Source organism: Thamnophis elegans, chromosome 12, assembly GCF_009769535.1.
Source record: "Thamnophis elegans isolate rThaEle1 chromosome 12, rThaEle1.pri, whole genome shotgun sequence".
NCBI classification, from domain to species: domain Eukaryota; kingdom Metazoa; phylum Chordata; class Lepidosauria; order Squamata; family Colubridae; genus Thamnophis; species Thamnophis elegans.
The window spans coordinates 4,940,745-5,011,218 of record NC_045552.1 but is presented as its reverse complement, the minus strand read 5'-3'; the positions used below and the strand labels follow the sequence as shown (position 1 = coordinate 5,011,218).

The window sequence follows — 70,474 nt, the reverse complement described above, 5'->3', positions numbered from 1 at the left end:
AAGTACCCAGATCCACTACCATGGAGTGCTTTAAAGGTGGTCATCAGTACCCTGAAGCGCATATTGGAAGACTGTTATCATGTCACTCTGCTCCAGCCTGCCATCATGAAAATGTAAAAATGTAAAAGGAAAAAGGCAAGAGCTCTGAGGTCAGGCTGAGCTAGTTGCTGCCAGAGTCCCCATGGATGACTCTGCTTAACTGTTTAAAAAAGCCTCTAAAAAAACACCCTCTACAGGAGGAGGCAAGAGAACCACGTGCCTCATCTACATAAGGAATTTTTCGGGTTTTAACCCTTGCTTAACTTTGCTTGAGTGATCATAAAGTCAGACTAGATGAGGCATGGCAGGAGGCAGGAGACGTGGTTCTCCTGCCTCCTCCTGTAGAGGTCACTTGACAGAGCCGAGGTGGCACAGTGGTTAAATGCAGCACTGCAGGCTACTTCAGCTGACTGCAGTTCTGCAGTTCGGCTGTTCAAATCTCACCGGCTCAAGGTTGACTCAGCCTTCCATCCTTCCGAGGTGGGTAAAATGAGGACCCAGGATTGTTGTTGGGGGCGATATGCTGACTCTGTAAACCGCTTAGAGAGGGCTGAAAGCCCTATGAAGCGGTATATAAGTCTAACTGCTATTTTTAAGAGGCTTTTTTAAACAGTTAAGCACTAAGCAGAGTCATCCACTGTGACTCCGGCAGCAACTAGCTCAGCCTTTTTCCTTTTACATTTTTTTTTCTTTTCATGGTGACAGTGGTGGGGCTCTGCCTCCCCTGCCTCCCATGACTGCACGTCCCTGCTAGAATTGGGTAATAGACATACCCAGTTCCTGCAGCCGTCCTTCATAGGTTTTAGCCTCCAGTCCCATAATCATCCTTCTTGTTTTTCTCTGCACTCTTTCCAGAGTCTCAACATCTTTTTTTAAAACCACGGCGACCAAAACTGGATGCAAATATTCCAAGTTATGGTCTTACCAAGGCATGATAAAGTGATACTCAAACTTCAAGTAATCTTGATTCTCTTCATCCGTTGATGCAGCCTAGGACTGCGCTGGCTTTTTTCGCAGCTGAGAGCACAAGGCTGGCTCACATTCAAGCGATTGTCCACTACGATTCCAAATTCTGAGATGTTGCTTCAAGACGGTGGGCCCCTAAACTGTAGTTTGCGTAGTGGTTTATCCTTTATCCAGTTTGGCAACTGATAGATATTGCCAATGTCGCTCGTATTAATTTGGAACGGAGCCTTTGCCGAAGTAACAGCGCAATCCACACCCTGCTCAGTGCCATGACGTATGCAATAACAATAAAGCCCATACTATACTGTCGTGGCCCAGCAGGAGCTGTTGGAGCTGCCACCAGACTCTGACAGCGAGGGGCCCTATGAGTCGGCTCTGGAGGATGTGGAGGACCCTGGACAGGGTTCCGACTCCGAGAAGGGTGCCGAGAGGCTGGTTGGCCACCAGGAGGCGCCTGAGCCTTGGACTAGTGGGGAGGAGACCAGGGAGAGTGATCCGGACGCCAACAGTGAGTTGTTCCTGGATGCCCGGCACCGAAGAGCTAATAGGCGTCAGGAACAGTTGCGCAGTTACAGGAGGTAATTGCACTCAACTGGTGGTCATTAGGCTCCTCTCCAGACTATAAAAGGATGGCTTGTGCAGAAGTCAACGCATTAACTATTGTTTGATGAACATTTTTGTGAGCTTGGCAGGCTGGATTGCTGCCAGGGCTTAACTGTGCTTGATTGCTGCCCTGCTTTATCTGTGCCAATTTGCTGCCAAGGACCTGTCTGTCTGTGAATAAATTCCGTAAAGTATTTTTGGCTTGGAGTGTTTGGGTGTGGGACAAGGGGGTTCAGAACACTATACTATAATTGCAGCAGCTGTCGGGGAGTGAGTCAAGGAGAAAGGAAGAAAGCAGGAACATTCATCTCCCCCTCGTCCATCTCCCCCAACCGTCTAATCTTGAATTGAGACAGCGGGTTGTTGTGCAAGAAAGCAAGACAATTCCTGGGAAAGAGGGTGCAGATGTTTTGACTCCCTTCTGTTTTTCTCCTAGACCTATGAGCAACGCAAAGTGGTGGAATTCACCTGCCATACCGCCTTCTTCGTCAGCATCGTGGTGGTGCAATGGGCCGACTTGATTATTTGCAAAACCAGAAGGAATTCCGTCTTCCAGCAGGGCATGAGGTACGGCGGCTGCCAGGTTTCCCATTTGCCAAAGAAAGGGCATAAAAACTCCCACTTTGCAATCAAGAAGGGAAGTTGTCCCTCAAAATCCTCAGGGCAGTGGGGTCTAATCAGTGGAATCAAATGATTTTGATTCCCAGAAACTTTTTTTTAAAAAAAATTAAACTTATTTTAATTTTGGGTTAATTGTTCTGTCTAGTCCAGTGGATTTGTGCAAAATAAATAAAAGAGACAGGCTTAGAATGCTGAGCGAAGGAAGCCCCCAGTTTTTCCACTGACTTGGTTAAACGGGTGGGAACTGAGCTATTATGTCCGAGGGAAGTGGGATGCTCGGTGGGAAGAGTGGCCCATTCAGATACTTGGGTGATGATGATTGGGCAGCAATGCCAATTTTAATGTGATTCAGAGCCTGTATAAGTACTGGCGTTATTTTTTCCCTTTCACAACCTATCAATCCATCTCTCCATCCATCCATCCATCCATCCATCCATCCAATATCATCTATCTCCATCCATCCATCCAATATCATCCTATCTCCATCCATCCATCCATCTAATATCATCCTATCTCCATCCGTCCATCCATCCGTCCATATCTTCCTCTCCATCCATCTTTCCTTCCTTCCTTCCTTCCATCCCTCCCTCCCTCCCTCCCTCCCTCTCAATCTCTTCTCCCCACTTCTCAGAAACAAGATCCTCATTTTCGGCCTCTTTGAGGAGACGGCCTTAGCCGCCTTCTTATCTTACTGCCCCGGGATGGATGTGGCTCTCCGGATGCATCCTTTGAAGTAAGTACCCGCTTATTCTATTTTACTTTGGGGAGGGGCAGGCTTGTTGGGATCTAGAGGACCGGGGGGGGGGGGGGGCTCTCACCCTCTTGGGCTGAACGTCTGCCTTCTCTCCTCTCCCCAGGCCCAGCTGGTGGTTCTGCGCCTTCCCCTACAGTTTCCTCATCTTTGTCTATGATGAAATCCGTAAACTCATATTGCGCCGTAACCCAGGAGGTGAGAGGGGGCTGGGAGGGCTGGCTGGGGGCCTGAATGGGCTGCCAGGTTTACCGAAAGATCCCTGCCTACATAACAGAAGCTGTCAATCCTGGGGTTTTAAAATAAGGCTTCCTGGTTTTAGTTCAGGGTTTTTTTTGGCATTTATTGGTCATTTTGCAGACAGTGCTAAGCAAAGTATGTTTTTACTTTGAGGAATTCATGAACTAAATCTCTTTTATTGTCCTGCACTTGGAGCCCTTCCCTTCCCCTTCCCCCTTTTTCCTTCCTTCCTTCCTTCCTTCCTTCCTTCCTTCCTTCCTTGCTTACTTACTTACTTACTTACTTACTTCCTCTTTCTTTTTTTCTTTCCCTTCATTCCTCCCTCCCTTCCTCTCTCTCTGTTTTCTTTCTTTTTCTTTTTCCTTCCTTCCTTCCTCCCTTCTCTCTTTTTTCTTTATTTTCTTCTTCCCTCCCTCATTCCTTTCTTTCTTTTCCTTCCTTCATCTCTCTCCCTTTTTTCTCTTTTTCTTTTTCCTTCTTTTCCTTTGTCCTTCCCCTTCCCTTCCTCTAATTCCTCTCCATTCTCCTTCTCTCTTTCCTTTCTCCCTCCCTTCATTTCTCAACGCAAGGCTCTGTTTTGAGGGCAGATGTTGGGGGTCCTCTTATCCACCTTGCAGAAACGAGAGCAGTTTCTTCAGCTATTTTTTCCCACCGTTCTTCCTAACTGGCTATTTTTCCTTATTTTCATCACCTTCATCATTTTACCCAGGCTGGGTGGGGTGGTGCATAAATAAGGATCAGAGAAAACAGCCAGGAGGGCTCTGGATGCTATTTGGAAAGGGGTGGGGGGCTTGGAACAGCCATTCTGCAACGAATGCCTTACGGATATTCCTTTTTTCTTACAGGATGGGTGGAGAAAGAGACCTACTACTGAATCTCTCCCTGTGTCCACTGCTGGTTGCCTCCCCTGCTGGGGAGGCGGAATCTTGACCCTCCCAAATTAGCCCTCCCTCTTGCCCCCCTCCTCATGACTATGAGAGATTGCAACACCAAGATCATACGTTGGGACAGAGGAATAACCAACCTAACCTCCTTCAACCCCCCCCCAATTCCTTTTCCCCCAGCCCTCCCCCACCCAGATGGGACACATGACTCATCCTTTCCTGCATGCACGCCCCCCCCCTTCTGGACACAAGGGAGGGACGCATGCCCCCCCCCTTCCATCCCGCCTCTCACCCACTTCTGCTCTCTGCCAAATTCTGCTTCGGTTTCTAGAGGCAGGCTACGGGAAGAGAGCCCGTGTGTGTGTGTGTGTGAGAGAGAGAGAGGGGGGGGAGAAACATGCCATGGGAGGGTGGGGGGGGGTGTCCATCTTTCTTAGCCTCTGCAAAACGTCTAAACTCCCAACACTCAAAATTCCCTCCCGGAGCTGGGATTGAACGCAGGGACCAGCCACTTCGAAATAAACTTGCCTCGGAGATGACAACCAAACAGGGGAGGGGGGGGACAGCAGGAAGGATTATGACCCTGTTTCCGCTAGTAAGAGATTAGATTTGAAGAGGGGGGAGCTGAATTCCTGCTCTCCTCACTCACCCCCCCAACCCCAGCAGTGCCAATGTGTTTTCCCCCTTTCCTTTCCCCTTGTGTGCACATGGGGTGAGTGTGTACGGGTGATTGTGTGTGCCTGTGCTTGTGCAAACGAGAAAGGACAGAGGTTCGCCGTGATTCACTTCACGGCCCAGCAAAGCTTCCCGAACATCCTCGGAAACGCTTCATTTTTAGACGAAAAAGCAGCGGGAATTTTTCCCCCCCCTTTCCCTTAAAACCCAACATGGCGGCTCTAAGAACGTGTGGACTTCAACGCCCAGAATTCCCTCAGCCAGCCATAGCTGGGGACTATCAGTTCCCAGATTGGGAGACAGGGCAGCTGGGGAATTCTGGGAGTTGAAGTCCGCGAGTCTTAAAAATGGCCGATCTTGGAGACTTTCCCCCCTCCCTCCACCCTAACCCCTCGAGTCCGACTCTGTAGATGTGTAAATGAAAAACTTAAAACGGGGTGGCACCTCTTTCTTCTGCATGTAAATTTGCTCTGCTAGCATCTTTGGGGCAGCCGTTTAAGCCACCTTCCCTCCAGGGGGCAGCCCTGCGCCCATCGGAGAACAGACGGCCTTGTGGGGAGGGGGGAGGTTGCCCGCAACTGACCCAGGGGAGTGGGGTAACGTTTCAGGCTGTCTTCCCACCGGTGCTTAACGTGGCCCCTTCCCCTTGGTCAGACGCGCTCCTGTTTCTTGAGCCTGCAGCTTCAGCCCATAGCCCCTTCCCCCCGTAGAGCAGGGGGTCTCCAACCTGGGCAACTTTAAGACTTGTGGACTTCAACTCCCAGAATTCCTCTGGGCTGAGGAATTCTGGGAGTTGAAGTCCACAAGTCTTGAAGTTGCCCAGGTTGGAGACCCCTGCCATAGAGCCCGTCTTCTAAACAGAGTTGGTGGGAGGGAAGGCGTCTGCTCATTCCTGGCGGGTCGAAGGTGGCTTGATCGCTCTGGGGCTGCCCCATACATCACACCCAGCCCTTATGTTCTTTGTAAGGTGGGAGGCGAGGGGAGCGGGGACATAAATGTCAGGTCGTTGTTTTCTGTCCCATCTCCCCTTCCCCTTTCGGGATCGTGTCGTCGTGTGAAACCAATCAACAACAAACAACAAACAACAACAACAACCCAACCGATTTAACAAATAATTAAAGAAGTGGAATATTTAATATGAGATATGTGGCCGCCTCATTGTCTACGCCAAGTGGGGTGTGTGTGTGTGTGTCAGGTGCCTTGTGAAAGAAGAACTTCTGGTCCCAACCCCTTTTTATTAATTGACTGTGAATTCTGCTCGTTCACATCCAGCAAAGTCTTTCAAGGGAGGATTTACGGTCACAGACCTTATCTGGCTTGGAGAGCTGCCAGGCCGATATCTGCAGAACTTGGCAAGGAGTCTCGGAGAGTCACAAGCCAATGCAGTGAACTAATGGTCTCCTGCAAACTCCACTCCCCTTTCGCTCCTCTTTTATTTCCTCTGGGAGGGGCCATTCATCGTCCACCTGTGGCCTTACTCCCAAGTCGACCCCTGTTCTTTAGCTGTTCCCTTCGTTTAGAAACTCTGCACATGCGCACACTGGGAACAGGCTCCAGCTGTTCTTCTGCCTCACTGATGTCTGACTTTGAAGGCAGCTGATAACTGTCAGACGGCCCTGGCCCCCTCTCTGCCTCCGACATAGAGCCCTCATCCGAGCCTTCCCCAGACTCCAGGACTGGCCCATGTTCCTCCCCAACCTCCTCATTGTCCGACTCTGCTGTCAGCTCTGCTGGCCACTGGCGGACCACACAGGGACACTCCCCTCTACCTGTAATGCAGAAAGATGGGATGTACACAATAAAATTATGGGTTGTGCTGGATCAAAGCAAATCTCTGGAAGAAAAACAAAATAGGTGTTCCATTTGAAGACAACCGTGGGCATAGGATTTGAACACGGCTCTCCCAAGACTTTCCATGCAATGAAAAACAGGATGCAAATACTATGGTTACAATGAAGCCCTCCAGAGACACTGAAAGTGACTGGGTGGCCATATAAATTCCCTAAATTAAAAAAAAAATTGACACAATAAATAAAACCTAGAGCCAGCCACTCCTTAAATGGTGATTCTGCAGAATGTGAAGCCGGGATTGAAAATGGTGTTCGTTCAAGAACCCTGCGTGGCTCTGAATGTTAGCCAATGTGGGTGAAATGGCCTCGGGATTACGTTTTGATCAGAATAGAGCCAGAAGGGGCCTTGGAGGTCTTCTAGTCCGACCCCCTGTTTAATTAGGAGACCCTGGACCATTTCAAGCAGGTGGCTGTCCAATCTCTTCTTAAAAACCTCCAGTGATCAATGTCTACGGAGGTTCTCAGCCATCAATGCCATGTTTGTCCCAAAGGTTTTTTTTTCAACTGGACTTTGTATTGTATTGTATTTGTATTTTATTATTTGTATGCCGCCCTTCTCCGGGAGGACTCAGGGCAGCGAACAATTCAAGGGGGAAAAAAAGGGGGGAACATAAAAGACAAAATACAAATAATAAAAGTAGACAACAGTCGCACAGCCATACATGTCGAGAGGGGAGGGAACTCATCACCCCCAGGCATGCCGGCAAAGCCAGGTTTTGACGGCTTTTCAGAAGGCCTGGAGAGAGGTGAGGGTCCGAATCCCTGCGGGGAGTTCATTCCAGAGGGCCGGAGCTGCCACAGAGAAGGCCGTCCCCCAGGTAATAGCCAGCTGGCATTGGCTGGTAGATGGCACCCAGAGGAGTGCCATCTTTCCTTTGAAGATGTTCTGCTTCTCATCCCAACAAGCTTCTTCAGCTCCGGCTGGATGAGAAGCGAAACATCTTCAAAGAAAAACCAGAAAGTCCACTTGCCTCTTGGAAAAAAGCATCTTTGGGACTCTGGTGTTGAAGCACCCACAATTTCTGTTCCACGGGTTAATTGTCCTCCCTGTTAGGAAGCATCTCCTCCATTCCAGATTGCTTCTCTCCTTGATGAGTTTCCATCCATCGTTATTGTTGTTGTTGTTTTTTGTCCTGGCCTGCTGGTGCTTGGGGAAAATGAGAGGACCCCCAAAGTTGATTTTCCACCCATTGCTTCTTGTTCTGCCCTCAGGTGCCTTGGAGAATAGTTTGACTCCCTCTTCTTTGTGGCAACCCCATAGATATTGGAAGACTGCTATCATGTCTCCCCTAGTCCTTCTTTTAATTAAACTAGACATTCCCAGTTCCTGCAACCGTTCTTCATATGTTTTAGCCTCCAGTCCCCTAATCCTCTTTGTTGCTCTTCTCTACACTCTTTCTAGAGTCTCTATCAAGGGCAGTGGTGCAATTTAATTTTTTTTTTACTATCAGTTCTGTGGGCGTGGCTTGGTGGGCGTGGCAGGGGAAGGATGCTGTAAACTCTCCATTCCCAGCCCACTCTGGGGCCAGCCAGAAGGTGGCATTTGCCGGTTCTCCGAACTACTCAAAATTTCCGCTACTGGTTCTCCGGAACCTGTCAAAACCTGCTGGATTCCACCCCCCTGATCAAGAAAGGGTCTTCAAACTTGGCAAGTTTAAGACTTGTGGACTTATTTATTTATTTATTTGCATCAAGTATGAATTAGATAACCGATATAAGTACAGACATGATGATGAATACATGAAAGGAATACGGATACAAGGGAATATTAGGACAGGGACAGTAGCAGGGGTGGGTTTCAACCGGTTCGCGGCGGTCCCTGCGAACCGGTTGGTCGGCGAACCCGGAAGTAAGTAACTTCCGGGAACGGCGAAGGGACCACCCGCCCGCCCGCGCTCCTTACCCGGTTTTGACGAGTTCTGTGCTTCCACGCATGCGCAGGACGCATACAGCGCCTGCGCGATCCTCCAGGAGCAGCTGGAGCATCGCACAGATGCTACTACGCATGCGCGCACCGCGCGTGTGCACAAGGACGCCGCCGGCCCCGTTCCAACCAAACCGGTTGGAATGGGGCGAGAAACCCACCCCTGGACAGTAGGCACACTGGTGCGCTTATGCACGCCCCTTAAAGACCTCTTAAGAATGGGGTGAGTTCGACAGTAGACAGCCTAAGGCTAAAAGTTTTGGGGGGTTGGGAAAGAAACCCACATTCTCAGGTAGTGCCTTCCAGGTTTTTGACCACTCTATTACTGAAGTGAGTCGCATTTTCTCCTTCAACTCCCAGAATTCCTAAACTCCCATGACTGGAGAAGGAGTTCTGGGAGTTAGAAGTCCACAAGTCTTAAAGCTGTTTGAAGGCCCCTGGACTAGATGACCTAAAGGTCCCTTCCAATTCTGTTCATCTGTCTCTAAGGAGGAAAAACACTTAGAGGGAATTAATGCTTTGTCAGGCTTCTAACATTTCGACTCTGGGATCTTTTTTCAAGATTCTACCTTAGTTTCCCTTGAAGGCTATTTATTCCATCACCCCTCTTGGCTTAGCAGTCTGCTGCATTAAGATACTGCTTAATGCGGTTCCTGTAATTGAATTAGGATGGGGAGGGGTTTTTTTCCCCCCCATCAGGGGGGGAGGGAGGAGGAGAAGGTCACAAGGGAGCGGAAGGATGGAAAATAAGAAACACAGGGCTACCATGGTGATGATGATGATGATGATGTCCTCCTGCCTGGATTAACGGAGAGGCCTTGCAAATCCTACCCTTCCTGGGGAGGGGGGGGAGGGGTTGAAGAGCTGCTCATATGAACCCCACCAACTCTCGTTCCTCTGAGTCACGGGTCGGGGATGAAGCAGCTCTATAAATGGAAATGGTGTGACATGGAAAGAGTGAAGAAGCACAGGGGGGAATTGCAGAGCGAAGGACGGAGGAAAGAGGTGGGGAGGGGAAAGGAAAATGACTTTTAAGTGCCATCCTTTTATTAAATAATTCTTTTTTATTTTTGTTACATAGACAACACATACCCACAACAATAAAAAAATGACAAAGAACAAAAGAAAACAGGAAAAAAAAACACACCAAAAAAACAACAAAAACCCATCATCGCATACAGCATGTCGTTTGGTTACAAGTGTTTTGACATTTATCATTCTTATACATTTATTATTTCATTTAATAGGCTATAATATACAGTTTGGGTTGCTTTGTTTACCATCCCTTCCTCCTGTTGTAACACCACCTTATTTTCCCTTTCTTTTCTCCCTTCCTCCCTTCTCTACTTTCTTCCTTCCTCCTCTCTTTTCCCTTCCTTCTTCCTGTACCTTTCTCCTACTCCTGCTCTTCCTCATCCCCTTCCTACCTTCTCTCCTCCTCTTTCTCTCCTTTCCATCCTCCTCTCCTTACCTCTTTCTTTTCACCCTCTCTCCCTTCTCTACTTTCTTCCTTCCTCCTCTCCTTCCCCTTCCTTCTTCCTGTACCTTTCTCCTATTCCTGCTCTTCCTCTTTCCCTTTCTACCCTCTATCCTCCTTCTTTCCATCCTCCTCTCCTTACCTTTCTTTTCACCCTCTCTCCCTTCTCTACTTTCTTCCTTCCTCCTCTCCTCCCCCTTCCTTCTTCCCTTACCTCTCCTTTGCTCCTGCTCTTCCTCTTTCCCTTCCTACCCTTTCTCCTTCCTTTTCTCTCCCTTCCATCCTCCTTTTCTTTCCCTTTCCCTTTCTCCCTCCCTCCCTTCTCTACTTTCCTCCTTCCTCCTCTCTTTCCCCTTCCTTCTTCCTGTACCTTTCTCCTACTCCTGCTCTTCCTCATCCCCTTCCTACCCTCTCTCCTCCTCTTTCTCTCCTTTCCATCCTCCTCTCCTTACCTCTTTCTTTTCACCCTCTCTCCCTTCTCTACTTTCTTCCTTCCTCCTCTCCTTCCCCTTCCTTCTTCCCTTACCTCTCCTTTGCTCCTACTCTTCCTCTTTCCCTTCCTACCCTCTCTCCTTCCTTAAGCGCCATCCTTTTGGAATGCAAGAATGGTGAGCACTGAAAAGAGAAGAGCAGGAATGGGTGTTTTTTTTTTAAAAAAAGCAGGCCACCATTTCATCTGATCTCCTGTGGCTGAACAGGAGAATAATGTGGTGGGGGGGAAGGAGGGGAGGAGGGATGCTATCTGCAGATTTTCCTCGGCTGCATTACGTGCTAAAAATAAGCCAATTACCACCCTTGTTTTGGAAAGAGTTCTGATTAAAAACGCCGCGTTTTGAATGGACTTGGCTCAGCGGTGAAGACGCTGAGCTCGTCGAGCAGAAAGTCCCGCAGTTCGGCGGTTCGAATCCCGAGCGCCGTGTAAACGGAGTGAGCTCTTGTTACTTGTCCCAGCTTCTGCCAAACTAGCAGTTCAAAAGCACGTAAAAAATGCAAGTAGAAAAAAATTTGGTGGGACGGTAACAGTGCTCCGAGCACCTTCGGCGTTGAGTCATGCCGGCCACATAACCATGGAGATGCCTTCGAACAGCGCTGGCTCTTCGGCTTTGAAATGGAGATAAGCACCGCCCCCTAGAGTTGGGAACAACTAGCACTTATGTGCCAGGGGAACCTTTACCTTAATCCCACTTGATTCAAAAATAGGCACACACACAACCTTAAGATGCTGGCTTTCCCAATATGTTGCCATCTAGGAAGGAGGAATAAGAACTCCATAATTGCAACCCTAGTGTGTTAACAACTGGAGTGGGGTGCTTGTGTAGCTCATCACAATTGGTGGACATCTGATTGGGAAGTCAGTAGTGATTGGAACGGAATTCTTGAACCTTGGTTGTTGAAGATGGGTGGACTTCAACTCCCAGAATTCCCCAGCCAGCTGGCTGGGGAATTCTGGGAGTTGAAGCCCACCCATCTTCAAATGACCAGGATTGAAAAACAGGGCACTGGTTGCAAGGAAAAAAAAACACAATGTCCATTGCAAAAAGGAAGAAAGGGAATTATATTTTCATATTATTTGGAAATTGTTAATGCAATGGGGAGGAAGGCCCGTAAATATGTCCACCATCGCCCATTTTTTGAATATGTTGAATATGAATATGTTGGGCCACCCACACCTGAGCTGTCAACATTTAAATAACCACGGTACAATGAGTCCTTTGCCATCTGGTGGTCATTCCAGATATTGCACCCTATTTCTGGCAGCCCCAAGAAAAACCATTAATTGCACACTCCACTTACACCCGGATGGGGTGTAAAAATGTTGTGTTCCTACGTGAGTGCTCTTGAAAGAAAATCACCTCTCATTGTAAATAATTAAGGCATGTTTCTTGTGCCTCTCCTGAAATACTCCCTATTTATTTATTTATATCCCACCTTTATTGTGTGTGTGTGTGTGTGTGTGTGTGTTGTATTTGAGCTGATAAATAAATAAAGGGAGATTAGTATAGATCTATTTCAAGCTATTTAGCTCTCATCAGCTAGCCATACCCTTACTGGGATTGATAGCCGATGAGAGCTAAATAGCTTGAAATAGATCTATACTAGTCTCCCTTTATTTATTTATTAGCTCAAATACAACACAAATGTAACAAAGGCAACAGTAAAAATATTAGCTTTCTGTCTGGATGGTCTCTTGTGATGAGCCGATAGACAGAGAAAGGAAGCAGTATGCCTCCTCCCATATTTGGGCATACCAGGGGTTGTGACACTAAATATGTGTGTGTGTGTGTGTGTGTGTGTGTGTGTGTTTCAAGCAAATGTGGTACACAGATGTCTTAACTCTCTGGGAAAAATACTGCGGGGGTATGATACTTCTAACACCCCTTGGGGAGGGGGTGTTCTGTTAAGATACAGCCTGTTGTGCCTTAAAATGGCTTCTGCTGTACTGCTGTAAAATGGCTCCTACTGCACAGTGTAGTAGAATTGCCACGGTAATGGCTTCACAGCAGGGGTGGGTTGCTGCCGGCATCACTGCCGGTTCGGTGTGCAAAAAATTACTGCCAGCGGCCGACAGGCCACAACAGGTCACTAAATGAAACTGTTGCAAGTCGAGAGCTACCCGTATGCTCCATCGAGGCAGTGATACTGCAGAGGAGACTTAACGGGAGCTTTAAAAAAAAATAAGAAGATCTCTTCTGTACATTTTGAAACTATTTCCATAAGAGAAGATGCCTCTTCGTTATGTCCCGTGTGAACCAGCCTTAACGATGCTTCGAATATCAAAACGCCCCCAAGCTATTAAAAACGAGCCGATGTCAGGCGCCTGGATTAATTTACTGAAGGGTCACAGTGAAGAGACCCAGCTTGATGGCTTTGCTCTTCCGATATCCCATCTCTGGCAGATCAACGCGGGCAGCCGTGGCACAACGCCTGCGAGATGTCATTTTGACGCAGCGGCGCTGAATAAGCTGCAGACCTTCGGAGTCTGGGAACTGAGCGGTGTCATCAGGTATATAAGGCTTGAGGTCATCCTGTGGGTCACTGCAACCTTGGGCGGTTACACGCGTTAAAACACTCACAAGGAGGCATGGATTAATGTCACCGTTTTCTTTAATGCAGCCGATCAGAGGCAGGAGGAGGGAGGAGGTTTTCTGCATGGGGGGGCTTCTAAGCTACGGGGAAAGCAAGGAGGAGATCTAAAAACTTACAGAGGGGAGAATCTCGCAGCGGCATTCTACTACATACGCAATGAAAAAATAAAAAAAAACCACGGCTACTGGGAATTAGACCTTCAGAGATGGAGAAATATCTAAAAAAAAAAAAATCAGAAACGGAAGGACATCCTCGATATAGGGGAGCCAGGGGGAGTTTTCAAGGTTCGGGAGGCATTGCAGTTTAAGTCGGCATCTCAACCTGGAATGAAATAGCAGCGATTGGGATACGCAGGCAATGTAACAGCCAATGAATGCGGGAGGGGAGAGGGGAGATGGGCTTGAGAGGAGGTTCTGCAGCTTTTTTACACCGGCTCCATCTGCAGCTCATCGGTCTCGGCGGATTCCAGTTCGTGGAAGGCGGCGTGGGAACCAATGACCACCAAGGTGGCGCCTGCAGAGAACGACAGGAGAAATCCGTGGGAAAGGAGGCCACGGGGCGATCTAGCTCGTCCCCGTCTCGGGTTCACAGCGATGGGACTTTTCGTCTTAAGAGCTCCTAAGGATCTCTTAGGGCAGGGCGGGGGGGGGGGGGGAGGAGGTCAAACTTGATTTCATTGAGGGTTGCATCAGGATTGTGTTTGACCTCGGGGGGGGGGGGGCAGGCATGGCTGGGATGGGCAGGGTCAGGGTAGGCGTGGCCAGCTGGATGTCACTCACGTCAGGGGCACCTGTGGTGTCCAAGTGCTAAGGCAGGACTTTCCTGAGTCCCTCCCTCTCTCTCAATATATTCTCCTTCCTTCTCTTCTTTTTCCTTCCTTCTTTTTCTTCCCTTTTCCTTCTCCTTTCTTCTTCCTTCCCCTCTTTCCTTATTTTTCCTTCCTTGCTCTCTTCCCGTCTTCCCTTCTTTTTCTTTCCTCTTTCCCTTTCCCCTTTCCTGTCCTTCCCTGCACGCTCATTCCCAGGGCGGCCCCGGGAGCCAGATCTAAGCATCCCAAGGGCCAGATCCGGCCCGTGGGCCTTGAGTTTGACACCCCTGCCTTAGGGTAAAAAAACTGGATGAACCCGAGTAGGAAAGGAAGGGAAGATTCAAACACACAGTGTGATAAAATAGAATCCCAGAAAGCAGGATTTAATGGGGCTGCAGTTCCAGAGATGGAGCTTTGTAAAGTTAAGTCCTTCACCCCTTTTTCACAGAGAAACCAGCATAGGTGCTCTTCTGCAAGGAAGAAGCAACAGGAGGAGAAAATTGGAACACTTAATTTTACAATTAGGCTTGCAATGGTTGCTGTGGCAACAATGAAAATACCCAAAGCCCTAATTACGGACCGTCAACGGTAATCAAAACTGGATTAAGGCCATCAAACACGCATGGTTCAAAATATGAGCAAAGACAGAGGAGTAATGATAATAGAGAATATTTGTAGCTCAAGAGTTGAACTGAGGAGACCTTGATGCTCTCTGAGCTTGGTGGTTTTCTGCTAGCACTGATGATGTTACCTAGTTTGGGAACGAAACGTCTGCAAGAAAACCACCAAGCTCAGAGAGCACCAGGGACCCCACTGATGTTCTCCTCCTCCTCCTCTTCCTCCTCACTTTCTCCTTCTCCTCCAACCTGCAAACCCCACTCCCTTCTAGCACTGATGATATTACCTAGTTTGGGAACGAAACGTCTGCAAGAAACCCTCCAAACTCAGAGAGCCCCCAAGGAGCCTGTAGCCAGAGGAGGGCAGTCCACCCGGAACGGCGTTTTCCTGTTTACTCACCCAGAACCCAAAAGACGGCTGAGCCAGCGCCCGCCAGCCAGAAGAAAGGAAAAGAGACAGCTCCGGCCAGACTGTATTGATGGGCTGTGCTGAGTTCTCGCCCTGGAGGGAAAGACAGTTCAAGTAGAAAGCAGGCTGGGCTTCAATTGTTAAAAAAAGAGAGGGAGGGGGGGAAGGAGAGGGAGAGGGAGAGAGAGGGGGGGGAGAGGGGGAGAAAGAGAGGAAGGGAGGGAGAGGGAGAGAGAGAGGGAGACGGAGAGGGGGAGAGAGAGAGAGAGAAGGGGGCAGCCTTGAATGCTTGACTGAAGAGATGCCAGCTTTTGAAGTCAAATCTTTGCTTTCTGTGGTTTAGAAATACATGAGAAGGCTGAAGCCTAGCAAAGTATGGAAATTTGTGCAAGATGGACACTGTTCTTGTTGGTACAGCACCATCTGCTGGTTATTCTTGGAACTCTTGGAGCTTTCGAAGACTTTTATTGTCAAGATGAGGTGGCAGGCTGAACCAAAGTAGTAGGCCTTAAGCCTGAACCAAACTAGGGTCTCATGATATTAAGCTTTAACTGTTCATATATAGAAATTGCAAAGGTTTGCTTTTAGGAAGTCTGCACATGAAATCTGCTGAAGCAAAGTCTCTATTTTAATGTATCTGCTGGCTTGACTGTAAATCTGTCTGGAAGACACATTTTAGTTCCTCAAAATGTATGCTATGTTTGACCGTTGGCTGACTATGTATTATAACTTCCTGTAGGCATAATATTGCTGTAACTCAAGGGCAAATCTTGAGGGGTGTATCCAAAACTAACAGATGGCTTTAGCTAAAAGCTAAAAACTATAAAAGGAATTTCCTGCTGTCATTCGGGGTTCAGGCCATTGCTTCTGAACTTGCGCAATAAACTTTTTCCTTCTCTGAAGAGCTGGCTTCTGTGTCCTGTCTTTTCCACAACAAAGAGAATGCTTTTTAAGTTTGCTAGCTAATGCAGGGGTCTCCAACCGTGGCAACTTGAAGCCTGGAGGACTTCAGCTCCCAGAATTCCCCATCCAGCAAAGCCCCGTGGGAGCAAAAGATTGCTACTTACCAAGAAGAACAAGCTGTGACTGTTGGGTCTTCAAGTACATGATGTAACAGGCCCCGAAGAACACCGCAAGCGCAATCAGAAGTAAAGGTGAGGTGATGCTGACAGGTGGGAAGGAAAGACCAGTGGGGTTAAATGCAAACAACATGGAGGAGCCCACTAATTTTCTTGCTAATTCCATGGAATTAAAATTGAATTAATAAAAAGCTGGCTAAACCCATTGCAACTAAGAATGGAAGACTTTTGTACATATACAAAAATAGAATAAAATAGAGTAGAATAGAACAGAATAACAGAATTGGAAGGGACCTTGGAGGTCTTCTAGTCCAACCCCCTGCTCAGGCAGGAAACCCTATACCACTTCAGACAAACGGATATCCAATCTCTTCTTAAAAACCTCCTGTGTTGGAGTACCCACAGCTTCTGGTGGCAAGTTGTTCCACTGATTGATTGTTCTCACTGTCAGGAAATTCCTCCTTAGTTCTAAGTTGCTTCTCCTCTTGATTAGTTTCCACCCATTACTTCTTGCTTTGCCCTCAGGTGCTTTGGAGAATAGCTTGACTCCCTCTTCTTTGGGGCAGCCCCTGAGATCTCGAAACACAGCTACCTTATCACCCCTGGTCGTTCTTTTCATCAAACTAGTCATACCCAGTTCCTGCAACCGTTCTTCCTATGTTTTAGCCTCCAGTCCCCTAATCACTACTTGTATATTTGGGTTAATTAATTAATCCCTTTACAGGTTTCCTTGGTGGCTATTTTCTACATTTTCTGCAAACTAAAATTGTATATGCCTGGGAACAAAAGGTGGATTATTTACTAGGCCCTGAATGCTCCCTAATGTGCCTGAGTACAGGCCACTCAGAATCCTTTTAGCAATAGCAGTTAGACTTATATACCGCTTCATAGGGCTTTCAGCCCTCTCTAAGCGGTTTACAGAGTCAGCATATTGCCCCCAACAACAATCCGGGTCCTCATTTTACCCACCTCGGAAGGATGGAAGGCTGAGTCAACCCTGAGCCGGTGAGATTTGAACAGCCGAACTGCAGAACTGCAGTCAGCTGAAGTAGCCTGCAGTGCTGCATTTAACCACTGCACCACCTTGGCTCTTCATGACAAAGGTTTGACCCTTCCTCATCCCCTTAGGCACAGACGCCCGTGAGCATAGAATGGGACTCTTCTGCTGATCTCTTTGGGTCTTTCACATACAGCTGACAGCACACAGGCGCAAACTACGGGAGGGAACATAGGGGAACACATTTCCCATTTGTTCTCCCCCACAATTGGGGGCTGGAAGCGTCTTCTTGAAATGCATGTGTCGAAGGAGCAGAGTTTTGAGTGCACGGTCGGGACTGCCAAAGGTGGTTCAAGGGATTGCCCCGGGCTTCGGGGACTTTCACTGCACAAATGAAGGTCTGTGAGCTGTGGTGGTGCAGTGGCTAGAGTGCAGTACTGCAGGCTACTTCTGCCGACTGCCATCTGCCTGCAATTTAGCAGTTCGAATCTCACCAGGCTCAAGGTTGACTCAGCCTTCCATCTTTCCGAGGTGGGTAAAATGAGGACCCAGATTGTTGGGGGCAAGAGGCTGACTCTGAAAACTGCTTAGAGAGGGTTGTAAAACACTGTAAAGCTGTCAGGGTAATGATGATTTAATAGCTGACCGGCTGCTCTAAGGCTGTAAACCAGGATGATGAAATGGGAATGAGTCAGCAGGGTTACTGCCACTTTAAGAAGCTGTATATATAAGAGAGGCCATGTGAGGGCATCTCTTTCTCTCTCTCCTCGTTTACTTCTCTCCATTGTAGTTCTCCATGTAGAATTGAAGATTGATTGCTTGCCTAGTATTTTCCTGACACGTGTATATATGTATATATAAGTCCTGTATTTAAACCACAGTTTGAAAGACAAAACCTCTGTGTACTGTATTTTGCTGCTGGGTTGTCTCAAAACAGTAGTCACGCTGTGCACACTCTGACAAAAGTGGTATATAATAGCAATAGCAATAGCAGTTAGACTTATATACCGCTTCATAGGACTTTTAGCCCTCTCTAAGCGGTTTACAGAGTCAGCATATCGCCCCCACAGTCTGGGTCCTCATTTCACGCACCTCGGAAGGATGGAAGGCTGGGTCAACCTTGAGCCGGTGAGATTTGAACCGCCGAACTGCAGATAACAGTCAGCTGAAGTGGCCTGCAGTACTGCACCCTAACCACTGCGCCACCTCGGCTCTAAGTAAGTGCTATTGCTATCCTCAGTGATATTTGCAGCACAGAATCAGGAGAATTCCTCATCCCCACAAGTAAACAAAGAAGCAGTGAACTCTACTTACAGGCAATAGACGATAAGTCCTAGGAAGACAAAGACGTAATTGCTCTGGAAATATTCCACGTTGCGGACAAGCCGTTTACACAGCACCCCAAAATTCTGAGGCTTCGCAAAACGCCTCTGGTCCACAAAGTTGGCCCAGGGGCGAATGGTAGCCCGACGCTGATCTAGCCATTCCTTGGCTGGGCCTTGGGGCAAGAGTGCTGGGATGTTGATCCTAGAAAGGACACAAAGTCAGAAGGGCACGAAAGAATTAGAAGAATGGTCTTCACATAAACATGGGGGGGAGAAGGGAGGGGGAATCCAGCTGCCTTTTGAAAAGCAACTTTGGGACCGCCATGACCTGGTGACTATGTCCATAGACGTGTCAGTTCCCCAGCTATTTTTAAAAAGCAGTGTTCCAACTCTGTTGTCCTCAAGAGTGTTAAATTACAATTCCTCTTAAGGAATTTCACTCAGACAAATTGGCCATCAACAGGCACATAGAGATAAACAACATTTATATACCATTCAAAAGAGACAATCCAATGCCAAAAAGGAAACAAAAAGACCCAAACATCTTCTCACCAGCAATCAACACCCAGTTGAACAGAAATTAACACCAACATTAACATTGGACCAACAGTCAAAAAAACACAATACCCCAATCAAGGAACTACCAACCCAGATAAACAGCAGTAAACAACAATCTAATCAAGGAACCATCAACTCCACTCCCACCAACAATGAAGGGCAAGCCATTAGTATATAAAATGAAAGCAAATCCTATTCCCTTCTAGCACTGATGATGCTACCTAGTTGGTAATGAAACGTCTGCAAGAAAACAACCAAGCTCAGACAGCATCAAGGACCCCACAATGCCTCTTAGCTGTGATGGCTGGGGAGGATAGGAGTTGTATTCAACACTTTAAGGGTATCCGGCTAGAAAAAGCAAAATGATCTTGTCATAACTTACTTGTTGCTCAACAACGCTCCAGTTGTCTCGACCTCAGTGGCTGCATTAAAGAGATGTTCTGATCCAGTTTTACCAGCCATGGTAAATTAAGACGGAGAAGCTGTATAGAAAGAGAGATAAGGGAGTCAGGCACAACGATGGTTGGTTGAGACTCAAAACTGACTCTCATGGTATTATCTAGAGATATCCAGAAGATCATGTCATAAATATATATTTGGATATAGAAGGAGAACTCTGCTCACTCAAAGTCATTCAACTGGCTTTTATATCTAAGGCAGGAGTAGAACTCACTGCCTCCGATGATTGGCCCAAAGTCCCCCAGCCGGCTTTCATACCTAAGGCAGGACTAGAACTCACAATCTCCTGGTGATTGGCGCAAAGTCCCCCAGCTGGCTTTCATGCCTAAGGCGGGACTAGAACTCACCATCTCCTGGTGATGGCCCAAAGTCCCCCAGTTGGCTTTCATGTGTAAGGTGGGACTAGAACTCACTATCTCCTGGTGATTGGCCCACAGTCACCCAGCCAGCTTTCATGCCTAAGGAAGGACTAGAACTCACAATCTCCTGGTGATTGGCCCAAAGTCCCCTGGCTGGCTTTCATGCCTAAGGAAGGACTAGAACTCACCATCTCCTGGTGATTGGCCCAAAGTCACCCAGCCAGCTTTCATGCCTAAGGCAGGACTAGAACTCACCACCTCCTGGTGATTGGCCCAAAGTCCCCCGGGGTGGCTTTCATACCTAAGGCTGAACCAGAATTTACTGAACCCCCCCCCCCCCCCGTTTCTAGCCTGGTGCCTCCACCATTACACCATATCATTGCACTAAAATAAAACATAAAACACATCATTTTATAATGTCTTGTGTCTTTACTAAATATCCCTCATCTTCTTTCCTTGCCCTTCCTCTCTCTTTCAAGCACCCTCCCTTTTAGAAACAGCTAACACGGGCGTCTCTCGCAGCCTTTATCAGGCCAGCGCTGGAGACTGGATGCTGCCTCCCGCCCCATCCTGGCACAAATGGTGCCTTCGCCCCTCTCTCAGGATGATGAGCCCATATGGGGCGCCCCAACTAGACCGAGCTCCTAATTCGGCTGCCCCGTGAATCCAGCATCGGGTGTATCTCCCAGGTTTCCCGTCCGCAAAAGAACTTGGCCGCCGCGTAAAACCTTTTCTCCTCCCGGGCATCCGCGACCTGGGACAAAAAAAAGCGCCCCCTGCGATGCTGCGCGGTCCAGCTTCTCCTGCATCCGGGGTTGCCCCTGGCAACAGAACCTCGCTCACCTCCAACGGACCCCAATCCAGCTCCTAGGCGGAAGCGGCCGGTCTGCGTGGCAAGGATAGGGCGGGCAGGAGCGCGGATGTTTACATTCCTAGGCGCGGAGCCTACTGGGTAATAGAGTCTTTTGTGGCCGCCTACTGGCGAGCTCAGTCATTTGCATCCATAGCCGTGTTTTTTTGTTTTTGTTTTGTTCTAAATCTATACTTTTTTTGGCGGCGGGGGGGGCGGTATGTTTATTGGCTGTGTTTAATGCATAGTGGGGAAAATAACGGGATCACGCCTTTCCCCCCAGCCAGCTGCTCTTAGCTTGGAAGTTATACTGACTGGGGATGATGGATGGTGTAGTCTTCTGCACATCTGCAAATAATACTGGTCCAGATCTGGCATTGATTACAGCAACTGTTAGCAATGATATTTCAGTTCGCTGACTTTGGCAAACCACATATTTTGGTTCCCCGGGACTCCGCTTCCTATTCTGCATCCTGGTTAAATAGTTACTGACTTTCAATCTTAAAGCCAACACACCATGCATGCTAAAATGCTAAAAGATTGGCTCTAATGAGTTGTTAGTTATAAATCCTTATTTTTATAACGGCTAGATTACGCTTGACTAAGGAAGTGTCTCAGTTCTGCATTTTGTTGTACAAATTCAGACAGTTGCAATATGGTTAGGAAAATCTTGCCGTTATTTTTCCAGTCAGCAGATGAAATCTGTTTTGCTTTCTTGTCAAGAAAACCAGAACAAAAATTTGTTAGGCTTCCTGATTCACAAATGCAGCAGAGACATTGTACAGTGGTGTTTCTAAGTCCCCAGGTTTAATATGTACAGATGGAGCAACTCCCAGAATTTCCCAGTCAGCCATACTGGGGAATTTGGGGAATTGAAGTCCATACGTCTTAAAGTTGCTGAAATTGGGGGTGGGTGGGTGGGTAAAACATTAACGTATACTAAAGCATGCGGGATGTGATGGCTCAGTGGTTAAGACACTAAGTTTGTCAATCAGAAAGGTTGGTAGTTTGGCGGTTCGAATCCCTAGCTCTGCTTAAAGGAGTGAGCTCCCGTTACTTGTCCCAGCTTCTGCCAACCTAGCAATTCGAAAGCACTTAAAATGCAAGTAGAAAAATAAGGACCACCTTTGGTGGGAAGGCAACAGCGTCCCATGCGCCTTTGGCGTTTAGTCATGCCGGCCACATGTCCACGGAGACATCTTCGTACAGCACTGGCTCTTCAGCTTTGAAATGCAGATGAGTACTGCCCCCTAGAGTCGGGAACGACTGGCACATATATGCGAGGGGAACCTTTACCTTTATACGAAAGCAACAAAAAATTGGAAGACGTTTGATAGCTTTTTTTCTTGCAAATTGTATTAAAAGGCAGAGCTATATCCAGAACTTTTCATCGGCTGCCAAACAATGTAGACGGATGTAGGTTTTTAGGCTGGAGTGAGATTGTGCCCCAGGAGAAATTGATGACTGGCAAATCCTAGAAATGGAGGCAGTATGCATCAAGGGTGTCCAACCTTGGTGACTTTAAGACTTGTGGACTTCAATTCCCAGAATTCCCCAGCATATAGCTGGCTGGGGAATCCTGGGAGTTGAAGTCCGTAGGTCTTAAAGGTGCCAAGATTGGAAACTCCTGTACTACAGCATGGTTTTCTGCAAAATTCATGCCAATATATGTAGATCCAAGGATGGGTGGATAGCACTGTAACTACATTCTGGGAAAAAGCCAATAATCAAAGGAGCTGACACCCTGCTTAAAACCCCCAGTCTTAATATAGGAATACCCCAACAATCAATGCTCATAATGGAGTTTATGAGCCCTGACTGTAATACAATGCAGAGTTACTGTACTTAGCAAACTCCACTGAACTCAGCGATGTTTCCTCCTAATTGCATACTTTCCTGTTATAAAGGCTTTTCGGATTTTTCAGCCAGCAGAAATGCAGTTGCTACCTTTTCTTGATATGCAAAAGTATAGATATTTATATATCTATAAATGGAAGCAGTAAGCTTCCTCCCATATTTGGGTTTACCAGGGGTTGTGACTCTAATTACATACCTATTTCCCTGGCTCATCTGATAACAGGAGGAGAACCTTGTGGCTTAGTGGTTAACACATCTGCCTAATATGTAATACAGCCCAGGTTCGAATCCCAGTAAAGGTATGGCTAGCTGATGAGAGCTAAATAGCTTGAAATAGATCTATACTAGTCTCCCTTTATTTATTTATCAGCACAAATACAACACATTTATATATCTATTTATACAAATGTATAGCTATGCAAATACTATACAGTGACTCCTTGACTTAGGCCCATAATTGGGCCCAAAATTTCTATTGCATGGTGAGACAGGTGTTAAGTGAATTTTGTCCCGTTTTATGACCTTTCTTGCCAAGGTTGTTAAGTGAATCACTGCAGTTGTTAAGTGAATTTGGCTTCCCCATAAATGGTCGCCAAAGGTGATCACATGACTCCTGGACACTGCAACTGTCATCCGTACGAACCCGTTGCCAAGGGTCCGAATTTTGATCATGTGGCCTTGGGGATGTGCGAAAACAGTCATAACTCATTCAGTGCCATTGTAACTTGGAACGGTCACTAAATGAACTGTTGTAAGTCAAGGACTACCTGTGCTTGCAACTACAGTATCTGCCCCACCAGAGCGGATAGGTTAGGCCTCTTCCAGGCTCCTTCCCTGAATTTTTGCCATTTTGTGAGACATCTCCATGGAATACAATACAATACAATACAATACAATAGCAGAGTTGGAAGGGAGCTTGGAGGTCTTCTAGTCCAACCCCCTGCCTAGGCAGGAAACCTTATACCGTTCTAGACAAATGGCTATCCAGCATCTTCTTAAAGACTTCCAATGTTGGGGCATTCACAACTTCTGGAGGCAAGTTGTTCTACTGGTTAATTGTTCTAACTGTCAGGAAATTTCTCCTCAGTTCTAAGTTGCTTCTCTCCTTGATTAGTTTCCACCCATTGCTTCTTGTCCTGCCCTCAGGTGCTTTGGAGAATAGCTTGACTCCCTCTTTTTTGTGGCAACCCCTGAGATATTGGAAGACTGCTATCATGTCTCCCCTAGTCCTTCTTTCCATTAAACTAGAGACATGTTGGGCCATTCTGGAGGCAATTTCTGTTCCACTGATTAATTGTTCTGACTGTCAGGAAATTTCTCCTCAGTTCTAAGGTGCTTCTCTCCTTGATTAGTTTCCACCCATTGCTTCTTGTTCTACCCTCAGGTGCTTTGGAGAATAGTTTAACCCCCTCTTCTTTGTGGCAATCCCTGAGATATTGGAACACTGCTATCATGTCTCCCCTAGACCTTCTTTCTATTAAACTAGACATACCCAGTTCCTACAACCGTTCTTCATATGTTTTAGCCTCCAGTCCCCTCATCATCTTTGTTGCTCTTCTCTGCACTCTTTCTAGAGTCTCCACATCTTTTCTACATCGTGGCGACCAAAACTGGATGCAGTATTCCAAGTGTGGCCTTACCAAGGCATTATAAAGTGGTATTAACACTTCACGTGATCTTGATTCTATCCCTCTGTTGATGCAGACTAGAACTGTGTTGGCTTTTTTTTTAATGCTTTCCCCATTTGTAAACCCCACTTTATGGAACTCCCTTGCCTCTGACATCTGACATCCCCCCACCCCTTTTATCCTTCCCAAGACCACGCCACACCTGATCTTCTCCCAAGCTTTGAAATAAGCTGAGGTCAGAGTGGGATAAGAATGTGGTTGGGGCACAACGAAATACAATAATGAGACTTTACACCTAATTCTACATATCATGACAGCGGCTAGAATAGCATATGCTCAGAAATGGAAAAACAACACAACACCGAATGAGGATAAGATAATACGGAAGATCTTGGAATGCGCAGAGATGGATAAATTGACCAAGGAAATTCAAGGAAAGGAGGAAACAGAGTCCTATTTAATTTGGGAAAAATGGTATAAATGGTTAGATGATAGAAACAGGAAATAAGAATCTGGAAAATATAGTTTGCATTGTAGAAGAAGTAGGAATTAGTGATAAGAAGGTAGGTAAAGTAGGATTTACAGAAGTTGAAAAAGTTATATATTAGTAGAAGAGCAATAAAGACTGTCTGATACAAATAACCGTAGACTAATAAGCAAAGGAGTAAGATATAATAGGATTATAAGTGTAAAAATGTATAGAGATGGATTGAGAGGGGGAAAATGTTTGTAAAAAACTTACCGATGGATATTGTGTATGTTTTGTGTATGTAACTGTTGTGTATGTTTTTCTCAATGTGTATAAGTGTTTACAATAAACAATTTTTTAAAAAATAATGTGGTTGGGGAGTGTGGTTGTGGCACTGGTTTGCGTTTCAATTTTTATTACTGTTGGGGTTGGGTTTTTTTTTTTTAAACTGTGTTATATTGTTTGGCAACTTGAAAGCTGTCCAGAATTATTTTATGATCTTATGGCAACTACATAAATACTTTAAATAAAGAAGTAAACTCAATTGGGAGAGAATAATGTGCTAAAAAGCACAGAGCTACTGTGTTGAAATGTTCAATTATAGCTATAAAAATACCAACTGATTTCAGGACATTTAACGAAGGGAAAAGAACAATTGGTGTTTGTGTGTGTGTGTGTGTGTGTGTGTGTGTGTTTCAAACAAACACATTACCAAGCTGTCCGAAGAAACACAACACTTCACATTTCCAAAAGTAGCAGTTATTTTTTAAAAAACGAGTAGAGTCTTAGATCAGGATTTATTAGGGCATCGATTTCAAGGTGGAAATGACAGAGGGAATAAACATTAAAAAAAATCCCTGTTCATTGAATCTTCCTACAAGAGATTAACTCTTTTGTTAGCACCAACAGGCAGCTGCATTCAGAATCTAGTTCAATTCTAGGATCTCTCTCCAAACTTGGCTGTTTTAAGACTTGTGGACCTCAACTCCCAGAATTCACCCAGCCTGCCTGGAAGAATTCTGGGACTTGAAGTCTACGAGTCTTAAAAGTTTTCAAGTTTGGAAACCGCTGGTTTAGGACTATCAGATCTGGTCTGCAAGATTCTGGACAATCTCTAGATGACACCAAAGAGGGAAAGAAAACAACTTCTAGAAGAGTGATGGCGAACCTTTTGGACACCAAGTGCCCAAACTGTGCATGTGCATGCCCAAACTGAAAGATGCATACGCACGAATGCACGAATGCGCAGACATGCAGAGTAGAGACCCGAAGGCCAGCTTGCCGGCGGGAGGCGCAGCAACCCCACACCGGCAGCGTGGCAAGAGGTAAGATATTTTTCTTTCGTGAGCTTCTGTTTCCCTGCAGATGACGAAACGGAAGCTTCTGTTTCGTCATTTGCAGGGAAACAGAAGGTCACGAAAGAAAAGCCACGGAGATCTGAACTGAGGAGACATTGCACATGCCAGCAGTGAGGGCTCTTCATGCCACCTCTAGGTTCACCATCGCGGTTCTAGAAGATACATGTGACTTTACTCATAATTTTATATAATTCCTTATGGGATGCAATTCCCCCTCTCCTTTCTCCTATAATATGTGTGGTGTGTGGTGGTTGTGTGTTTTGGTGCATATTCTTTTTTGCAGGATTTTGTCTTGTGGAGTTTCAAACTCGAGTCAACAAAGAGGTAGGAAAATTAATCCCGTTGTAATCTTCTATCAGCGTTAGCTTTGTCTCATTTCTTCAACTCTTCCTTTGCTTCCTCCAGAGTGAAGTCTGTCCACCTCTTTCGGTCGTCTCAGTTCCTGTTCAGCTCTTTTGCCATCTGACAGAGGCCACACAGCGGGCAGCAAGACATGACCACCCAGTCTTCACAGATAGAGCCCTGAGTGGAAAACAAAGGCATGGGTTAAAAGAGAAGAGGTCAGTGATGAGGCTGGAGCAGTGGTGAAATCCTCTGAAGTCTGCTACTGGTTTGGTATATAGTGTGTGTTTTAGAGCCGAGGTGGCGCAGTGGTTAGGGTGCAGTACTGCAGGCCACTTCAGCTGACTGTTATCTGCAGTTCAGCGGTTCAAATCTCACCGGCTCAAGGTTGATTCAGCCTTCCATCCTTCCGAGGTGGGTAAAATGAGGACCCGGATTGTTGGGGGCGATATGCTGACTCTGTAAACCGCTTAGAGAGGGCTGAAAGCCCTATGAAGCGGTATATAAGTCTAGCTATTGCTATTCACGCATGCCTGCCTGAGGCATGCCCACGCAGCACTAAAAAATGGAACATTTTGAAGCCTTCCAAGCAGTGGTGAAATTCCAATTTTTTTATGACCACTTCTGTAGGCGTGGCTTGGTGGGTGTGGCACAATAGTGGGTTTCAAATAATTTAACAACCGGTTCTCTGCCCTAATGACCAGCTGGGTAGGCGGGGCTCGGTGGTCATGTGACTGGGTGGGCATGGCCAACTCAACATCACTCACGTCGATGGGCGCTTCGCCTTAGCTGTGACAATGTAATAAGGGTTAACCGGAGAGGCAGTTTCTGTAAGCAGGGCAATAAAGATTAGGCTAGAAACAACACCAGAATGTTTCCTTCCTGCCTTCCTTACAGAATTAGCCCTGAAAGTGGGGAAAAAACCAAAAGATTTCTTCCAACAACCGGTTATCCGAACTGCTTAGAAAGTTAACAACTGGCAGTGGTGGGATTCAAATAACTTAATAACCGGTACTCTGCCCTAATGATTTCTTCCAACGATCAGTTCACCAAGCTGCTCAGAAAGTTAACAACCAGTTCTCCCGAAGTGGTGCGAACTGGCTGTATCCCACCACTGGTGTGGCAGAGGAAGGATACTGTGAAATCCTCATTCCCTCCCCACTCTGGGGCCAGCCAGAGGTGGTATTTGCCAGTTCTCTGAACTACTAAAAATTTCCGCTACCGGTTCTCCAGAACTTGTCTGAAGCTGTTGGATTTTTCACCCCTGGTTCCCAGTCTGCAAAGGTAAGAACAGTGATGGTGGGGGTGGGGGAATCCGCTGTGTCACACAATTTAGTTTGGCTAGAAAGCAGGACCTCTGATGATTCTAGCTAATATAAATTGTGCGTCATAGCTGATTTGTCACCCGGCTGATTGTCGGAAATACCGGTTCACCCAAACTGGTAGCATTTCGCTGGACCTCATGATGAGAATCAAGGAAGGAGGGGAGGATGACTTCCAGAGGTGGTATTCTCCCAGTTTGGACCAGTTCGCCCGAACCGATAGCGGAAATCGCGGCTGACTCCTCCCGCCCACCCCAGCTCTACGGCATCCCATTTAGGCACTTTTTTTTTTTTTAGCCAAAAGCACATGTGCAGAAGGCTGAGCTCACATTTGTGAAATGGTAAGGAAGCAGTGGTGGGTTTCAAAAAAATTTCGAACCTACTCTGTGGGTGTGGCCTCCTCTGTGGGAGTGGCTTGCCAGCCATGTGTTTTCTTTCTTTCTTTCTTTCTTTCTTTCTTTCTTTCTTTCTTTCTTTCTTTCTTTCTTTCTCTCTCTCTCTCTCTCTCTCTTTCCTTCCTTTTGTCTCTCTGTCCCTTTTTCCTTTTTTTCTTTCATCTCTCACTTTTTCTTTCTTTTTTTCTTTTTTTCTTTATTTCTTTCTTCCTTTCTTTCTCTTTCTCTTTCTCTTTCTCTCTCTGTGTGTGTGTGTGTGTGTGTGTGTGTGTGAGTCAGTGGTGGGTTTCAAAAATTTTTGGAACCTCTTCTGTAGGTGTGGCCTGCTTTCCAAGTCCACTGGTGGAACCTCTTCTAACCGGTTCGGTAGATTTGACGAACCGGTTCTACCGAACTGGTGCAAACTGGCAGGAACCCACCTCTGTAAGGAAGGTAAGTCACCACCCCGGTGACTTCCTCTTTTGTCTCTTTAGGGAATAAGAGAAACACCGTCACATCTGGTCACAGCCATCTTCTTTCCCCAACACAATTGATGTTTTTTATTTTTGATGCTCCGCCTTTTTTTTACCTGAATACTGTATTTCCCACGCACTCCTGTACGGAGGGCGATCAGAGAGCCCGGCAAAAATGGGAGGCAGAAGAGTTCCCCGGCTTGTTCCGAGACCCGACAGGCAAGGACACAAGGTATAAAAGTGGCACAGAGACCTGGAGAAAAAGAAGGAAAAGGATGAGAGGTTCTTCCCTCCCAAATTTCCTTTTAGGAGTTCAGGGGTGTCCAAACTTGGCAATTTTAAGACTTGTGGAGTTCAGAAACCGCTTCTGGATTTTGTGATTGAGGTGGGGGGGGGGGAAAAGAAACTTTGATTTTGGGTTTTACGATGAATAGGTTTGTTGTTACAGAAATGGCTAGTTTAAACTATTTGTCAGCGTTCCAAGTATCACGTAGAATTAAATCAGAGTCCAAGGCAAAACGATCCTTAAAGTTCCAATTTAATAAAGCAGACATCTCAGCACATCTGCGTTAATCCCAATTCTGGAAATGACATCAGAATTCCACCCAGTTAAAAGTTCATGATCTTGTCCCCACACCCACAAATCCATCACATGGTCCAATCTTCTTCTTCCACGCTGGCATCCACAACCAGCTGCTTCCGGTCAGGTGTAAAAGTACGGAGACAAAAGATGACCTTGGCTTCTAGTAAAGAATGAAAACACTACATTCCACAATCCTACTCCTGTCTATTCCCCCCCCTCCATCAACTATATAATGAAACAGCATATTGAAATAAAAGAAAGTGTGGCAGGCCAAAATTCTAAAAGGAATATAATTGCACGCCTGACACTATTATGCAAAAGTAAAAAGCTGAGGCTTGATGTTATTTATTATCTCATTCTACTGCACCAAAGGGAGTTGGAACTCAATGCCTTTTCTTCCTTTTTTCCCCACATCTTTCCCTTCCCTTTTTCCTCCCTTATTTTCCTATTGTTATCTTTTGTATTTTTTTATTATATATTATAAACTAATAAACAAATCATCATCATCTCTTTTTTATGACCCCCATAATCCCTTGCAGGGTGGATTCTGGACAGTGGTGAAATTCAAAATTTTCCCCCCATCGGTTCTGTGGGCGTGGCTTGGTGGTGGAGGTGGTCCTGTGACTGAGTGGGTGTGGCCAACCTGACATCACTCACGCCCACGCAGTCACATGACGACCACCACCACCACCAAGCCATGCCCACAGAACCCAATAGGGAAAAAAATTGAATTAATACTATATTTTTCCTTAACATCACCCTTCCTCGAGGCCCCGGAGCTGCCACCCACTCTGCCTTAAGTGCTATGCGTTGCCTGGTTTCCCCTCCTTCAGAGGCCTCAGCCCTTAATCTCCCTGCCTGCTTCTTCCCCCACGACCGCTTCTTTCTTCGTCCCGTGGCCACGGCCTTACCTTCCTCCCGCAACTGGACTGGCTGCAGGGGTGAAATCCAGCATGTTCTGACAGGTTCTGGAGAACCGGTAGCGGAAATTTTGAGTAGTTCGGAGAACCGGCTAATACCACCTCTGGCTGGCCCCGCCCCCTTCTATTCTCTGCCTCCTGAGTCCCCCAGCTGATCGGGAGGGAATGGGGATTTTGCAGTATCCTTCCCCTGCCATGCCCACCAAGCCATACCACGCCCACCAAGCCACGCCCACAGAACTGGTAGTAAAAAAAATTGAATTTCATCACAGCTTGGCTGCTATGGAAGGCAAGCCAGGACTGAGCCGTTGCCAGTGGAGAGCTCAGCCCGCATCTCGCCCCCCCTCCCACTTGTCGCGAGATGCCCGCAGCAGCTGCCCCTTTTTTCCGGACTCCACCCGGCAAGGGATTATGGGGTCATTAAACGCTGATGATTTGCGGTGGGTTGAAAAAAAAGCCAAAATACAATTCGCAGAAAAGGATTGCGCATTTGTGGCTGCCGCCTTGACATGTTTGACCCCTTCGGGGATCCCCCTGGTCCTTGCCTTTGCCATGTAAAGCCAACCACAAGAGATCCGCCCTCCCCACCTTCGCTTCCCTAAATGCCTCCATTACTCACAAATGCCCATGTCAGAGAAGCAGTCACACAGGTCTGAATTCCAGCTTCCTTCACTAGTGAATGTGTAGTTGGTGCCTGTAGGTTGCGGCTGAGCGTCAATGATCACCTCCGATTGATAGGCCATGTTAAGCCTAGGAAGGAGGAGGAGGAGGAGGAGAAGGAGAAGGAGGAGGAGGAGGAGGAGAGGAATAGGAGAAGGAGAGGAGAAGGAGGCAAAGAGGAGGAGGAGGAGGAGGAAGAGGAGAGGAATAGGAGAAGGAGAGGAGAAGGAGGAGAAGAGGAGGAGGAGGAGGAGGAGGAAGAGGAGAGGAATAGGAGAAGGAGAGGAGGAGGAGGAGGAGGAGGAGGAGGAGGAGAGGAATAGGAGAAGGAGAGGAGAAGGAGGAGGAGGAGGAGGAGGAGGAGGAGAGGAATAGGAGAAGGAGAGGAGAAGGAGGAGGAGAAGATGAGGAGGAGGAAGAGAAGAGGAACAGGAGGAGGAGAAGGAGGAGGAGAAGAAGGAGGAGGAGAGGAGGAGAAGAGGAATAGGAGAAGGAGAGGAGAAGGAGGAGAAGAAGAGGAGGAGGAGGAGAAGAAGAAGAGGAGGAGGAGAGGAGGAGGAGAAGAGGAATAGGAGAAGGAGAGGAGAAGGAGGAGAAGAAGAGGAGGAGGAGGAGGAGAGGAGGAGGAGGACAGGAAAGGCAGGAAAGAAGAGGAGGACAGGAAGACCAATTATTTCGATTACCACATCAGCAGCTCCAAGAAGACTTTGGGTCTTGAGAGACTTGGCCACAAGTTTCCCAACTGGCAACCTTTCTCCCCATCCTTCATCATCCTCTTTTAATGACCCATAATCCCTTGTGGAGTCTGGGCAACTGAATGGAGCTAGAAGAGTGTTTACTGGCCGGATGCCTCAACTGTTGCCAGCACGGAGGTTCCCCCCCCCCCAGCAGATATATTCTCAGTGTGCCCAGAGAGAGAAATATCTGCCTCTATCTACGATGGAACTCACAGCCTCCTGATTGAGAGGCAAGAACTCCACCTATAGGCCACGACACCACATCGCAGGGATGGGAAACTTTCTTCCCATCCCTGGGGCATTAAAATGGCGTCCTGCCAGTTTGTCACACTTGGAAAAGCGGTCCAGACACACCCACCCACAAGTATTAGCTCCAATTTTAGAATATTTTTTGAGAGATTAGGATTACTGTCACTTCTATGCTCCTCTTTCTGAGCACCTTGGGACCGCTGATGGGAATGCTCAGCCTACACACCCTTTGTACGATACATAGATTAACACAGTTGGAAGGGACCTTGTAGGTCATCTAGTCCAACCCCCCACCCCCGCCCAAGTCTCTATACCATCCCCGACAAATGGCAGTCCAATCTCCCCTTGAAAGCCTCCAGGGATGAAGCACGGTGGGGAAGGCATGAGACTGGCTCGATCTACCATTGCTGGCCTCCAGCGGTCATCTGGATTTTGACAGATTACAGATTCACAGAGTTGGAAGGGGCCTTGTAAGTCATCTAGTCCACCCCCCCTGCCCAAGCAGGAGACCCTACACCATTTCTGACAGAGGGCAGTCCAGTCTCTTCTTGAAAGCCTCCAGGGATGGAGCGCCAGGGATGAAACTTCCGAAGGCAACTTCTGTTCCATGGGTTGATTGTTCTCACTGTCAGAAAGTTCCTCCTTTATTTCCAGGTTGAATCTCTCCATCCATTGTTCCTTGGCTGGCCTTCAGGTGCTTTGGAAAATAGCTTGACCCCCCTCTTCTCTGTGGCAGCCCCTCAAATATTGGAACACTGCAATCATGTCTCCCCTGGTTCTTCTCTTCAGTAGACTAGCCATGCCCAGTTCCTGCAACCATTCATCATGTTTTAGCCTCCAGTCCCCTAATCATCTTGGTTGCTTTTCTCTGCACTCTTTCTAGAGTCTCCACATGTTTTTTGTAGCGTGGGAGATGCATGTGCCAATCCAGAAGTGATTGGATCAGCCCTGGCGTTGCTCTTCAGGCCATGTGTCAGCTTCTGCTTTGCTGCTGCTTCAGCTGCCATGAAACGGGAAGGGGGGGGGCATGTATGTGGGAGGGTTTTTTAATTGATGTGCTGGAGGACTGCTGGAGGAATGTTCTAGGATGTACCAGTTGTTGGGATTGCGCATGCGTACGTGTTTCCCGCCTGCATCAACGGCCTTCACATTCCATCTTGGCCTGTCTTTTTGAAGTTATCTCACACCTGACATTTGAAGGACTTATGATTGGACTGGAGCTTTGATCCTAAGGGGGGGGAACGGGTTTTGCTATATATCAATTGCTTTCGCGCCATATTATTCAGATTTTGCTTCACTACTGCTCGCTTACCATTTATAATTAGTAAAAGTACATTGGATTTCCAACCCATGGAGTCTCTTGGTTTTCTTTCCTAATTATGGAGTGGAGTGGGGCGTGACAAGAAGCAAAATCTGCAAATATCCCTTTCCAGGAGATTTACGTCTACCGAGAAGGGAAATAATGTCTTCTCCGACCAGAGAGGGGGAAGGCGCCGTTGGAGGGACGGATTCCAGTGAACTGGGACCTCCCGACCTTTCTTTACACCAGCCCAGCCCGTCTGACCGGCCTTTGCACGAAGATTTATTTCAACTGCAAATTTCCAGTCAGCCTGAACCTTCCCCCCTACCCCGTTGGTCAACTTCAGTGGGGCAAAGAGAAATAGAGACAAGCTGGAATGCTGGACTCACCCAAAGACCACCTCAACAAACTTCGCTGGAGCCAGGGGCCGTGAGAAAACCTCAGGCGAGTGATTTCCCTGACTATTGGAGCCAAAGGTACTGTGGGGAAAGAAGAGGGGGCGATGAAGGAGAATGGAGAGGCTACCAGCGCCAGGGGCCCATGAGAAAACCCCAACGGAGTGAGTTACCTGATTATTGGGGTCAAACATTTTTGGAAGAGAGACGGGGGGAGGAGGAAAGAGACTGGAGAAATTGGCACCGTTACCCACGCCAGGATTCTCCCCCACCCCCCCCTCGGCCCGTCTCTCCCCCTGCGGCTAGAGGTTTTGCTGATCAAAGAGGACCTCCCCCCCAGCCTCCCCCCAGAAGACATCGGATGGCAAAAATCCCTCCCTTGCCTGTGCGTTTTAATGGGGCTTCTGCTAGCCTCCCCTCCTTTCTTATGCAGGTGTTTAACTACATGGAAATTTATGGCCGGGACTTTGAATCTGACACCTTAAGGGTCAGAATGGTTCTTTTGTCTTTGGCCCAAACATCTCAACAGGATCCATCCGGTGTTCCATATCAACCTCATCAAACCAGTTCGGGTGTCCGACCTACGGCCCACCGATGACCCTCCACCTGCTCCGTTGCTTGTTGATGGGGAACGTCATTTTGAAGTCCGAGACATTCTGGATTCCCGTCGGCACCGTAATCGCATCCAATACCTTGTGGCTTGGAAACATTTTCCCCCCTCCCACACGGAATGGGTTGATAAGTCCCACGTTCGTGCCCCCCGCTTACTGCAGAAATTTTATGCTTCTTATCCCGACAAGCCTTGACTTTTCTCCTTTCCCTCTCTTGTTTGTTTATTGTTTGTCTGTTTTGTTTGTTTGTTTTTTCTTCCAGGCCTGACAGCCTTTTTTCCGGGGGACGGCCGGATGTCAGCTTCTGCTTTGCTGCTGCTTCAGCTGCCATGAAACGGGAAGGGGGGGGGCGTGTATGTGGGAGGGTTTTTTAATTGATGTGCTGGAGGACTGCTGGAGGAATGTTCTAGGATGTACCAGTTGTTGGGATTGCGCATGCGTACGTGTTTCCCGCCTGCATCAACGGCCTTCACATTCCATCTTGGCCTGTCTTTTTGAAGTTATCTCACACCTGACATTTGAAGGACTTATGATTGGACTGGAGCTTTGATCCTAAGGGGGGGGAACGGGTTTTGCTATATATCAATTGCTTTCGCGCCATATTATTCAGATTTTGCTTCACTACTGCTCGCTTACCATTTATAATTAGTAAAAGTACATTGGATTTCCAACCCATGGAGTCTCTTGGTTTTCTTTCCTAATTATGGAGTGGAGTGGGGCGTGATGCTGTGGTCCATTCCCATGGGCTCTTCTTTTAAATTCTTCTCCTTGGGGGGGAATGTGAGAATTTTCTCAGAGAGCAATCAATCCCACTTGTGCCACTTGGTCCATCCCCATGAATATTTTGTGCAGGGCAAAGCACCCCTTTCTCTGAAGGATACAAGACCTCGACTGCAAAATCTCTGTTCGAGGAACAGCTTTGAGACACAAATATTCCCATCACACCAAAGGGAAGCCGATATTCACAGAGCAATGGTGGGATTCAATTATGATTTAACCACCAGTTCTCTGCCCTAATGACTAGCTGGGTAGGCGGGGCTTGGTGGTCATGTGACTGGGTGGGCGTGGCCAACACAACGTCACTCAGGTTGATGGGCGCTTCGGCTCAGCTGTGACAATGTAATGAGGGTTAACCAGGAAGGCAGTTTCTGTAAGAAGGGCTACTATAAAGATTAGGCTAGAAACAACACCAGAATGTTTCCTTCCTGCCTTCCTTACAGGATTAGCCCTGTAAAGTGGAAACAAAAGGAGATTTCTTCCAACAACCGGTTCTCCGAACTGCTTAGAAAGCCCTTCATGGTACTGGACCTGGGTACTTGAGAGACCGCCTGCTGCCAATTACCTCCACTAGACCGATTAGATCCCACAGACTAGGCCTCCTCCGAATTCCATCCGCTGGCCAGTGTCGACTGGCGACTACCCGGAGGAGAGCCTTCTCTGTGGCTGCTCCGACCCTCTGGAACGAGCTCCCCGTGGAGATTCGAACCCTCACCACCCTCCAGGCCTTCCGCAAAGCCCTTAAAACCTGGCTGTTCCGACAGGCCTGGGGCTAAAGAACCGTGCCCCTATCTTGAATGGTATGATTGTTGCGCTTTTAAATTATGCATTGTTTTGTGTTGTTGTCAAATTGTTTGTATCCCCCCTTCCCTTGTTTTGAGTTGTGAGCCGCCCTGAGTCCCCCTCGGGGAAAGGGCGGCATACAAATGAAATAAACATAAACATAAACAGTTAAGAACCGGTTCTCTAGGATAGGTGCGAACCGGCTGAATCCCACCACTGTCGCAGAGCAAAGGGACTTGAGTAGGAAAAATAAAATCTGCCTTCTCAGAGCTACGCCTGGGACAAGGAAGGGCCTCTTTGTTTTCGTTGTTTGTTTTGCGATAGCATCTTGGTCAAACTGGAGACGTTTGGACAGCACTCAATTCAGACTTCTTTGTAATAAAATCAAGCGGCACAGATGCCCTGGCATATTTATTTGCTGTCAGAAGTGGCTGAATACCACCTCTGAAATAAGTGCCCAATCTCAGCGGGCACTAAGGACATCTCAATATGTGGGATGTGAGCAAGGACTTCCCTCCACATCCCTGCCTAACATCTTTTTGCAAATCTAGTAGCCAGGTTTGTAGGGTCCCTCCTCCAATGAAACGCCGGACGCTTACGATGTGGGACCAAATCAGGTGTGCTGTGGTTATCTGAATCGAAAGGAATGGAGAGCAGGAGAAAATGGAAGGCTGGAGCTACACCCTGAAGGGAGGGAGACCATTCCTTTGTTATCAAGAGTTTTGGTCATGTGGTGCTGATAAGTTTGAGTTTCTGCAAATAACTTCTCCTTCCACTGTAAGGTAAAGGTAAAGGTTCCCCTCGCACATATGTGCCAGTCGTTCCCGACTCTAGGGGTCGGTGCTCATCTCCGTTTCAAAGCCGAAGTGCCAGCGCTGTCCGGAGACATCTCCGTGGTCATGTGGCCGGCATGACTCAACACCGAAGGGCCACGGAATGCTGTTCCCTTCCCACCAAAGGTGGTCCCTATTTTTTCTACTTGCATTTTTTACATGCTTTCGAACTGCTAAGTTGGCAGAAGCTGGGACAAGTAACAGGAGCTCCCTCAGTTACGCGGTTCTAGAGATTCGAACCGCCGACCTTTCTGATCGACAAGCTCAGCGTCTTAGCCACTGAGCCACCACGTCCCTTCCACTGACCTCTACCCAAAATAAGAGCCAGTGTGGTATAAGGAGACCCAGATTCTACTCCACCCACAATTCGTATGAATGAGCAATACAGGTAGTCCTCAACTTACAACAGTTCATTTAGTGACCAAAGTTACCCCGACACTGAAAAAAATGACGCATGGCCGTTTTTCACACTTATGACTGTTGGAGCATCCTTACAGTCACATGATCAAAATTCAGATGCTTGGCCACTGGTTTCTATTTACGACGGTCACGATGACCCGCCGTTTTACATGATCCCCTTTTGCGACCACCTGACAAGCCAAGTCAAGAGGGAAGCCAGATTCACTTAACAACCGTGTTACGAACTTATAACAAATTCAACGATTCGCTTAACCACGGTGGCCAGAAAAGTCGTAAAATGGGGGCAAATTCACTTAAAAATGTTTCACTTAGCAACATAAATTTGGGGGGGGGGGGCTCAATGGTAATCCTACCTTGAGGGCAATGGTGGGTTTCAATTTTTTTAAGAACCTCTTCTCTGGGTGTGGCTTGCTTTGTGGGAGTGGCTTGCTGGTCATGTGACCGGGTGGGAGTGGCTTGCCAGCCATGTGACTGGGTGGGCGTGGCCAACTTGTAAAATGTGGTGAAACTCACTTAACAACGCTCTTGCTTAGGAGCCAAAATGTTGGCTCAGAAATTCTGGCATTTCCAGCACGCAAGTCTTAAAGCTGTCAAGTTACAAGACCCTTGCACCTCTAACACTTTAGAAAAAAAAAACCCAGGGGTGTTCAAACTTGACAGCTTTAAGACTTGTGGACTTCAACTCCCAGAATTCCTCCTCCAGTCATGTTGGCTCAGGAACTCTGGCATTGAAGTGTGCAAGTCTTAAAGCTGTCAAGTTACAAGACCCTCGCACCCCTAACCCTTTAGAAAAAAAACCCAGGGGTGTTCAAACTTGACAGCTTTAAGACTTGTGGACTTCAACTCCCAGAATTCCTCCTCCAGGAACTCTGGCATTGAAGGGTGCAAGTCTTAAAGCTGTCAAGTTACAAGACCCTTGCACACCTAACCCTTTAGTAAAAAAAAACCCAGGGGTGTTCAAACTTGACAGCTTTAAGACTTGTGGACTTCAACTCCCAGAATTCCTCCTCCAGTCATGTTGGCTCAGGAACTCTGGCATTGAAGTGTGCAAGTCTTAAAGCTGTCAAGTTACAAGACCCTCGCACCCCTAACCCTTTAGAAAAAAAAACCCAGGGGTGTTCAAACTTGACAGCTTTAAGACTTGTGTCCTCCTCCAGGAACTCTGGCATTGAAGGGTGCAAGTCTTAAAGCTGTCAAGTTACAAGACCCTTGCACCCCTAACCCTTTAGGAAAAAAAAAACCCAGGGGTGTTCAAACTTGACAGCTTTAAGACTTGTGGACTTCAACTCCCAGAATTCCTCTTCCAGTCATGTTGGCTCAGGAACTCTGGCATTGAAGTGTGCAAGTCTTAAAGCTGTCAAGTTACAAGACCCTCGCACCCCTAACCCTTTAGAAAAAAAAACCAGGGGTGTTCAAACTTGACTTGTGGACTTCAACTCCCAGAATTCCTCCTCTCACTCTTCATCTTGATGATGTGCCGGGGGTGGGGGGGGGAGGGAGCTGCAACCGGTTCTAAACAGCCCTGTAGATTTGTGGAAGAGGTTAGAACTGGCAGGAACCCACCCCTGCTTGAGGGCTACTTATACTTAGCCTGCTGAAGAATTACATTTTGACCTCCCAGGTTTAAAAAAAAGAAGCAGATGCCAACGTTTGAATTAGGGCCCCACTGCTAAGTTTCAGGATTTCACAGAGAGTTGGTTCTCCATGATCACCCACTGATCTCTTCGGCATAGACCACCGAGAAAACAAAAACACTCGGATCGTTTTCTCTCTCTTTTTTGTCTTTTCGGTTTGCTTTTTAAATTGCTCCCTGGTAACCTTGTTTTAGCAGAAGTGAATTCATGAAGATATATCTGTTATAGTAAGAGGGAACCCCGGGCTACAATAACTTAGTTAGCCTCCCAGGCTCCACTAGACTTTCATGAAGAGAAAAAAGCCCCTATTGCAATCAATGGGAATTAAACATTTAACTGGGGTTTGGGTTGCCTGCAATCGATGAGCTTAACATCCAATCCTAAAAACATTCAGTTGAAAGAAAATCCCATTGATTTCAAGGCAGCTCGCTTCTAACTCGCGCCTCGCCCTTCAGCGCTGCCGAGTTGTGTAGATTTGGGTTGTGTTGGGTTTTTTTGCATTTGTAGTGCAGCTTCTTCGCCGCACGGGCTGACATGAAGGCAGACCCCTGAAGTTTGCCTTCAGCTCCCAGTTCCTTTTTTTGTTTTTAAGAAAACATGTTTTGCAGACTTCTAGGAAGGGTAACGGGGTATTTCCCTCCCCCCCCCCGCCCTCATTCTCGCTTGCTTGAGTTTCCTACAATCCTTATTTTCACAGATAAAACTTAGCCCAGCTGAATAACAAATCTGTACTACGTTCATCTTGGAATAGGATGGAATGGAATGGAATGGAACGGAACAGAATAGAATAAAGGAAGAAAAAGGAATGGAATGGAATGGAATAGAATATGGAATGAAGAAATAGAATAGAATAGAATATAGAATATGGAATATGGAATATGGAATATGGAATATGGAATATGGAATAAGGAATAGAATAGATTAGAATAGAATAGAATATGGAATGAAGAAATAGAATAGAATAGAATATGGAATATGGAATATGGAATATGGAATATGGAATATGGAATATGGAATATGGAATATGGAATATGGAATATGGAATAAGGAATAGAATAGAATAGAATAGAATATGGAATGAAGAATAGATTAGAATAGAATAGAATATGGAATGAAGAAATAGAATAGAATAGAATATGGAATATGGAATATGGAATATGGAATATGGAATATGGAATATGGAATATGGAATATGGAATAGAATAGATTAGAATAGAATAGAATAGAATATGGAATGAAGAATAGAATAGAATAGAATATGGAATGTGGAATGTGGAATATGGAATATGGAATATGGAATATGGAATATGGAATATGGAATGTGGAATGTGGAATGTGGAATGTGGTATAGAATAGAATAGAATAGAATAGAGGAAAAAAGGAATGGAATAGAATAGAATAGAATAAAGGAAAAAAGGAATGGAATGGAATAGGAATAGGAATAGGAGTAGAGTAGAGTAGAGTAGAATAGAATAGAATAGAATAGAATAGAATAGGAATGGAATAGAATAGGAATGGAATAGGAATAGTTGGAAGGAACCTTGGAGGTCTTCTAGTCCAACCACCTGCTTAGACAGGAAACCCTGCACCACTTTAGACAAATGGTTGTCTAATCTCTTCTTAAACACTTCCAGTGTTGGGACATTTACAATTTCTGGAGGCAATTTGTTCCACTGGTTAATTGTTCTCACTGTCAGGAAATTCCTCAGTTCAAACAAGCCTTAATTCTAGGTTGCTTCTCTCCTTGATTAGTTTCCACCCGTTGCTTCTTGTTCTGCCCTCAGGTGCTTTGGAGAATAGCTTGACCCCCTCTTCTTTGGGACAGCCCCTGAGATATCAGAACCCTTCTATCATGTCACTCCTGCTCCTTCTTTTCATCAAATTAGACATACCCCAGCAACGACTCCAAGGTGGGTAAAATGAGGACCCAGATTATTGGGGGCAAAAGCTGACTTATAAACCGCTTAGAGAGGGCTGTGAAACACTGTAAAGCAGTATAAAAGTCTTAAATGCTATTGCTCTTCTTTTTTTCCCTTCCTTCCTTCCTTCCTTCCTTCCTTCCTTTTTTCTTTCCTCCCTCCCTCTCTTCCATTGTGCATAGTGGTTAGAATGCAGCATTGCAGGCTAACTCTGCCCACTGCCAGCAGTTCAATCCCGACCAGATCGAGCTTGACTCAGCCTTCCACCCTTCCGAGGTGGGTAAAATGAGGGCCCAGATTGTTGGGGGCAATACACCGACTCTGTAAACCGCTGAAGAGAGGGCTGTAAAGCACCGTGAAGCGATATATTATAAGTCTATTGCTATTGCTATTAGATAAGACGTTCCAGATAAGCTCATTCCATTCTGTTCATTGTAGCAGGACGTCTCCATGGCTTCCCGGATAATTTTGCAATTGCTATTGCTAATTGTTCTGTTCCCATATTGTGAGCTCAAATCAATCATCCATGCTACGACTTAAGATAACTCTGCTGGAGTCCAACTGAACCCAGTTTTCTTCTAGAGAGAAGACCGAAGTGAAGATTTGATTAACACCATTTTAACACCAGACCAACCATCAAGTTAACAATACCCCAATCAAGGAATTGCCAGCAATAAACAGCCCAACCAAAGAACTTCTAAGACACAAACCCCACCAACACTGAGAGGGCAAGCTACTAGAATATAAACCGAGAGCAAACCCCACTCCTAGCACTGATGAGGTTCCCTAGTTGGGTAATGAAACATCTGCAAGAAAACAACCAAGCTCAGAGGGCACCCAGGCCTCAAGAATATTTAAGGCACTCAACCCTTTCTCTATCACCTATCCTATCATTCTTCCCAACACAATGGATCCACCCCTTCCTTATTCTTCTTTTTACTATAAACCAATGCAAAAAAAATCCTTACGGGTTGTTTCTAATTTCTTTTAATATAAAAGGCAAGGGTTTTTCCCCTTGCACATATGTGCTAGACGTTCCCAACTCTAGGGGATGGTGCTCATCTCCGTTTCAAAGCCGAAGAGCCAGCGCTGTCCGAAGATGTCTCCGTGGTCATGTGGCCAGCATAACTAAATGCCAAAGATGTTCCCTTCCCACCAAAGGTGGTCCCTATTTTCCTACTTGCATTTTTTACATGCTTTCGAACTGCTAGGTCGGCAGAAGCTGGGACAAGTAACGGGCGCTCCCTCGGTTATGCGACGTTAGGATTCGAACCGCTGAACTACCGACCTTTCTGATCTCAACAAGCTCTGCGTCTTAGCCACTGAGCCACCGCATCCCTTCTTTTAATATAATAACCTACAAATCACACAGCTCAATTTAACATAATCTATGACCAAACCGAACACACAATATTAGAAGGTAGCAATAGAGGGAAGCCTCAAAGTTTTTTCAATTCCTATTTATTCTTCTTCCTGCTCCAAAAAACTAACTTGGCATCGACAGAGGATTTGCAAACATTTCCACACGGGCTTACTTTCTCTTACCTGTATTTTGTTTTTAAGAATACCCCACCAAAACTTCAGATTTTTCTGTTGACCAGCTGTCTCTACTCAAGAAATTCTGTTCCGTCAATGACCATCTGTTATATAGACTTTGTGATCAGGGCGGAGAATGTGGCTGGGGCTGTGCTCAGAATGAGTTGATAGGGAAAGTGTGAGTAAATTAGGTGGGGCAACTAGGAGGTGGACGGAAGCCCCAGAATTTAACCTTGTTAAAGGGAGTTGAGGGATATGATTTACAAAGAAACCATGTGGATTTTTCAGAGAAGAACAGACACAGGTAGTCCTCGACATACAACAAGTTTCTTTAGTAATTGTTCAAAGTTACAATGACCCTGGGGCAGTGGTGGGTTTCAAAAAATTTTGGAACTTCTTCTGTAGGTGTGGCCTGCTTTCCGGGTCCACTGGTGGAACCTCTTCTAACCGGTTCGGTAGATTTGACGAACCGGTTCTACCGAATAGGTGCGAACTGGTAGGAACCCACCTCTGCCCTGCGGGGGTGGGGGAGCAACATATGACCATTTTTCACACTTACGACTTTTGCCGCCTCCCCTGTAAATCACGTGGTCAAAATTTGGACGCTTGGCAACTGGCTCATATTTATGACGGTTGCAGAATCCGAAGGTCATGGCTCTTTTGCAACCTTGGGGAAGCCGGATTCACTTAACAACTATGCCACTAATGTAACAGCCGAAGTGATTCACTTAACGACGGTGGCAAAGAAGGTCGTAAAATGGGGCAAGATTCACTTAATTCACAAGATTCAATTGTGGGTCGTACATGGAGGACTACCTGGACGTAGAATGAGTGAGTTGTTGAGATCCAAGGGGAAGAGAATATTATCTCCTATCCTCTGTGAGCTGCACTGGCTCCCTATTGGTCTCCGAACACGCTTCAAGGTGCTGGTCATCACCTTTAAAGCCCTACGTGGCCTAGGACCTGGATATCTCCGTGACCGCCTCCTGCCACATACCTCCCATCGCCCAATAAGATCTCACAAGGTGGGCCTTCTCCGGGTGCCGTCGACTACACAATGTCATCTAGCAGCTCCTCGGAGGAGAGCCTTCTCTGTAGCTGCCCCGGCCCTATGGAACGATCTACCCCCTGAGATCTGGACCCTCCCCACTCTCTTGGCCTTCCGAAAGTCTGTTAAGACCTGGCTGTTCCGGCAGGCCTGGGGCTGCTGATCTCTGATTGAGCTTCAGCCCCATTAAGATCAAGTGCGTGTTGTGTCTTTTTTAAATTTGCTTTATCTTGTATCTTAAATTCTTTTAATTTTTTTAAACTGTTTTTATGTAAGCCGCCGGGAGTCCTTCAGGATTGGGCGGCATACAAATCCATTAAAATTGAATTGAATTGAAAAATCTCTGAGGATTACAACTTTCCCCCCTTTTTAAAATAAAAAATGGCTTGCGCCTTCTCAGAGAGAAGAGCTGCCTGGTCTCCAAGTATTGTGGTTTCTTCTCGCCGTATGACGCAAAGATACCTCCAACACATTCTTATAATGGAAATATTAGTATTGCAGTTTAACGTATTTAGAGGTTTGAGAAAGTTGCCCTGAACTGCATATTCTGTAGAGGTAGGTAAATATTTGCCTAGGGCTAGGCCAAGTTTTTTTCCCCCCACTGCTAAACTTTCTGGACTTTGGACTGTCCACATGTGGTTGAGAGATCAGTGACAAATGGTGTTTGCTCAGGGATGTAGAGTTTAAAACATTAAAAAGTGAAGATATTGTGGATTGTCAACCTAATTTTCTAGAATTTGCCTAACGCAGAGAGCCATAAATGGCTCCAGGCTCAGCTCGCTCAGAAGCTGAAATACACCAAGTAAATGAGGTGAAGCTTGTGAAGTAGAGGAGAGAGGTAAGGGAAGAAGAGAGGGATAGGAGAGAGGGAAGGGAAGAGGAGGAGAGAAAGAAGGAGTGAAAAGGGGAGAAAGGAGAAGGAGAAGGAGAGAGGAAGGGGAAGTAGAGAAGAGATGGATGACAGAGGGAAGAAAGGAGGTAGGGAGGAGGAGAAGAGAGGGAGAAGAAAGTGATGGATGTGAAGTTTCCAAAAGATAACCTGATTAATTTACAAGCCTCGGGGCAAAGTTCAAAAGAAATCCATTCATTATTAGAATCAATATTTTGGCATGTTTTTCTGCGGAGCCGAAACTGACTTCCGCTTAATTGCATTTGAACTTTACCCCTGTATCCCCTCCCTTCTGTCTGTGTCATAAATCACATCCACCAACAAGGTGCTACGGCAGGCAGACTATGAATGTGAGCATTTCACATGCCAGCTGTAGGAATATGAGACCTGACTCTGGCCAATGGTATGCGTGGAGTTCCCCTCCCTTTTCCTATGTCAACGATAGTAGTCATGGAAACGCTTCACAAGTTGACAATGGATAGGTACAAATATGGTGTATGGAGAGCTGAAGAGCTGCTAGGGGGAATTTTTGGGAGTTGATGGTAAGACGAATTAATGTAAACATTTAATAATATAATACGATGTTGGCTATGTAATAGTATACATGTGGTTATAGGTTATGAAAATGAAAAAATAAAAAACTTTATATTAAGAAAAAATGGCTACAGACTCAGCTGACATAATGCCCCAAGCATCACCTAAACCAATTCTAAGTTAAGCTTTGAATCCATTTAGCCTGCAACTCTTATTGGTCCTTAGCCAAACTCCCTGCCAATGTTATTTATTTATTATTTAACAGAATGCAGGTAGTCCTTGACTTACAACCTTTCACTTAGTGACGACGTTACAACGGCACTGAAAAAAAGCGACTTCATGGCCGTTTTTCACATTTGTGACCAGGCAGTGTCCAGGGTCACCTGATCACCTTTTGCGCCCTTCCCACCAGCAAAGTCAACGGGGAAGCGAGACTCACTTAGCAACCGTTTGACGAATTTAACAACACAACAACAACACAATTTAACACTTCGTAAAGGCAGCAAGGAAAAAAAAAAGTCACTTAACAAATTTTCCTCACTCAGAAACATAAATTTTGGGCTCAATGGCGGTCGCACGTCGAGGACTACCTCTAACAGAATAACAAGAGTTGGAAGGGACCTTGGAGGTCTTCTAGTCCAACCCCCTGCTCAGGCAGGAGACCTTACACTATTTCAGACAAGCGGCTGTCCAGGCTGTTCTTGAAAACCTCCAGTGATGGAAATACCCACAACTTCTGGAGGGAAGCCATTTAATTGGTTAACCCAGGGTGGGAATTTTGGAGTGTTATTTTTGTAAATCACTGTATTGGAGTTTTATTTTTCTATTGGAGTTTATTCTTGTATGTCACTGTGAGTCAGATGGGTACCCTAACTATTTTCTGAATGAATGAATGAATGCACCAGAGTTGGTATTCAGCAGGTTCTGACCCATTCTGGAGAACCTGTAGAAGAAATTTTGAGTAGTTCAGAGAACCAGTAAATACCACCTCTGGCTGGCCACGCCCCCATCTATTCTCTGCTTCCCGAGTCTCAGCTGATCGGGAGGGAATGGGGATTTTGCAGTAACCTTCCCCTGCCACGCCCACCAAGCCACACGCACCAAGCCATGCCCACAGAACCAGTAGTTTAAAAAAATTGAATCCCACAACTTCTGGAGGCAAGCTGTTCAATTGGAGGGTGGGAGTTTTGGAGTATTATTTTTATAAATCACTGTATTGGAGTTTTATTTTTCTATTAGAATTTTGGTCCTGTATGTCAGTGTTTTTCAACCTTTTTTGTGCAAAGGCACACTTTTTTCATGAAAAAAATCACGAGGCACACCACCATTAGAAAATGTTAAAAAAAATTAACTCTGTGCCTATATTGACTATATATAAAGTGTTTTTCCCACGGCACACCTTACACTATGTCACGGCACACTAGTGTGCCGCGGCACAGTGGTTGAAAAACACTGCTGTATGTCACTGTGAGTCAGTTGGGTGGCCCTATCCATTTTCTAAATGAATGAATGAAGCAAACACACACACACACACCATACATACACACACACACAAAAGACATTCTTATAAAGTAGGAACATGCCAGCTAGACTATTTGTCTATTTTTGCAAAGACATCCGTTTCCCCCCCGCCCTACTTTTATTGCTGAACTGGTTTGCCTTCCAGAAGCCTTTTCAGAGGCTGTAAAACATTCAGCTTATATTTGTTCATTGGTTTGTTTGTAAAAGGTATTGGCCTCTCATCTTAGCACGGGGTAATTCTGGGCAGTTTACGATCTTATAAACAAACAAACAAAAGATAAAAAATGATGCAAAAACCTCAAAAGCATATAAAATAAAATGCGGTCATTATTATTATTGCTGTAATCATCAGAGTAAAAAAAAAAACAACACCCCAAAATAATTCCCAAGTGCCAATCCCAGAATTTTTTTTTTCCTTTTAACTGTGAAAAGAGAAGGCAGACGAGAAAAAAACGTAGAATGCACAGGCCCAGGGCCTCTGTGTGTGTGTGTGTGTGTTTTATGTGTGTGTGTGTTGTGTGGGTGCATGCACCCCCGTGTGATGGCATTGGTGAGAACCAGTGGAACGTCAAGCTGTCAAAGATACAGAAAAAAAGAGAGATAAATGAATTGCTGTGGCTCCGGCGCGAGTAAATGAACTCACTGCTTTTCTGGGCAAAAGGGTTATGTGAGGCAGACGGAAGGAACAGCGTTCCCTCCCCCGTGGGGACCCCCGAATGGGCTGGGGGGGGGAGGGAGGGGGTGCCCGCCAGCCCATCTGACAACGGAAGAAGAATGGCGGATGAAATGAGCACAGATAGGCCTGATTGGGAAGTGGGGGAGGACGGGGACGGGAAGGGACGCTTAAGCCTGACATGGACAGGGAAAGAGATGGTTTGTTGGTGTATTTGTCTTTTGGATGATTATTCTTTGTCAACAGCCCTCGCTTTCCCTTGCTTCTTGGGGCTGGGCATCCTGGGACTCTGCGATTTGCTTCCTAGGAAGGGGAAATGTCCATGGAATAATTTAAACCCAGGGCCTTAATTTTGGCTCCTTTTGTTGATTGCTGAGATGAGTTGCTGATTAGAATAGAATAAAACAATAGGATAGAATAGGATAGGACAAGAATAGAGTAGAGTAGAGTAGAGTAGAGTAGAGTAGAGTAGAGTAGAGTAGAGTAGAGTAGAGTAGAACAGAAATGAAAATAGAATAGAAATTAGAATAGAGTAGAACAAAAATGAAAATAGAATAGAAATTAGAATAGAATATAGTAGAACAGAAATGAAAATAGAATAGAAATTAGAATAGAATAGAATAGAATAGAATAGAGTAGAATAGAACAAAAATTAAAATAGAATAGAAATTAGAATAGAATAGAGTAGAACAGAAATTAAAATAGAATAGAAATTAGAATAGAATAGAGTAGAACAAAAATTAAAATAGAATAGAAATTAGAATAGAATATAGTAGAACAAAAATTAAAATAGAATAGAATAGAGTAGAACAAAAATTAAAATAGAATAGAAATTAGAATAGAATATAGTAGAACAAAAATTAAAATAGAATAGAAATTAGAATAGAATAGAGTAGAACAGAAATTAAAATAGAATAGAAATTAGAACAGAGTAGAACAGAAATTAAAATAGAATAGAAATTAGAATAGAAATTAGAATAGAATAGAATAGAATAGGGTAGGGTAGGGTAGGGTAGAATAGAAATAGAAATAGAAATAGAAATAGAAATAGAAATAGAAATAGAAATAGAAATAGAAATAGAAATAGAAATAGAAATAGAAATAGAAATAGAAATAGAAATAGAAATAGAAATAGAAATAGAAATAATAATAGAAATAGAAATAGAAATAGAAATAGAAATAAATAGAAATAGAAATAGAAATAGAAATAGAAATAGAAATAGAAATAGAAATAGAAATAATAGAAATAGAAATAGAAATAGAAATAGAAATAGAAATAGAAATAGAAATAGAAATAGAAATAGAAATAATAGAAATAGAAATAGAAATAGAAATAGAAATAGAAATAATAGAAATAGAAATAGAAATAGAAATAGAAATAGAAATAATAGAAATAGAAATAGAAATTGAATAGAAATTAGAATAGAACCGAAATTAGAATAGAAAAGGGTGGGGTAGGATAGGGTAGAATAGAACAGAATTCTTTATTGGCCAAGTGTGATTGGACACAGAAGGAATTTGTCTTGTTGTAAGATGCAACACTTTGTGAGAGTCATAGGATACTAAATAAGCAATCAAATCATACTAGAAAACTAAATAAAGTAATATAAATCATAAAGATACAAGCAACAAGGTTATAGTCATAAGTGGGAGGAGATAGGTAATAGGAAGGATGAGAAGAATAATAGTAATACAGTCTTAGTAAACAATTTGATAGTGTTGTGGGAATGAGTTGTTTAGCAGAGTGATGGCATTGGGGTGGGGGGACTGTCCTTGTGTTTAGTTGCTCTGATGTGCAGTGCAGGGTAGAGGGGGGGGGGTCCTTGTACCGGTTGGTACCGCTTTTCTTCGTGCGCCTTCTGAACCGTCTGCAACGGTGTTACTTTCTGTATTCACACTTATGACCATCTCTGTATCCCTATGGTCACGTGATCAAGATTCAGATGATTGGCAAGTGGCGCGTATTTACGACAGTTGCAGTATCCTGAGGTCACGCGATCCCCATTCGCAATCTTCCCAGCTTCTGGCAAGCACAGTCAATTGGGGGGGGACGGACGGACCAGGTTCGCTTAACGACCATGTGATTCACTTAACAACAACAGCGAATCTCTCAACTGTGACAAAAACCGTCATCGGATGGGGCCCAACTTAAGAACTGCTTTGCTTAATAACTGAAATTCTGTTCCCAATGGTGGTTATAAGTCATGGACTACCTGCGGATGAGAATATTTGTAGCTCAGGGTTGAACTGGGAAGGGCCTTGGTGCTCTCTGGGTTCGGTTGTTTGCTTACAAACAAACCTTTCATTACTCAACTAGGTAAACTACGTTGCGTACTTGACAAAGTCAAATTCCTGATTCCCATATCTGAGCTTCGCATATCAGGGTGTGTTAAGATACACAATGCTTCTCCTGCCATCCGAGCTGCCGACTTTGATTTATTGGCGAATAAAAGCCCTAGGAAGGACCGACCACCGATTTCTTTGCTTTTATGATCTGGATTGTTTCTATTTATTAAATTTACAGGCTGCACACACACACCCTTCTTTTTTTTGCCATCAAGTGAGACTCTTACAATTATACAGCTTCTCCCTTCGAGCGTTGAATGGACCGGAAGTCCTCTCCAAGAAGGCTGGGCCGTTTAAATGGTCTTCCCCACAATTCTCCAAAATGCAAAATACCAGGACTCAAATGGGCAGGATCCAATGGTGAAATTCAAATTTTGTTACTACCAGTTCTGTGGGCATGGTTTGGTGGGCGTGGTGTGGCTTGGTGGGCGTGGTGTGGCTTGGTGGGCGTGGCAGGGGAAGGATACTGCAAAATCTCCATTCCCACCCCACTTGGGGGCCAGCCAGAGGTGGTGTTTGCTGGTTCTCCGAACTACTCAAAATTTCTGCTACCGGTTCAATGAACTACTCAAAATTTCCCCTACTGATTTGCCGAACTACTCAAAATTTCCACTACCAGTTCTCCGAACTACTCAAAATTTCTGCTACCGGTTCTCCGAACTACTCAAAATTTCCGCTACCAATTTGCCGAACTACTCAAAATTTCCACTACCAGTTCTCAGAACTACCCAAATTTTCCGCTACCGGTTCTCCAAACTACTCAAAATTTCTGCTACTGGTTCTCTGAACTACTCAAAATTTCCGCTACCAATTTGCCGAACTACTCAAAATTTCCACTACCAGTTCTCAGAACTACCCAAATTTTCCGCTACCGGTTCTCCAAACTACTCAAAATTTCTGCTACTGGTTCTCTGAACTACTCAAAATTTCCGCTACCGATTTGCCGAACTACTCAAAATTTCCACTACCAGTTCTCAGAACTACCCAAATTTTCCGCTACCGGTTCTCCGAACTACTCAAAATTTCTGCTACCGGTTCTCCGAACTACTCAAAATTTCTGCTGGAATTCTACTGGTTCTCCAGGACCTGTCAGAACCTGCTGGATTTCACCCCTGGGCAGGATCATAGCTTTGAATCCAGCCCAGAAGAATTCGAGCACCAGAAAGCAGGACGGTTCTGTGTATGGCCTCCTTCAGCCCTCTCTGATACACGTGTGAATGGTGGGAACAGATGGGGAGGGGAGGCTGTTATCTCCCCCCCAAAAAAAGAAATATTCCGGTGCCAGTCACCCCCTTTCCCCCTCTTTTTCTAATTCCTCCTTGCTCCCTTCCTCCCCCCCACCTCTCTCCCCTTACCTCCCAGGCTCCCCCATGCATGAAAAGATCCTTATTTAATTTAGTCGCCACGAAAATCGATTCTGCCATTCGATACAAAATAAGAATCAAGCAGATTAAGGGACGGAAATTAACTCTGAAAATATTTTTGATGGAGTGCCTTGTAGTCTCCCCGCCAAATGGAGTGCAAAGTGGAACAAATGACGGGCAGCTACTGCCGGCGACAGGAGCTTTCCATCTTCCCATTATCCACTAATGGGAAAGGTCCCGCTCTCGAGCCTTGGCCCACGGATTAATCACAACCCAGCCTTTATGAAGATTTATTTCTCCTTGCCGGCAGCCCGCGCGCGCGCCGGGATGAAGTCATAACGCTCGGGGGAGTGCGGGGCTCCCGAGAGGAGGAGGAGGAGGAGGAGGAGGAGGAGGGAGGAAGTGTTTAGAAAGAAAGAAGAGAAGGAGAAGGAGAAGAGGACCAGCCGAGGGGAGAGAAGGAAGAGGGTGGGAGGCTAGGGGGCATAGATAAATAGAGAAAGAGAGAGAGAGAAAGAAAGAAAAGGGGAAAGAGGAGAGAGACATAAGGAGAGAGAGAAAAAGGGAGAGAGAGAAAGGAAGGGAGAAAGAGAAAGGGAGAGAAAGGGAGAAAGAAGAGAGAAAGGGAGGGAGAGAGAGAGAGATAAAGGGAGAGAGAGAGAGAAAGATAAAGGGAGAGAGAGAAAGAGAGAGAAAAGGGGAGAGACATAAGGAGAGAGAGAGAAAGGGAGAGAGAGAGGAGAGGAAGGAAGGGAGAAAGAGAAAGGGAGAAAGAGAAGGAGAGAGAGAAAGGGGGAGAGACATAGGTGAGAGAGAGAAAGAAGAGAAAGGAAGGGAGAAAGAGAAAGGGAGAGAAAGGGAGAAAGAGAAGGAGAGAAAGGGTGAGAGAGGGAGAGAGAGAAAGAAAGGGAGAGAGAGAAAGGAGAGGAAGGAAGGGAGAAAGAGAAAGGGAGAGAAAGGGAGAAAGAGAAGGAGAGAAAGGGTGAGAGAGGGAGAGAGAGAAAGAAAGGGAGAGAGAGAAAGGGAGAGAGAAAAGGGGAGAGACATGAGAGAGAGAAAATGGGAGAGAGAGAAAGGAAAGAAAGGGAGAGAAAGGGAGAAAGAGAAGGAGAGAGAAAAAGGGAGAGGAAGGGGAGGGAGAGAGAGAGAGAGATGGCGGCTAACAGTAGAGAAACAGAAGCACAGGATCATAGGGCTGGAAGGAACCTTGGAGGCCTTCTAGTCCAGCCCCCCCTGCCCAAGACAAGACATGAGAGAGGGAAGCAAGGAGGGGGGGGAAGTGGGGGGCTGTCAGGGGAATAAACCAGGGGTGAAATTCAGCAGGTTCTGACAGGTTCTGGAGAACCATTAGCGGAAATTTTGAGTAGTTTGGAGAACTGGCAAATACCACCTCTGGTTGGTCCCAGAGTGGGGAGGGAATGGAGATTTTGCAGTATCCTTCCCTATTTCACACCTGTTTTTGGTTAAAACTGGTTGATCAAATTGCTGGCTAAGCCATACTAATTGGATCCACACAAATGCACTGAGACCAACATGGAATAACAACCTACATTTAGCAGCTATCTAAAGTCTAGAACAAACCTTGGGATTCATTTACCACAGAAGAAAGTAGCCAAAATTGGTGGAATTGAGTTGAGACATCACATTAGATCATAAATATCTCTAGAAGTAGCCAAGAATGCATACTGGATAGATGCCACTGGCATTGCTGTTGAGTTTAGATGTTCTGCTTCATAGATAACAACCCAGGCTGCCTTTGAAGTGACATATTTGGGGGAGCAAAGTCTGAAGCCAGCCCCAACTCCTTGTTGTGCTAGTTGGGAGATGTTTTCAACTGAAGGTCTCCAAAAATGCACTCAAAACTAACAAAAAAAAAAGTTGGCAGTGATAGATTGCATGTTGTTTGCAGATCTGGGTCTGGCTGAGTTCAAAGGATCTCCATGGAGATGCCAAAACCAGTGACATCCGTGGGGGCAGAGCGTCCCAGTCAAGATGGCAGCTGTGGCGATGTGTGCGAAGAAGCGTGTAGAAAAATGGCCAGGTTTGGTGGCACATCTGCTTCCTCCATCTCGCCCTTCTTGCCTGCTCTGGCTGACCTCTTCGCTTCAACTCCCTGAATTTGACCAGTATGGAAAAAAAGTCCATGCTTTATGTCAGGAAACATATCTGCCAATTTCTTTACAGAGTTCTAAAGATTCTTTCAGTTTCCTTTCCCTAAATTTCAACGGAATTGAAAAAAATCCATCACAGCTGGCCCTCACACAATTGTCACAGCATCCCCATGGACACGGGCCCCAAACTCGGGCACTTGGTACCACCCTGTGTATTATTAACATTAATAGTGTGTTACAGGATGTTGTGAATTTAAATTCTTAAGGACTAGAAATTGTGGGGATTTTGAGATCTACTCCCGGGATTGATTAAATATTGTTAATATTCGGCTTTATTAGTAACCCTACACATTTTGGAATATTGAAGTTATGCTGGGATAATGAGTAATTTTTAAAATATTAAATATTAGTAATTTAGTAGGGGATAACATATATCGTGGCACGACATAACCGCGAACGTCAAAAGCGTGCCGACAACACCGTGGCGCTAAAACCGCGATGTCAGAAGCGCGCCGACAACAGCGCGCCGACAACAGCGCGCCGACAGAAGCGCGATTTAACTTAAGGTAAGGTTTAGGGTTAGGTTTAGGGTTAGGTTTAGGGTAGGTTTAGGGTAGGTTTAGCGTTAGGTTTAGGGTTAGGTTTAGGGTTATTTTTAGGGTTATGTTACAGCGCGCTTCTGTCGGCGCGCTGTTGTCGGTGTGCTGTTGTCGCGCGGTTTTGACGGTGCGGTTTTGTCACCGCGCTTTAGTCACACACGCTTCAGTCTACCGCGGTTTTGTGGTGGAACCAACATATACATGGCATAAAGAAATGTTATCTGTTTGCCAATCAATTAATGGGGAAAATGATAAAGAATTATAAAGAGAGAACAGTATTGTTGAAGTTGAAAGATTATGATTACATAAACATATTTGTACTATTGTTGTTAACATTGTTTAAGAAAGATTTGACTCAGTCAATGCATTGTTCACAAAATATGTATGGTGTAAAAAGAAAACCTCAAATAAAACATGGGTCGTTATTTTTTTAAGTACCATCTTTACGACGGTTGTAACATCCCAGGGTCATATGATCACCGTTGGAGACCTTCCCAGCCACCTTCTGACAAGCAAAATCAAGAGGAGGGAGTCTGATTTGATTAACGACCGTGTGATTCACTTAACAGCCGTGGCAAAAAAAAAAGGTCACAAAATCAGGCACGATTCACTTAACAACTGCCTTACTTAGCAAATAAAAATTCTGGCCCCGATTGTGGTCGTAAGTTGAGCACTATCTATAGTTGAATTACTCACGCTTAGTTATCCTTACTCTTCCTTAGAGCAAGGGCTGGTTTGGCTAAAGTAAGCCCCATTACATCATTATTAACTAGTCTCAGTTCTCCTTCTACTACCCTATTTAATTTTCTCTCCCCTCCTGTAGCTGAGCTGAGCATCTCCCCACCTTTCTTTCCCCTTTTAAGAACCTGTCTCCGGCACGACTTCGGCTGATCAATGGTTTATTGCGAGTCGCTTGCTCGCTCTTCAATTTCCTATCCATCCCTCAAATCCCGGCAGGATCAGAGAAACGGATGGATCTTTAAGCAGATCCTATAATGTGCCAGGTGTTTCGCAAGCTCTTGTTCCTCACTCTGTCATTCCTCTCCCTCCACCCTTGATCTGAGAACACCATTCCATTTTTCTTGCCAGGGTTAGTCCATGTTTTACCTCCCTTGACAGATGGAAATTTAAAAAGGCCTTTCATTTATTTATTTTCCAACTAGTCCCTGTTTCTCCCGGATATCTGAGAGACCGCCTCCTGCCACATACCTCCCAACGACCAATAAGATCTCACTGGTTGGGCCTTCTCCAAGTCCCGCCGACCGGACAATGCCGGCTGGCGGCCCCTCGGGGGAGGGCCTTCTCTGTAGCTGCTCCAGCCCTGTGGAACGATCTACCCTTAGAGATCCGGACCCTTCCCACTCTCTCGGCCTTCCGAAAAGCCACTAAAACCTGGCTGTTCCGGCAGGCCTGGGGCTGTTGAACAAGGTCCAGCCCCACCCAGACGGAATGTATGGTGTGTTGTTTTTTAAATTGTATCTCATATTACTTTTTATTTTTATCTTTCTGTAAGCTGCCCAGAGTCCTGCGGGATTGGGCGGCATACAAATTTATTAAATTGCCAATTGCCAATTGCCGGTGGCTCCATAACACAGAGGGCAAATTCCCCCCCCCCAGTCTTTTTAATAACAATAACAACAACAACAAAGCATGTAACAGTGATACCCATTGTCATTGGGGCACTTGGCACCATGTCCAAGAATTTTACAAGATACATCAACAAATTGCCGCTTCCTGCCATAACCCCAGAGGAACTGCAAAAAACAGCGCTACTCGGAAGATCTTATATTTTAAGAAGGTCCTTGGTTGATACCTAGGATGTTGGCAGCAAACTGTATCAACCATTAGCACCAGTCACTGGTATTTGTGATGCATTTTTGAATGTTCAGTTGGCTGAGTTTCATGTTTAATGAATAAAGTATATAACAACAACAACAACAGAACAGAAGAAGCGCTACAAACTAATGCCACGAAAGCGTAGATAAAAAAAATTCACGGACAATCCGAAACGTACAATTTATTGACGTCGCGGTACCAGGAGATGCCAGAGTTGATGAAGTAAAAAAAACTAGAAAAAAATCACAAAATATCGCAATCTGGCCATTGAAACTACACGGCTATGGATGAAGCATGTAACAGTGATAGCCATTGTCATCGGGGCACTTGGTATCATGTCCAAGAATTTTATAAGATACATCTACAAATTACAGCTTCCTGCAATAATGCCAGGGGAACTGCAAAAAACTGCACTACTTGGAACATCTTATATTTTAAGAAGGTTAATTGATAACTAGGATGCTGGCAGCAATCCGTATCAACCATTAGCACCAGTCAATAGTATTTGTAACGCATTTTTGAATGTTCAGTTGGCTGAGTTTCATGAATAAAGATGGTGATGATGGTGATGATGGTGGTGGTGGTGGTGGTGATGATGATGATGATGATGATGATGATGATGATGATGATGATGATAAGCTTTACCTTGTCGTGGTGGAGGGTCTTGCGTGCTCTAATGATCCTAAGGGATATGCTGAACAGGTACAACCATATCAGACAGGTCTTAAGTGAAGGGCCAGACAAAATTTGCTCCACAACCCATTCAAATATGGTGAATACGAAAAAGTGAAATTTATGCTGGCTGAACCGTCGCCCGGATTAACAAGGGTTCCATTGGATGCAATGGCTCCTGGGCATTCTGCGAAAAATGAGCTACAGGGCTCAGCTCCCTCTGCTAGGCAAGCAGGGCATGGAGCTGACAAGCTACTGGAAGAAAAAGTGAAAAAGTGAAAAATCTGGATTAGGGAGGAAAACATCTCTATTATGAAAACTTACTATCAGTCTGAGCCAGCAAAACGTGGATTTCAAAAATACTTGAAAAGTATTGAAGGCAAAGCTGACCAAAAGCTAACTTGGAACTGGTTAAGATCAGGAGCACTGAAAAAAGAAACAGAAGGCTTTATTTTGGCAGCTCAAGAACAAGCCTTAACCACAAACTGCATGAAAGCAAAAATTCAACATGTTACCACCAACAGCAAATGTCGCCTCTGTAATGAGAAAGATGAGACAGTCGACCACTTGATCAGTGGGTGCAGCAAAATTTCACAAACTGACTACCTACAATGCCATGAGCGCGTTGCTAAGATCATTCACTGGAAATTGTGCCAAAAGTTTGTATTTGAGTACAGCAAAAACCACTGGGAGCATCAGGTTCAGAAAATTTTAGAGAATGAGAAAGTCAAGATCTTGTGGGATTTCAGAATCCAGGCACTTGGCCCACAACACACCTGACATAACAATAGTTGAAAAGAAGAAAGTATGGTTCATTGACATTGCAATACCTGGAGATGCACGAATCGAAGATAAACAGCAAGAAAAAAATCACAAAGTACCGGGACTTGCAAATTGAAGTTGTGCGACTGTGGAAAAAGAAATTGTCTGTTGTCCTGATTGTAATTGGAGCCCTTGGAGCAATACCCAATGGGCTACCTCGCTATTTGGAAATTTTAAATTTACCAGACTTGAACATTCTGATTCTACAAAAACACCACCCTACTTGGAACAGCTTATATCCTCCGACGTTACCTTAACAGTTCCTAGGTCCTTGGTTAGGACTCGAGCTGTCAAGCTAAAGGCTGTGAATCTCACCAAAGATTAACCACGCAATAATAATAATAATAATAATAATAATAATAATAATAATAATAATAATTTTCCACAGTAGGCAAAAAGTCTCTATGCTTCTCCCATCATGCCAAGCCAGGTGGTTAGTTTAACTGATGGTTACAATTAGAACACAGTTGGCTTCATGCAACATGCTAAGCTGCCGTTTAATATCGCTTGTTTAACCCTTTTGATATCTTGTGCTATCCCATGGTTTACAAAACAGCTTGCCTTTCACACATTCTGTTATGTTAGAAGGTGGCTGCTTGGGGTGACAATGTGTCAGACTGTGATCCAAGGGGGGAAAAGCATGGCAACCTTTAAAGATAACCAAATAATAAATGGCTGTCCAAACTCTTCTTCAAAGTCTCCAGTAATGGAGCACCCACTACTTCTGGAGGCAAGTAGTCCCACTGATTAATTGTTCCAACTGCCAGGAAGTATCTCCTTAGTTCTAGGTTGCTTCTCTCCTTGGTTAATTTCCACCCATTGCTTCTTGTTCTGCCCTCAGGTGCCTTGGAGAATAGTTGGACTCCCTCTTCTTTGTGGCAACCCCTGAGATATTGGAAGACTGCTATCTTGTCACCCCTGGTCCTTCCTTTCCCTAGACTAGACCTACCCAATTCCTGCAACTGAATAGTTAACCACCACCTCCTCCTCTCCTCCTCCAGCTCTTCCTCCTCCCCCTCCTCCTCTGTATCTTTCTCTGTAGCTTCAATCATCCTTTCTTCTTTAATGCCTTCATATTGTTGGGGGGGGGGAGGAAATAAGTAGAGGCAGCCATTCTGCACATGTTTAATACACTCTCTTCTTTCATATTTTATTTTCCTTTTGTCGACCCTTTTGTAATCAAGACACCCATTTAATCCTCATATATGTAGAATGAATAGAGACGCGGTGGCTCAGTGGCTAAGATGCAATCAGAATGGTCGGCAGTTATGTGGTTCGAATCCCTAGAACCACGTAACGGAGTGAGCTCCTGTTACTTGTCCCAGCTTCTGCCAACCTAGCAGTTTGAAAGCACGTAAAATATGCAAGTAGAAAAACAGGGGCCACCTTTGGTGGGAAGGGAACAGCATTCCGTACGCCTTCGGCGTTTAGTCCTGCTGGCCACATGACCACGGAGATGTCTGGACAGTTGTTCTGAGCCCCCTCGTTCCACACCAAAGCACACTCTGAGCCAGAGATAAATTAGGGCATTTAATTAACAGACAAACAGGTCCTTGGCAGCAATCCGGCACAGACAAGCTTGGGCAGCAATAAATACAAATAAGACTTGGCAGCAATCCAGCCTGCCAAGCTCATACAATGTTCTCCGACATTCGATCCTGTGTTGACTTCTGTAAAGAGGGCCGTGTGCACAAGTAGGCTTTTTATAGTCTGGAGAGGAGCCTAATGACCACTAGCTGAGTGCAATTACCTCCTGTAACTGCGCAACTGTTCCTGACACCTATTAGCTCTTCGATGCATGCATCCAGGAACAAATCACTACTGTCATCTGGCTCACTCTCCCTTGTCTCCTCCCCACTAGTCCAAGGCTCAGGTGCCTCCTGGTGGCCAACCAGCCTCTCTGCGCCCTGCTCGGAGTCGGAACCCTGTCCAGGGTCCTCCACATCCTCCAGAGCCGACTCATAGGGCCCCTCGCTGTCGGAGTCTGGTGGCAGCTCCAATGGCTCCTGCTGGGCTACAACAGACAGCGCTGGGTCTTCGGCTTTGAAATGGAGATGAGCACCACCCCCTAGAGTCAGGAACGACTAGCACAGATGTGTGAGGGGAACCTTTCCCTTTATGTAGAATGAGTTTTATACCCCTCTACAGAAGAGTTGCAGTTGCTGGGATGGAGGATGGGGACAAATAGTATAAACCATGCTAGATATTAGCAAAATAACTCCAAGGGTTGTCACTCCCGAAGATTCTACCCTGTAGAAGGAGGGAAGTCAATCTTAGATTAGAAGATGAAATACAGAAAGGTAAAGAGCAAACAGCATGTTAAAAAGAAAGGCCTCAGGCTCAGCTGTTTTGACAAACCATCCTCTCTCTCTCCTTTGTTTCTCTCCAAACCTCTGAAGAAAACAGCTATAATTTTGGAAACAATTCAGCGGTGTTGAGGAGGGTGGGAGAGGACAGGAAGAATAGATCTCTCCCACTTTTGAGAGAGGTCAAGTGAATATTATTTCTTAAACCCTGGGGGGAAAAAAGGCTCTACAAGGGTTGCCAACCAACCAAGAAAAGAAAGCAAATTTAAAACAAAACAAAAACCCTTCCAAGACTTCTTGGGCAGAAGATTAAAAAAAGGAAAAAGGTGCAGAATGGATTTGGTTCACTTTTCTTATTGTCTGATGCTGAGGATTGTCTTCGAGGGATGGTTGAAGAAAGTCAACTGATTGGTTGTGACGGTGACCAACAATGGAAATGCCAGCTTGATGTAGAAGTTGTTGGCCTACAAACCAGGAGATAGTGAGTTGTAGTCTGACTTTAGGCCTGAAAGCTGGCTGGGTGATTTTGAGCCAATCACCAGGAGATGATGAGTTCTAGTCCTGCCATAGGCATGAAAACAAACTGTGTGACTTTGGATCAATCACCAGGAACCTTTGAATTCTAGTCCCATCTTAGGCATGAAAGCCGGTTGAGTGACTCTGGACCAATCACCAGGGGACTGGGAGTTCTAGTCCCACTTTAGGCATCAGGGGTGGGTTACGGCTGCTGCTACCGCTGCTTTACTCAGGGATGCACTGTGCATGCGCACTTGCTTTGCACATGCTTGATGTGCGCTATGCGTCCATGCGCAGTTCTACAAAAATGCTTCTGTGCATGCGCAGATGCCGAAAACAAGAGAGAACCCAGACCGCTAAGTTACTACCTATTTGGCTCAACCAGTCTGAACCAGTAGAAACCTACCTCTGTTAGGCATGCAAGCCAATTGTGTGACTTTGGACTAATCACCAGGAATCTGTGAGTTCTAGTCCCACTGTAGATGTACATTTCAAGATTTTTTCTTTGCTCTCCTTTTTTAAAATGCTTGAACTCGGCAGTTAAAACCAATTCTGGTGGTTTTAGCCATGACATCATGGGGGAAAAAACAATCCTTTGACTTGGTGTCATGGCAGGGCATGTCTTAAAGCCACACCAGCTAAAATTTTGTAAGGGCCCGCAGCTGATAAGGAACAGATGCTCTGTAAGGGAACAATCTTACATGAAACCAACTAACCAGAGATAGTCTTTTGCATTACCTGCAAGAGTGGTATTTTAACCAACTGTGCCAAGCCTTGGACATTTGGAAATTAAGATCCATGGCCACAAATTCCAGGGGAAAAAATGCAGAGTTCAGACAACAGTGCAGATAGTTATGGAGCAAAAGCTTTATGTTTTCAAAAAATCTACTTGTGTGTACCAATAGAAGAGAATATTTGTAGCTCAGGAAGGAAGGAAGGAAGGAAGGAAGGAAAGCAGGAAGGAGAGAGAAAGGAGGAAGGAAAGGAAAGGAGGGAGGAAGTAGAAAGAAAGAAAAAAGGAAGGAAGGAAGGGGAGGGAGGAAGTAAGGAGAAAGAAAGAGAGAGGGGGGAGGGAGAGGGGAGGGAGGAAGGAAGGAAGGGTAGAAGGAGAAGAAGAGGAGCAGGAGGAGAAAGGAAGAAAAGAGAGAAGGAAGGGAAAAAGGAAGGAAGGAGAGAAAAAAGGAAGGAAGAAAGGAAGGAAAGCAGGAAGGAGAGAGAAAGGAGGAAGGAAGGAAAGGAAAGAAGGGACGAAGTAGAAAGAAAGAAAGGAAGGAAGGAAGGGAAGGGAGGGAGGAAGTAAGGATAAAGAAAGAGACAGAGGGGGAGGGAGGGGGAGGGAGGAAGGAAGGAAAGAAGGAAGGGGAACGCTCATCCTCCGGGTCTCGGTAGAAGTTTGTGCCTGATACTTGGGAAACTCTGTGTAATGACTCCTGATGGCCACACGATGGCGCTCAGCTGACGAGTATCCGCAGGGAAAGGCCTCTGACTTCAAAGAAAAAGGAGGAAGCTGGATTTTAAAACTGGGACCAAAAGCCTTTCCAGTTCTGCCTGGTTAAATGGTTTTGGTTTGATAGGAGACAGAGATACAAAAGAGAGCGAGGTTCCCCCCCCCCCTCCATGTCCTTCTAGGGCGAGACTGAGCGCCCGGCTCTGAAACCAATCTTGGCATTCCTCGGGAACTATTTTGTGGCCATTTGCCAGTAATCCTAATTTACTCCTCTGTGGGTTTTTTTCTTTCTTCCATTATTTCTTGGTTTGCATTAGGCCCAACATTTTCTCTCCCCCCCCCGGTGTGCACCCCTCCTCACAATGGCAATTCCCCATAACACACCAGGCACGGAAGGAAGGGAAGGGCTCAGCACGTTGGCAGTAGAAAGGGGGTTTGCCCTTAGCCACAGCCACCCATTGCAAGTAGATTGTTCTGACTGAGGCTTCCCAAGAGCATGAAGTCAACTCCTTGTCCCAACAAAAACCCCTTTTATTAATTGACTGTGAATTCTGCTCCTTCACCTCCAGCAAAGTCTTTCAAGGGTGGATTTACGGTCACAGACCTTATCTGGCTTGGAGAGCTGCCAGGCTGATATCTGCAGAACTTGGCAAGGAGCTTCGGAGAGTCACAAACCAATGAAGCAAACTAATGGTCTCCTGCAAACTCCACTCCCCTTTCGCTCCTCTTTTATTCCCTCTGGGAGGGGCCATTCACCGCCCACCTGTGGCCTTACTCTCAAGTCAACCCCTGTTCTTTAGCTCTTCCCTTCGTCTGGCAACTCTGTGCATTCGCACACTGGGAACAGGCTCCAGCTGTTCTTCTGCCCCACAGATGTCTGACTCTGAAGGCAGCCGATAACTGTCGGACAGCCCTGGCCCCCTCTCTGCCTCCGACACAGAGCCCTCATCCGAGCCTTCCCCAGACTCCAGGACTGGCCCAGGTTCTTCCCCAACCTTCTCACCCTCCAAATCTGCTGCCAGCTCTACTGGCCACTGGTGGACCACAACATTGTTTTTGCGTTGCAAGAAAATAGCCAAGCTAACCCTTCCAAAAACAAGATGTTTTGCCTGCAAATTTCCCCCCAAGTAGAGTTGCTGGAAGGAGTCTGGCTGAGCACCAAAGTCCACAAGGAGACGATTAAAAAACCAAAATTAAGATTGCAATGCAATGAGAAAAGAAAGATCTGTCCCTTTTAAAGTGTGTTGACCACACCTCACAGTAAAAAAAAAAAAAAAAAAAAAGGGTGGGATTTCAAGTGTGAGGCCCTGGTTCCCATCTTCACTTTTTTGGTGTGCACCCCCTACACACACACAAACACACACAAAAACACAACACACACACACCTGAGGACATTCCTGGAGCAAAGTTTCATCTTTATAAATTTCATTGGAATAACCACCGGCAAAATAAATGTTGCTTTTGAAGCCAAAAAACAAGTTCCCATCTCGCTTTTGTGGCATTAATCGGTGTAGATAAGCAATCTCACTCACAAAGGGTTGCACAACAAGCTGCTATTAGAAACACAATTACAGACTCCAGTTGAGGCTAGTTGCAAAGCTTTAGAAATATGTCTGTGTGTGCACACTTCTGTCTGTCTGTCTATCTATCTATCTATCCCTCCCTCCCTCCATCCATCCATCTATCCATTCATCCATCCATCATCATCTATCATTTATCCACTTTTATCTCCCTCCCTCCCTCCCTCCCTCCCTCTCTTCTATCTATCTATCTATCTATCTATCTATCTATCTATCTATCTATCTATCTATCTATCTATTATCTATCTATCTATCTATCATCTATCTATCTATCTATCTATCTATCCATCCATCCATCCATCCATCCATCCATCAATCCATCCATCCATCTATCCATTCATCCATTCATTCATCCATCCATCTATCCATTCATCCATTTATCCATTCATCCATCCATCATCATCTATATACCATCTATCATCTATCATTTATCCACTTTTCTCTCTCTCCCTCCCTCCCTCCCTCCCTCCCTCTCTTTTATCTGTCTGTCTGTCTATCTATCTATTATCTATCTATCTATCTATATCTATCTATCCATCCATCCATCCATCCATCCATCCATCTATCCATTCATCCATCCATCATCATCTATATATCATCTATCATCTATCATTTATCCACTTTTATGTCTCTCTCTCCCTCCCTCTCTTTTATCTATCTATCGATCGATCTGTCTGTCTGTCTGTCTGTCTGTCTGTCTGTCTGTCTGTCTGTCTGTCTGTCTGTCTATCTATCTATCTATCTATCTATCTATCTATCTATCTATCTATCTATCTATCATCATCATCTTATGAATCGGAAGCCAGATTCACTTAACAACCAGGTTACTGACTTATCAACTGCAGCGATTCACTTAACAACTATGGCAAGAAAAGCCGTAAAATGGGGCAAAACTCACTTAACAAGTGCTCACTCAACAGCATAAATGTTGGGCTCAACTGTGGTCGTAAATCAAGGACTCCCTGTATAAACTATAGGTAAAAAGTAGATCCTTTACTTACAGCTACAAATGGGACCACAATTTCTGTCACTAAGCAAGGCAGCTGTTACGTTTGTCGCACCAGATTTTAATTCTTTTGGACCTGGGTGAAGCGAATCGCTGCAGCCGTTAAGTGAATCATATGGTCACTAAGCGAATCCAGCCTCTCTGCATTGATTTTGCATGTCAGAAGCCAGCTGGGAGGTCATAACTGGCGGTTCACGGGGCCCTGGCTGGGATGCTGCGGGCATCATAAATAATGCTGGTTGCCAGACACTTGGCTGCTGATCATGTAACTATGGGGGAGGGTGCAATGGTTATTAAGGCACGGACCCGTCATAAGTCACTGAGTTTAGTGGTGCGGCCACTTTTAACAGTCGCTAAACAAACTGTTGGCAGTTGAGGACTCTCTGCAGTAGATCTCCAGCTGATCTGGAGCAAATGTACCCTGTTTCCCTGAAAATACGATCTCTCCGGATAATAAGCCCAATCAGGCATTTGAGTGCATGTGCTAAAACAGTGTTTCTCAACCTTGGCGACTTTAAGTCCTGTGGACTTCAACTCCCAGCTGTGCTGGCTGGGGGATTCTGGGAGTTGAAGTCCACAGGACTTAAAGTCGCCAAGATTGAGAAACACTGTGCTAAAATAAGCCCTCCCTGAAAATATTTAAATGCATGCGCAGCCAGTTCCCGCCATTTCCTGCAGGGGGAGGGGAGAATATGACCCACATGCATCTGTCATCCACGTGGAATGGCCTCACGGAGGCCGCGCCCACAAACCCTGCCTACTGCACCCCTTCTCTTTGTGGCGGCTGAAAAAAGAGCGGCAATCCCAGCGAGGCTAAGTCTGGCCAGAGTGTGCCAGAAACAGAGACAGAACTTTCGGCCCTATCTGGATCAGCTGATCCGTGGGCCGCGGGCTGAGGCTAAGGGGCCTCCTGCAGCTCAAAAATACAATACAATACAATAGCAGAGTTGGAAGGGACCTTGGAGGTCTTCTAGTCCAACCCCCTGCCTAGGCAGGAAACCCTATACCGTTCCAGACAAATGGCTATCCAACATCTTCTTAAAGACTTCCAGCGTTGGGGCATTCAAAACTTCTGGAGGCAAGTTGTTCTACTGATTAATTGTTCTAACTGTCAGGAAATTTCTCCTTAGTTCTAGGTTGCTTCTCTCCTTGATTAGTTTCCACCCATTGCTTCTTGTCCTGCCCTCAGGTGCCTTGGAGAATAGCTTGACTCCCTCTTCTTTGTGGCAACCCCTGAGATATTGGAAGACTGCTATCATGTCTCCCCTAGTCCTCCTTTTCATATAGAATATAAATAATAAGACCTCCCCAAAAATAAGGCCAAGCCCTTACTTCGGGAGTCAAAAGACAATAATAAAACCCTGTCTTATTTAGCAATAGCAATAGCAGTTAGACTTATATACCGCTTCATAGGGCTTTCAGCCCTCTCTAAGCAGTTTACAGAGTCAGCATATTGCCCCCAACAACAATCCGGGTCCTCATTTTACCCACCTCGAAAAGATGGAAGGCTGAGTCAACCCTGAGCTGGTGAGATTTGAACAGTCGAACTGCAGAACTGCAGTCAGCTGAAGTAGCCTGCAGTGCTGCATTTAACCACTGCGCCACCTCGGCTCCCTCAACAGAGTTGAATCTACTGTCCTAGTAAAATTCTGAGCACGGGCTTCCTTTGGCCTGCAAAAATCCTGGGAGTTTGATGCTATTAGAATTCAGGTGGATCATTTTTCTGAGGTCTCGTAGATACTTGGGTGTTGTGGCCCAGCAGGAGCCATTGGAGCTGCCACCAGACTCCAACAGCGAGGGGCCCGATGAGTCGGCTCTGGAGGATGTGGAGGACCCTGGACAGGGTTCCGACTCCGAGCAGGGCGCAGAGAGACTGGTTGGCCACCAGGAGGCACCTGAGCCATGGACCAGTGGGGAGGAGACAAGGGAGAGTGAGCCGGACTCCAGCAGTGAGTTGTTCCTGGATGCCCGGCACCGAAGAGCTAATAGGCATCAGGAACAGTTGCGCAGTTACAAGAGGTAATTGCACTCAGCTGGTGGTCATTAGGCTCCTCTCCAGACTATAAGAGGAGTGCTTGTGCACACGCCCCTCTTGCAGAAGTCAACGCAGGAATCAATGTCGGATAACATTCTGGTGAGCTTGACAGGCTGGATTGCTGCCAAGCCTCATCTGTGCTGGATTGCTGCCCAAGCTTGTCTGTGCCAGTTTGCTGCCAAGGAATAGCAATAGCAATAGCAGTTAGACTTATATACCGCTTCATAGGGCTTTCAGCCCTCTCTAAGCGGTTTACAGAGTCAGCATATTGCCCCCAACAACAATCCGGGTCCTCATTTCACCCACCTCGGAAGGATGGAAGGCTGAGTCAACCCTGAGCCGGTGAGATTAGAACCGCTGAACTGCAGATAACAGTCAGCTGAAGTGGCCTGCAGTACTGCACCCTAACCACTGTGCCACCTCAAGGACCTGTCTGTCTGTTAATTAAATGCCGTAACTTATCTTTGGCTCGGAGTGTGTGTTGGTGTGGGACGAGGAGGGTCAGAACACTTGGGTATCCCTTGTTGGTTCCCTTCTGCCTTGTGTCCCCTGCCTCCTCTGGCCCAATAGAAATAGCAAGACTTCTATACAGCTTCATAGGGATTTGGAGCCCTCTCTAAGTGCCGTAGGGAGTCAGCATATTGCCCTCGACACTCTGGGTCCTCATTTGACCGCCCTCAGAAGGATGGAAGACTGAGTCAACCTGAGCCGGTCAGGATCGAACTGCTGGCAGTTGGCAAAGTTAGCCTGCAATACTGCATTCTAACCACTGAGCCACCAGGGCTCTTCCTAATATGACTTGTGGGCACCTGTGAGTCTTTCTTCCTTCCTTCCTCCTCCTCTCTTCCTCCCTCCTTCTTTACTCCCTCCCTCCCCCTTCCTCCCTTTCTTCTCCCCTCATCCCTCCCCCTCCCTCTGTCACTCCTCCCTCTCTTCCTCCCTCCTTCTTTACTCCCCCTTCCTCCCTTCCTTCCCCCTCTGTCCCTCCCCCTCCCTCTGTCACTCCTCCCTCCCTCCCTCCTCCTCTCTTCCTTCCTCCTTCTTTACTCCCTCCCTCCCCTTCCCCCTCCCCCTTCCTCCCTTCCTTCCCCCTCCATCCCTCTCTCTCCCAGTGTCACTCCTCCCTCCCTCTCTTCCTCCCTCCCCATCCCTTCCTTCCCTCTCTGTCCCTCCCCCTCCCTCTGTCACTACTCCATCCCTCTCTTCCTGCACTCAATGCCAGTGAAGGAGTCCCAGCCCAAGGGTTTGGGATAGGACCAGCACCTTGGAGAGGTCCTTTGTTGGACCTATTTACAGGAGATCGGCCTTCCTTAGCCTTAACAACTGGAAGATGCACCGCCTTCAACTCCTACAATCCTACAGCAATCAAGGAGAATTTAATTTACTAAAGTTCAGAACTGCTGTAGTGAATGGGCGGCTTCCTTCTAGCTTTGCCAGACTTCAAGGATCACCTGAAATGCTGGTCTGAAGTGGTGAAGGACAGGAGTCCACAGTCCCCAAACCGCAGGCTATTTGGAACCAGATCGGGCAAAAGGCAGGCCAGTTCCACTCGTGCGAGCAGCACCCCAAAACCTTCTCTTCCCTCTTGTATGAGTGGAGCTGCACATGCAAGCAACCACCCTCCTCCCCCCACTGCCGGCCTGGCCTGGCCCCCATCTCACACCCCTCCCAGCTGGGCTGCCAAGCTGCAAATGTCAGGGGCCAAAGATGGTATTCTACCGGTTCGGGCCGGTTTCTGCGAACCGGTTGTGAAAATTATGAACACCCCGGCTCCATGGCATCCCATTTAGGCCCTTTTTTCCCCAAAAGCGAATGCGTGGAAGGTTGAGCGCATGCGTGGAGGTCATATTTGCAAACCAGTAGGGAAGTTAAGTCAATACTATTGGGGACCCCTGGTATAGGGTCACCAGCAGGGGGCTGGGCTGTTTGACCTCCGAGATTCCTTCCAGCTTTATTCTGATTTGACTCATTTCCTGTGCAAAATCGCTCAAGGGGCCCTGAACAAGCCAAACCCAGCTTAGCGCAAGAGGTTCGTAAGGCTTTCTATTCTTTTTATGGCACCATGTCAGGATGAAGGGAGCAAAGTACAATGTCATGGCTTCCTTCATGCAAAGCTTTGAGGGAGTTGGGCACGGCAAGGAGACCCAGTGTCAGGCCTGCACTTATATTCTGCATGAAAGCATCCCAGGACGGAGACTGAAAAGTGTCAACCTCTCTTGCAACAACTGGTGCCGCCTCTCGGCGGCCAGCCCCCTCCAGCAGCCGAATCGGATGAGGAGGTGGTGTGGGAGTCAGAGTCAGCATCAAGGCAGCTTCAGAGGAGGCGGTGTGGGAATCAGGGTCAGCATCAATGCAACCTGAGAGCTCCGAGGTGGGAGAGGGAATGGAGCTGACAGAGAGAGAGACAGAGACAGAGACAGAGACAGAGACAGAGAGACAGAGAGAGACAGAGACAGAGAGAGATAGAGAGAGAGAGAAAGAGAGAGACAGAGACAGAGAGACAGAGAGAGATAGAGACAGAGAGAGAGAGAGAGAGAGACAGACAGAGAGAGACAGACAGAGAGAGACAGACAGACAGACAGACATGGAGCCTGGGCTGTCCATCAGCCCTCAGGTGGAGAGTCAACAGCCCCCAGGTCTCGACGTGGCTGATGAGGAAGAGGAGGAACATCTGGGTCCAGTGCCTGATGCATGGATGCACAGAAGGCAGAGGAGAGGAGAGCAGTGGAAATCTATGGGCCGGTCCTTGGGACGGACGAGCCACCACTGCTAGCAAAGCCCCACTCTAGCTCTGAGGATAAAAGGCAGGGGGCGGAGATGAATAGATGTGGCAGACAACTATTCAGCTCCCGGCAGGCTGGACTTGTTAGCCTGAGAGAGAAACTTTTTTGCCGGGGCTGCTGGCGCTTCTGATAAAGGAATCATTGCTTCAACTACAGAGAGTTGGTGGTGTTTGGGGAACTGAGTCAGAACACCAGTGCTTCCCAGAGTCCCGATGTGTACCGATGCCTTTCTTGCAAAGCCTATCGGTTCTCCTCTAAGCTGCTTCTTCCAATGCTCTGAACCCTTAACGCAAAGGGACAACTGGCACTCCCAGCGGCCAAATATGAAGCCTGCGGTGGGTCTGGGCGGCCGTTGAGAGCACGATGAACCTTTCAACGAACAGGCTGTCCTCTTCTCCAAACCCAGATCTCTCCCCCACCCACCCCCACCCCGATGCTCTGCCACAGGCGAGGCCCGCCAGGAAACTTACTTTGTCGCCCTGCCTTAATGAGCGGAGACAGTGTGCCATTGTGGGAGGCTCCGGCGGCCCTGCCTGATTGATTCCTGTTTATTATCTATTAAGAACAGTCGGATAGTTTGGGTAACACATCAATTCATCAAATGGCACCATCATGCAAATTCCCTAATAAAAACATTTTACTCGTAAATGGTCCCGAACTAATTAACTAAAGTGTTAATTAAAGTGCGGCAGACAGGGATTGTAATCAAGACGTGAGGCTTTATCCATCTTCAGGGTTATTGATAACATCCTTGGCTCATTGATTGATTGGGACTTTCGGCTGTCGAGAAGCAACAGGGATGGATGGGTGGAGGGACCGGAGAGGGAGAAGCGGAGGAGAGGAAGAAGGAGAAGGAGAAGGAGGGAAAGGAAGATCTGGGGCTATCTATAGAAGGTGATGTTGGGCAGAAAGGAACAGAAAGGAGAGACTGGGGGATGTTGAGCGTAAAGTACTGGGAGTGCTCGCCTTATGAATTTCAGAATTTCCACTGCTATGCCAGGAAGTTGTTAAGTGAGCCATGCCTGATTTTACAACCGTTTCTGCCACAGTTGTTAAGCCAGCCATTGCAGCTGTTAAGTGAATTGTAGGAGATGAACAAAGCTATAGGAGATGACCAGGATGATTAGCTGGAAACTAATCAAGGAGTTTGATTGACGCAGTGGCCCAGTGGCTAAGATGCTGAGCTTGTCGATCAGAAAGATTGGCAGTTCGGTGGTTCGAATCCCTAGCGTTGCATAACGGAGTGAGCTCCCGTTACTTGTCCCAGCGTCTGCCAACCTTTTGAAAGCACGTAAAAAATGCAAGTAGAAAAAATGGTGGGACGGTAACAGCATTCTGTGCACCTTCGGTGTTGAGTCATGCCGGCCACATGACCCCGGAGACGTCTTCGGACAGCGCTGGCTCTTCAACTTTGAAACGGAGATGAGCACCGCCCCCTAGAGTCGGGAACAACATATGTGCAAGGGGAACCTTTACCTTTACCTTAATCAAGGAGAGAAGCAAGCTAGAACTAAGGAGAAATTTCCTAACAGTGAGAAGAATGAATCAGTGGAACGACTGGCCTCCAGAAGTTGTCGATGTTCCAGCATTGGAGGTTTTTAAGACTAGATTGGACAACCATTTGTTTGAAATGGTATAGGACAGGGGTGTCAAACTCAAGTCCTGGGGACCAGATCCAGCCTGCTGGGTGCTCAGACATGGTCCATGGGGCTACCCTGAAAACAATGAAGGACTCTTCCACGGTGCCTCTGCCAGTGAAAATAAGAGCTTGGGAGGGCTGCATGAAGCCTCCCGACCTCCATTTTTACTGGCAGAGCACTGCAGGAGGCCATCCCAGCCGAAAACGGAGCTCAATAGCCCGTTGTAGCTGGCAGAGTGTTCACTCCACCTCAGGAACCCCCGACACGAGTGATGTCGAGCTGGCCACACCCACCCTGGTCCCCTAAGCCCAAACCAGGGGTGGGTTTCAGGCGGTTCGCAGCGGTCCCTCCCGCCTGCCCACGTTTCTTACCCGGTTTTGACGAGTTCTGCGCTTCCACGCATGCGCAGAACGCATACAGCGCCTGCGCGATCCTCCAGGAGCATTGCACAGGCGATAGTACGCATGCATGCACTGCGCGCGTGCACGAGGATGCCGCCGGCCCTGTTCCAACCGAACCAGTTGGAACGGGGCGAGAAACCCACCCCTGGGCCAAACACAACCCTAATGTGGCCCTCAATGAAATCGAGTTTGACACCCCCGGTATAGGATCGCTTGCTGGAGCAGGGGTCGAACTAGAAGACTTCCAAGGTCCCTTCCAACTCTGCTATTCTGTTATTTTGTTATTCTGGGCCTGAGTGTGTGTGTGTGTGTGTGTGTGTGTGTGTGTGTGTGTGTGTGTGTGTGTGTAAAATGCATCATCAGTCTCAAGTCCCTTCGTGCCCAAGAGAGATCTAAGCCTAGTCCACCTTGAATTCCATTGACTCTTATCTCCCGCCAATTCGCTCGAACCCTTAGTAGTTGAGGTTCTTGTACACAGCTTCAGCTTGCGATAAATCCTTATACAAGTAGTCCTTGACTTACAGCCCTTCATTTAGTGACTGTTCAAAGTTACAACAGCACTGGAAACAGCGAGTGACTGTATGACC

The 70,474-nt window shown here is 46.3% G+C and overlaps 3 protein-coding genes across 4 annotated transcripts in view; 1 reads left to right on the top strand and 2 right to left on the bottom strand.

Annotated features, from left to right (window-relative positions):
* The window catches only part of ATP1A3 (ATPase Na+/K+ transporting subunit alpha 3), a 32,793-nt gene extending 28,699 nt beyond the window's left edge, over nt 1-4,094 (top strand). Inside the window, exons 17-20 of the mRNA XM_032227804.1 lie at nt 2,045-2,175; nt 2,861-2,962; nt 3,087-3,178; nt 4,066-4,094. Coding sequence (XP_032083695.1) covers nt 2,045-2,175; nt 2,861-2,962; nt 3,087-3,178; nt 4,066-4,094 — 354 coding nt within the window. The remainder of the gene's footprint in view (nt 1-2,044; nt 2,176-2,860; nt 2,963-3,086; nt 3,179-4,065) is intronic.
* Nucleotides 4,095-13,117: 9,023 nt separating this feature from the next.
* Nucleotides 13,118-20,657, bottom strand: RABAC1 (Rab acceptor 1). Of its 2 annotated transcripts, none has more exons than XM_032228685.1 (6): nt 20,572-20,657; nt 19,293-19,392; nt 18,342-18,554; nt 16,019-16,116; nt 14,943-15,044; nt 13,118-13,630 (listed from the first exon to the last, which is right to left on the bottom strand). In XM_032228685.1, the coding sequence occupies exons 2-6, from the start codon at nt 19,370-19,372 to the stop codon at nt 13,542-13,544; spliced, it is 582 nt and encodes a 193-aa protein (XP_032084576.1). In that variant the 5' UTR covers nt 19,373-19,392; nt 20,572-20,657; the 3' UTR covers nt 13,118-13,541. The 2 variants fall into 2 exon arrangements, with proteins under 2 accessions (XP_032084576.1, XP_032084577.1); XM_032228686.1 differs by lacking the exon at nt 20,572-20,657 and adding an exon at nt 20,457-20,565.
* Nucleotides 20,658-25,310: 4,653 nt separating this feature from the next.
* On the bottom strand, nt 25,311-41,898 carry CNFN (cornifelin). Its single transcript, XM_032228261.1, has 4 exons — nt 41,768-41,898; nt 30,524-30,654; nt 28,518-28,654; nt 25,311-26,412 (listed from the first exon to the last, which is right to left on the bottom strand). Exons 2-4 carry the CDS (start codon nt 30,645-30,647, stop codon nt 26,326-26,328), a joined length of 348 nt encoding a protein of 115 aa, XP_032084152.1. The 5' UTR covers nt 30,648-30,654; nt 41,768-41,898; the 3' UTR covers nt 25,311-26,325.
* Between the last annotated feature and the right edge of the window lie 28,576 nt (nt 41,899-70,474).

Excerpts from the sequence above, each read along its gene's own strand:
- RABAC1 (XM_032228685.1), bottom strand. The coding sequence starts at position 19,372 with ATGGCTGGTAAAACTGGATCAGAACATCTCTTTAATGCAGCCACTGAG. Across the intron at positions 18,555-19,292 it reads GGAGCGTTGTTGAGCAACAA|GATCAACATCCCAGCACTCT; the intron begins GTAAGTTATGAC and ends TGTCCTTTCTAG. Across the intron at positions 15,045-16,018 it reads GTCACAGCTTGTTCTTCTTG|GGCGAGAACTCAGCACAGCC; the intron begins GTAAGTAGCAAT and ends CTTTCCCTCCAG.
- CNFN (XM_032228261.1), bottom strand. The coding sequence starts at position 30,647 with ATGGCCTATCAATCGGAGGTGATCATTGACGCTCAGCCGCAACCTACA. Across the intron at positions 28,655-30,523 it reads CTTCTCTGACATGGGCATTT|GTCTCTGTGCCACTTTTATA; the intron begins GTGAGTAATGGA and ends CTTTTTCTCCAG. Across the intron at positions 26,413-28,517 it reads GTGGGAAATACAGTATTCAG|GGCTCTATCTGTGAAGACTG; the intron begins GTAAAAAAAAGG and ends TTTTCCACTCAG.